The sequence below is a fragment of the Hypanus sabinus genome, unplaced genomic scaffold (assembly GCF_030144855.1).
Source record: "Hypanus sabinus isolate sHypSab1 unplaced genomic scaffold, sHypSab1.hap1 scaffold_474, whole genome shotgun sequence".
NCBI classification, from domain to species: Eukaryota; Metazoa; Chordata; class Chondrichthyes; order Myliobatiformes; family Dasyatidae; genus Hypanus; species Hypanus sabinus.
This window is the reverse complement of record NW_026781345.1, coordinates 1-72,089: the sequence shown is the minus strand read 5'-3', so window position 1 is coordinate 72,089 and position 72,089 is coordinate 1. Positions and strand designations below refer to the sequence as shown.

The 72,089-nt window shown below is 56.9% G+C and overlaps 1 protein-coding gene across 1 annotated transcript; it reads right to left on the bottom strand.

Moving 5' to 3' along the window:
- Window positions 1-27,819: 27,819 nt before the first annotated feature.
- LOC132389109 (DBH-like monooxygenase protein 2 homolog) lies at window positions 27,820-70,921 on the bottom strand. Its single transcript, XM_059961542.1, has 5 exons — window positions 70,827-70,921; window positions 69,435-69,494; window positions 52,154-52,284; window positions 31,487-31,601; window positions 27,820-28,869 (listed from the first exon to the last, which is right to left on the bottom strand). The coding sequence occupies exons 1-5, from the start codon at window positions 70,911-70,913 to the stop codon at window positions 28,711-28,713; spliced, it is 552 nt and encodes a 183-aa protein (XP_059817525.1). The 5' UTR covers window positions 70,914-70,921; the 3' UTR covers window positions 27,820-28,710.
- Between the last annotated feature and the right edge of the window lie 1,168 nt (window positions 70,922-72,089).

Sequence of the window (72,089 nt, the reverse complement as noted above, 5' to 3'; positions counted from 1 at the left end):
TGAGGTGGAGGGGGAGACTCGGGGAAGCGTACGGTTAGACGGGGCGATAGGAGCGGAGAGTACCGCGCTGTCGGTGAATTCCGCACCTGTGTGCTCCTCCGGCTTGAAGAGGAGATGGGATTGTTCCCCCAAGAGAGCAGAGAATGCAGATGAGGGGGAGTCCCAGAAAGGGGTGGGGATCCAGGTGGGAGTTGTGTCTAACCCTGAATCCCCAGATGTAGACACCAGTCCTGGGGTGGGTGGTGTGGTTATGCATGAAGCTAGTGCTGGGCCTGTTTGCACGCCTAAAACAGACCTGGAGCCCTCCACCCAGGACTTAGCAGTCAGCGCCTCCCTGGAGGGAAATGTATTAAATAGTACAAGTGGAGAGGAGACCAGGCTCTCTCACAGTCAGCATCAGGCTGCCAGTGAATCCATTGGGCCAGAGCTGCTGGGGTCCCCTTCATGCCTGTCTCCTGGGGAGGGTGATGTAACCTGCATGCCGACCCCATCAACTAATGGCCTGCAGGGAGTCCCTTGGGATTTTCCCTCCATCGTCGCAACTGTGGGTAAGACTGCTGCGACGGTGGAGCGGGAAGGTATGGGGGAGGTACCCACTGTGCAGTGTAGGTTACAGGGGCAGCCACCTTATACACCACCTGAGGAGGACGGTGGGGGATCTGTCTGCAGTGAGGGATTGGAGGGGGATTCATTTGACAGCGAGACAATGGACATCCTCACCCCTCCAGAGAAGTCCCCATTGATACCTGTGGAGGAGATCAGAGAGTTTATTCACTCCTCCGTTGGTGCAAAGCATCGGCCTAAACTAGCCTCGCTTCGCTGGCCTAGCATGCCGAGGCTGGTGAAGTCCCTGAGGGTCATCCTCAGACGGAAGGGGAAGGGGAAGAGGAATGCTGTGTCAGGGAATGACAGGCTAAAATCCTTCCTGGATGACCTGGTGCGGGACATCAGGATGAAAAGCAGCCTCGCTCCTTCGGGAGATGGTGGGTCACAGGCTAGCGATGGTAGCAGTCGGGCTCGGAAAGCAAAGGATATTCTCGGTTTTCTTCGGGAGAGTGCGGCTGAGGGCGCCATCGCTCTCAGTGGGAAGGGGACTGGTGCTGAGGCCTAGTGTGCTTCCGACATGAAGCTTACCATAGCTAGTCTCAATGTAAATGGTAGCAGGGGCTCTCTCCGCAGATATAACAATCTCTCAGTCCTCAGGGACGGGAGATACGCGGTGAGTTTCCTGCAGGAAACCCATACCACCCCGGGGGACGAGTCCGCTTGGCTCCTGGAGTGGCAGGGCGGGGTCTACATGAGTCACCTTAGCTCCAACTCTAGTGGGGTGGCGATCCTGTTGGCCCCAACCTTCCGGCCAGAAATCGTAGGAGTCCAAGATGTTGTGCCCGGCCGTCTGCTCCACCTGGCTGTGCGCCTGGATGGTATACCGTTACATTTTATCAACGTGTACGCTCCGAGGCGCGGGGTGATGCAGACGCGCCTATTCTGTCAGCTGTCCACCTTGCTGAGTTCCATCGACCCGGGGGACTGCGTCGTCCTCGGGGGAGACTTCAACTGTACCCTCGAGGTGGAGGACCGCTCGGGCCTCCAACGCGACCCGGCATCAGCGAAAAAGTTAAAGGAGCTAGTCGGCTCCTTTGACTTGGTGGACAGCTGGCGGAATCTTCACCCCGACTCTAGCGCCTTCTCCAGAAGATCGAGAGAGGGGGGTTCCCGGATAGACCGCCTGTATATCTCTCGGGCTTATGTCTCCCGCGTGTCGGCTTCCTCCATGCGGCCGGTGTCGTGCTCGGATCATCACCTTGTGTGGATGGAATTTACTCCTCTGCACCCTCGGGTGGGATCCGGGTATTGGCACTTTAACAACCGGCTGCTGGAGGACAGCCGATTCCATGATTCATTCCGAGCGTTCTGGGCCGCCTGGAGAGAGAGACGGAGAGAGTTCTGCTCCCTACGGCTGTGGTGGGATGTGGGCAAGGCCCACATCCGGTTTTTATGTCGGGAGTACACTAGGGGGTCAGAGGAGGGGCTCTGAGATTGAGCGGCTTGAGAGAGCGTTGCTTGACCTAGAGTCCCGTCTTGGTTCGACCGGTGGAGACCATCAAACGTGGCAGGAATACCAGGAGAAGAAGGACGCACTCAGGAATCTGCAGCTTCAGCAGTCCCGAGGTGCGTATGTGAGGTCGCGGATCCAAATGCTGCAAGATTTGGACCGCGGCTCACCCTTCTTCTACTCGTTGGAGAAGTGGCGGGGAGTTCAAAAGCAGCTGGTGGAGCTATTGGCTGCTGATGACTCCTCCATCACGGATCCTGACGAAATTATTGAAGAAGTCCGCACTTTCTATCGGTCCTTATTCTCACCGGATCCGTCAAATGCGGGGGCGTGCAGTGAAGTCTGGGAAGATTTGCCAAAGGTCAGCCCTGATGACGCAGCGCGTCTGGACGCCTCCCTGACTGGGGAGGAGCTGTCTGCTGCCCTTCGGCAACTCCGGAGGGGTAAATCCCCTGGCTTAGATGGTCTGAGTGTGGAGTTTTATCAGGCTTTTTGGGATGTCCTGGGGGTCGATTACAGCCTTGTTCTAGGGGAGAGCCTAGCCACCGGGGAATTGCCCCTCTCATGGCGGAGAGCTGTCGTGGTCCTGCTGCCCAAGAAGGGAGACCTTCGCCTGCTAAAGAACTGGCGCCCGGTCTCCCTCTTGTGCGCGGACTACAAGATCTTCGCCCGGGCAATGGCCAACCGTCTTGGTTCAGTACTGAGACAGGTGATTCATCCTGACCAATCTTACACAGTCCCGGGCCGCTCCATCCAGGACAATGTCCACCTAGTACGGGACCTGATCCACCTGTACCAGGAGACTGGGACCCCGGCAGCGTTTCTTTCTCTTGACCAGGAGAAGGCGTTTGACCGTGTAGACCACAGTTTCCTGGTGGGCACTCTGCAGGCCTTTGGGCTCGGACCACACTTTGTGGCCCGAGTTCGGCTCCTCTACTCTGCCGCAGAGTGCCTTGTTAAGGTCAATGGATCACTGGCAGCACCCATTCCCTTCAGGAGAGGAGTACGTCAGGGATGCCCCATGTCCGGTCAATTGTACGCGATCTGTGTCGAGCCATTCCTGAGCCTCCTACGGCGAAGACTGACAGGTCTGGTTCTGCGTGAACCGGACATGGAGGTCGTCCTCTCGGCCTACGCCGATGATGTACTCCTCATGATGACAGATCCCAATGACCTGCGGAGGATGCGCGAGTGCCAAGACGTTTTCTCGGCGGCATCCTCCGCCAGGATCAACTGGGCAAAATGTTCCGGACTCTTAGTGGGTCAGTGGCAGGTGGACTCCCTGCCGGAGGAGATGAGAGCTTTTGAGTGGAGTACTAGGCGTCTCCTCTATCTGGGAGTCTACCTGAGTCCTTCTGGGGAGACCTGGCTGGCGAACTGGCAGGACCTGGAGACGAAAGTCATTGCCCGGCTGGGGCGCTGGTCAGGCCTTCTCAGGGTGCTTTCCTATCGAGGCAGGGTGGTGGTCATAAACCAGCTGGTGGCCTCCATGTTGTGGTATCGGATGGTCACCTTGGCCCCTCCTGCCCCGTTTGTTGCAAGACTGCAGAGGAAATTAGTGGACTTCTTCTGGGGCAACAGGAAACACTGGGTCTCTGCAGCGGTCTTGAGTCTCCCAGTGGGAGAGGGCGGACAGTCGCTGGTGTGCGTCCGAACGCAGCTGGCGGCTCTCCGCCTCAGGACTCTGCAGAGATTCCTGTACGCCGAGCACCCTCCCAGGTGGCACGTGTTGGCGACTTTCTTCCTCCGGAGGGGCTGCTGTCTTCATGAAGACATGCGGCTACCACCGGCGGGTGTCAGCCCTACTGCTTTGCGGAGTCTGCCCGGCTTCTATCAGGACCTACTGAGAGTCTGGAACATGGTCGCCTCAGGCCGGGAATCCCCTCCTCAGGCGGAGGGCGGGGTCCTGGCCGACCCTTGCCCTACCTCAGTGGCTGTCGGTGCGGCTCAGTTGTGTAGACCGACTCAGGCCGAGCTGCTGGTCGGGCCCAGACCCCGCAATCTTCTCCGGGAGCCGTCTCTCATCGATACCCACAATCCCATTCAGTGATGCAAGTAGGAGATATCTGTATGGGCTGCTATTCCACATCCTCCACTTCCATGCCCTTGTACACCGTCCCGACACGCCATGGCGGTCGGTCCTTCCACTCAGAGGTGAGGAGGGTCCCCACTGGAAGTCCCTTTACGCCGGGGTTCTTCCCATGCACCTGGGGGATCTCGGCTGGAGGGTACTGCATAGGGCAGTGCCCTGCAATAAGTTTTTCAGTTTGTACATGGACTTCCCACCCGCATGCCACTTCTGCGGGCTGGAGGAGACCGTGTACCACATGTACATGGAGTGTGTGAGGCTGCAGCCTCTTTTTGCATATTTGCGTGGGCTGCTTCTCGCCTTCTGGCTGCATTTTAGTCCCACCCTGTTTATATATGGTCATCCAGTAAGGAAGGGGGCAAGGAGGGATGAGGATGTCCTAGTCAACTTGCTCCTGGGGCTGGCTAAATCCGCCATCCGAGGGTCTTGGAAACGGGTGGCGGGAGGATCTCCCCGGGCAGACTGCCTGGCAATGTTTAGGGGGTATGTTCGTGCTCGGGTAACTATTGAAAAGGAACACGAGCAGTCCACAGTGGCCTTGGAGGAGTTTCGAGACCGTTGGGCTCCGCGGGGTGTAAATGCCATCGTGGATAGAGATGGCAACATTCTGGTGTAATGTCTATTGTCTATTTGTAGTGCAGTAATTGTGATTGCCACTGTTTTGTATATATTGTACAGCACCGAAATTTGTAATAAAGGATTTTGTAATAAAAAAAAAATGGGGTCAGACACCGAGTGAATCTCACTTCCCACCTTCCTATCACACACTCCCGGGGTCAGACACAGAGTGAATCTTCCTCCACACCGTCCCATCTCACAATCCCGGGGTCAGACACAGAGTGACTCTCCCTCCTCACCGTCCCATCACACACTTCCGGAGTCAGACGCAGAGTGAATCTTCCTCCACACCGTGCCATCTCACAATCCCGGGGTGAGACACAGACTGACTCTCCCTCCTCACCGTCCCAAAACACACTCCCGGCGTCAGACACAGAGTGAATCTCCCTCCACACCGTCCCATCACACACTGCCGGGGTCAGACTCAGAGTGAATCTCCCTCCGCACCGTCCCATCACACACTCCGGGAGTCAGACACAGACTGAGTCTACCTCCACACCGTCCCATCACACACTCCCGGGGTCAGACACAGAGTGAATCTCCCTCCACACCGTCCCATCACACACTCCCGGGGTCAGACATAGAGAGAATCTCCCTCCAACCGGTCCCATCACACACGCCCGGGGTCAGACACAAAGCGACTCTCACTCCTCACCATCCGATCACACACTCCCTGTGTCAGACACAGAGTGAATCTCCCTCCACACCGTCCCATCACACAATCCCTTGGTCAGACACCGAGTGAATCTCACTCCCCACCTTCCTATCACACACTCCCGGGGTCAGACACAGAGTGAATCTTCCTCCACACCGTCCCATCTCACACTCCCGGGGTCAGACACAGAGTGAATCTCCCTCCCCACCTTCCTATCACACACTCCCGGGGTCAGACACTGAGTGAATCTTCCTCCACACCGTCCCATCTCACACTCCCGGGGTCAGACACAGAGTGACTCTCCCTCCTCACCGTCCCATCACACACTTCTGGGGTCAGACGCAGAGTGAATCTTCCTCCTCACCGTCCCATCACACACTCACTGGGTCAGATACAAAGCCACTCTCCCTCCACACCGTCCCATCACACACTCCTGGGGTCAGACACAGAAAGAATCTCCCTCCAACCCGTCCCATCACACACTCCCGGGGACAGACACAGAGTGAATCTCAATCCTCACCGTCCCATCACACAGTCCCGGGGTCAGACACAGAGTGAGTCTCCCTCCTCACCGTCCCATCACACACTCCCGGGGTCAGACAGAGAGTGAATCTCCGTCCACACGGTCCCATCACACACACCCGGGGTCAGACACAGAGTGAACCTCCCTCCACACCGTCCCATCACACACTCCCGGGTTCAGACACAGAGTGAATCTCCCTCCACACCGTCCTAACACACACTACGGGCGTCAGACACAGAGTGAATCTCCCTCCACACCGTCCCATCACACACTCCCTGGGTCAGACAGAGAGTGAATCTCCCTCCACACCGTCCCATCACACACACCCTGGGTCAGACAGAGAGTGAATCTCCCTCCACACCGTCCCATCACACACTCCCGGGGTCAGACACAGAGTGAATCTTCCTCCACACCGTCCCATCCCACACTCCCGGGGTCAGACACAGAGTGACTCTCCCTCCTCACCGTGCCATCACACACTCCCGCGGTCAGACACAGAGTGAATCTTTCTCCACACCGTCCCATCACACACGCCCTGGGTCAGACACAGAGTGAATCTCCCTGCACACCGTCCCATCACACACTCCCGGGGTCAGAAACAGAGTGAAGCTCCCTCCACACCGTCCCATCACACACTCCCGCGGTCAGACACAGAGTGAATCTCCCTCCTCACCGTCCCATCACACAATCCCGGAGTCAGACACAGAGTGAATCCCCCTCCACACCGTCCCATCACACACTCCCGGCGACAGACACAGAGTGAATCTCCCTCCACACCGGCCTATCACACACTCCCGGTGTCAGACACAGAGTGAATCTCCCTCCACACCGTCCCATCACGCACTCCTGGGTTCAGACACAGGGAGAATCTCCCTCCAACCCGTCCCATCACGCACGCCCGGGTCAGACACAAAGCCACTCTCCCTCCTCACCGTCCCATCACACACTCCTGGGGTCAGTCACAGAGTGAATCTCCCTCCACACCGTTGCATCACACACTCGCGGGGTCAGTCACAGAGTGAATCTCCCTCCACACCGTCCCATCACACACTCCCGGGGTCAGAAACAGAGTGAATCTTCCTCCGCACCGTCCCATCCCACAATCCCGGGGTCAGACACAGAGTGAGTCTCCCTCCTTACAGTCCCATCACACACACACGGGGTCAGACACAGAAAGAATCTCCCTCCAACCCGTCCCATCACACACTCCCGGGGTCAGACACAGAGTGAATCTCCCTCCACACCGTCCCATCACACACTCCCGGGGTCAGACACAGAGTGAATCTCCCTCCACACCGTCCCATCACACACTCCTGGGGTCAGACACAGAGTGAATCTCCCTCCACACCGTCCCATCACACACTCCTGGGGTCAGACACAGAGTGAATCTCCCTCCACACCGTCCAAACACACACTTCTGGGGTCAGACACAGTGAATCTCCCTCCACACCGTCCCATCACACCCTCCTCGGGTCAGACACAGAAAGAATCTCCCTCCAACCCGTCCCATCACACACTCCCAGGGACAGACGCAGAGTGAATCTCAATCCTCTCTGTCTTATCACACACTCCCGGGGTAAGACAGGTGGTGAATCTCTCTCCTCACCGTCCCATCACACAGGTCCGGGGTCAGACAGAGTGAATCTCCCTCCTCACCGTCCCATCACACTCTCCCGGCGTCAGACACAGAGTGAATCTCCCTCCACACCGTCCCAACACTCACTCCCGCCATCAGACACAGAGTGAATCTCCCTCCACACCGTCCCATCACACACTCCCGGGGTCAGACACAGAGGGAATCTCCCTCCACACCGTCCCATCACACACTCCTGGGGTCAGACACAGAGAGAATCTCCCTCCAACCCGTCAAATCACGCACGCCCGGGGTCAGACACAGAGTGACTCACCCTCCTCACCGTCCCATCACACACTCCCGCGGTCAGACACAGAGTGAATCTCCCTCCTCACCGTCCCATCACACACTCCCGGAGTCAGACACAGAGTGAATCCCCCTCCACACCGTCCCATCACACACGCCCTGGGTCAGACACAGAGTGAATCTCCCTGCACACCGTCCCATCACACACTCCCGGGGTCAGAAACAGTGTGAAGCTCCCTCCACACCGTCCCATCACACACTCCCGCGGTCAGACACAGAGTGAATCTCCCTCCTCACCGTCCCATCACACACTCCCGGAGTCAGACACAGAGTGAATCCCCCTCCACACCGTCCCATCACACACTCCCGGCGACAGACACAGAGTGAATCTCCCTCCACACCGGCCTATCACACACTCCCGGTGTCAGACACAGAGTGAATCTCCCTCCACACCGTCCCATCACGCACTCCTGGGTTCAGACACAGGGAGAATCTCCCTCCAACCCGTCCCATCACGCACGCCCGGGTCAGACACAAAGCCACTCTCCCTCCTCACCGTCCCATCACACACTCCTGGGGTCAGTCACAGAGTGAATCTCCCTCCACACCGTTGCATCACACACTCGCGGGGTCAGTCACAGAGTGAATCTCCCTCCACACCGTCCCATCACACACTCCCGGGGTCAGAAACAGAGTGAATCTTCCTCCACACCGTCCCATCCCACAATCCCGGGGTCAGACACAGAGTGAGTCTCCCTCCTTACAGTCCCATCACACACACACGGGGTCAGACACAGAAAGAATCTCCCTCCAACCCGTCCCATCACACACTCCCGGGGTCAGACACAGAGTGAATCTCCCTCCACACCGTCCCATCACACACTCCCGGGGTCAGACACAGAGTGAATCTCCCTCCACACCGTCCCATCACACACTCCTGGGGTCAGACACAGAGTGAATCTCCCTCCACACCGTCCCATCACACACTCCTGGGGTCAGACACAGAGTGAATCTCCCTCCACACCGTCCAAACACACACTTCTGGGGTCAGACACAGTGAATCTCCCTCCACACCGTCCCATCACACCCTCCTCGGGTCAGACACAGAAAGAATCTCCCTCCAACCCGTCCCATCACACACTCCCAGGGACAGACGCAGAGTGAATCTCAATCCTCTCTGTCTTATCACACACTCCCGGGGTAAGACAGGTGGTGAATCTCTCTCCTCACCGTCCCATCACACAGGTCCGGGGTCAGACAGAGTGAATCTCCCTCCTCACCGTCCCATCACACTCTCCCGGCGTCAGACACAGAGTGAATCTCCCTCCACACCGTCCCAACACTCACTCCCGCCATCAGACACAGAGTGAATCTCCCTCCACACCGTCCCATCACACACTCCCGGGGTCAGACACAGAGGGAATCTCCCTCCACACCGTCCCATCACACACTCCTGGGGTCAGACACAGAGAGAATCTCCCTCCAACCCGTCACATCACGCACGCCCGGGGTCAGACACAGAGTGACTCACCCTCCTCACCGTCCCATCACACACTCCCGCGGTCAGACACAGAGTGAATCTCCCTCCTCACCGTCCCATCACACACTCCCGGAGTCAGACACAGAGTGAATCCCCCTCCACACCGTCCCATCACACACTCCCGGCGACAGACACAGAGTGAATCTCCCTCCACACCGGCCTATCACACACTCCCGGTGTCAGACACAGAGTGAATCTCCCTCCACACCGTCCCATCACGCACTCCTGGGTTCACACACAGGGAGAATCTCCCTCCAACCCGTCCCATCACGCACGCCCGGGTCAGACACAAAGCCACTCTCCCTCCTCACCGTCCCATCACACTCTCCTGGGGTCAGTCACAGAGTGAATCTCCCTCCACACCGTCCCATCACACACTCCTCGGGTCAGAAACAGAAAGAATCTCCCTCCAACCCGTCCCATCACACACTCCCAGGGAGAGACACAGAGTGAATCTCAATCCTCTCCGTCTTATCACACACTCCCGGGGTAAGACAGGTGGTGAATCTCTCTCCTCACCGTCCCTACACACAGGTCCAGGGTCAGACACAGAGTGAATCTCCCTCCTCACCGTCCCATCTCACTCTCCCGGCGTCAGACACAGAGTGAATCTCCCTCCACACCGTCCCAACACACACTCCCGGCGTAAGACACAGAGTGAATCTCCCTCCACACCGTCCCATCACACACTGCCGGGGTCAGACTCAGAGTGAATCTCCCTCCGCACCGTCCCATCACACACTCCGGGAGTCAGACACAGACTGAGTCTACCTCCAGACCGTCCCATCACACACTCCCGGGGTCAGACACAGAGTGAATCTCCCTCCACACCGTTCCATCACACACTCCCGGGGTCAGACATAGAGAGAATCTCCCTCCAACCCGTCCCATCACACACGCCCGGGGTCAGACACAAAGCGACTCTCACTCCTCACCATCCGATCACACACTCCCTGTGTCAGACACAGAGTGAATCTCCCTCCACACCGTCCCATCACACAATCCCTTGATCAGACACCGAGTGAATCTCACTCCCCACCTTCCTATCACACACTCCCGGGGTCAGACACAGAGTGAATCTTCCTCCACACCGTCCCATCTCACACTCCCGGGGTCAGACACAGAGTGAATCTCCCTCCCCACCTTCCTATCACACACTCCCGGGGTCAGACACAGAGTGAATCTTCCTCCACACCGTCCCATCTCACACTCCCGGGGTCAGACACAGAGTGACTCTCCCTCCTCACCGTCCCATCACACACTTCTGGGGTCAGACGCAGAGTGAATCTTCCTCCTCACCGTCCCATCACACAATCACGGGGTCAGATACAAAGCCACTCTCCCTCCACACCGTCCCATCACACACTCCTGGGGTCAGACACAAAAAGAATCTCCATCCAACCCGTCCCATCACACACTCCCGGGGACACACACAGAGTGAATCTCAATCCTCTCCGTCTTATCACACACTCCCGGGGTAAGACAGGTGGTGAATCTCTCTCCTTACAGTCCCATCACACACTCCCGGGGTCAGACACAGAGTGAGTCTCCCTCCTCACCGTCCCATCACACACTCCCGGGGTCAGACACAGAGTGAGTCTCCCTCCTCACCGTCCCTTCACACACTCCCGGGGTCAGACACAGAGTGAATCTCCCTCCACACCGTCCCATCACACAGTCCCGGGGTCAGACACAGAGGGAGTCTCCCTCCTCACCGTCCCATCACACACTCCCGGGGTCAGACACAGAGTGAGTCTCCCTCCTCACCGTCCCATCACACACTCCCGGGGTCAGACACAGAGTGAATCTCCGTCCACACGGTCCCATCACACACTCCCGGGGTCAGACACAGAGTGAACCTCCCTCCACACCGTCCCATCACACACTCCCGGGTTCAGACACAGAGTGAATCTCCCTCCACACCGTCCCAACACACACTCCCGGCGTCAGACACAGAGTGAATCTCCCTCCACACCGTCCCTTCACACACTCCCGGGGTCAGACGCAGAGTGAATCCTCCTCCACACCGTCCCATCTCACAAGCCCGGGGTGAGACACAGAGTGACTCTCCCTCCTCACCGTCCCATCACACACACCCGGGGTCAGACACAGAAAGAATCTCCCTCCAACCCGTCCCATCAGACACTCCCGGGGTAAGACTGGTGGTGAATCTCTCTCCTCACCGTCCCAACACACTCTCCCGGGGTCAGACTCAGAGTGAATCTCCCTCCACAACGTCCCATCTCACACTCCCGGGGTCAGACACAGAGTGAATCTCCCTCCACACCGTCCCATCACACACTCCTGGGGTCAGACACAGAGAGAATCTCCCTCCAACCAGTCCCATCACACACTCCCGGGGTCAGACACAGAGTGAATCTCACTCCCCACCGTCCCATCGCACACTCCCGGAGTCAGACACAGAGTGAATCTCCCTCCACACCGTCCCATCACACACTCCCGGGGTCAGATACAGAGTGAGTATCCCTCCACACCGTCCCATCACACACTCCTGGGGTCAGACACAGAGAGAATCTCCCTCCAACCCGTCCCATCACACACTCCCGGAGTGAGTCACAGTGCGAATATCCCTCCTCACTGTCCCATCACACAGTCCGGGGGTCAGACAGAGAGTGAGTCTCCCTCCTCACCGTCCCATCACACACTCCCGGCGTCAGACACAGAGTGAATCTCCCTCCACACAGTCCCATCACACACTCCCGGCGTCAGACACGGAGTGAATCTCCCTCCACACCGTCCCATCACACACTCCGGGAGTCAGACACACAGTGAATCTCCCTCCACACCGTCCCATCACACACTCCGGGAGTCAGACACACAGTGAATCTTCCTCCACACCGTCCCATCACACACTCCCGGGGTCAGACACAGAGTGAGTCTACCTCCACACCGTCCCATCACACACTCCCGGGGTGAGACACAGAGTGACTCTCCCTCCACACCGTCCCATCACACACTCCCGGCGACAGACACAGAGTGAATCTCCCTCCACACCGGCCTATCACACACTCCCGGTGTCAGACACAGAGTGAATCTCCCTCCACACCGTCCCATCACGCACTCCTGGGTTCAGACACGGTGAGAATCTCCCTCCACACCGTTGCATCACACACTCGCGGGGTCAGTCACAGAGTGAATCTCCCTCCACACCGTCCCATCACACACTCCCGGGGTCAGAAACAGAGTGAATCTTCCTCCACACCGTCCCATCCCACAATCCCGGGGTCAGACACAGAGTGAGTCTCCCTCCTTACAGTCCCATCACACACACACGGGGTCAGACACAGAAAGAATCTCTCTCCTCACCGTCCCTACACACAGGTCCAGGGTCAGACACAGAGTGAATCTCCCTCCTCACCGTCCCATCTCACTCTCCCGGCGTCAGACACAGAGTGAATCTCCCTCCACACCGTCCCAACACACACTCCCGGCGTAAGACACAGAGTGAATCTCCCTCCACACCGTCCCATCACACACTGCCGGGGTCAGACTCAGAGTGAATCTCCCTCCGCACCGTCCCATCACACACTCCGGGAGTCAGACACAGACTGAGTCTACCTCCAGACCGTCCCATCACACACTCCCGGGGTCAGACACAGAGTGAATCTCCCTCCACACCGTTCCATCACACACTCCCGGGGTCAGACATAGAGAGAATCTCCCTCCAACCCGTCCCATCACACACGCCCGGGGTCAGACACAAAGCGACTCTCACTCCTCACCATCCGATCACACACTCCCTGTGTCAGACACAGAGTGAATCTCCCTCCACACCGTCCCATCACACAATCCCTTGATCAGACACCGAGTGAATCTCACTCCCCACCTTCCTATCACACACTCCCGGGGTCAGACACAGAGTGAATCTTCCTCCACACCGTCCCATCTCACACTCCCGGGGTCAGACACAGAGTGAATCTCCCTCCCCACCTTCCTATCACACACTCCCGGGGTCAGACACAGAGTGAATCTTCCTCCACACCGTCCCATCTCACACTCCCGGGGTCAGACACAGAGTGACTCTCCCTCCTCACCGTCCCATCACACACTTCTGGGGTCAGACGCAGAGTGAATCTTCCTCCTCACCGTCCCATCACACAATCACGGGGTCAGATACAAAGCCACTCTCCCTCCACACCGTCCCATCACACACTCCTGGGGTCAGACACAAAAAGAATCTCCATCCAACCCGTCCCATCACACACTCCCGGGGACACACACAGAGTGAATCTCAATCCTCTCCGTCTTATCACACACTCCCGGGGTAAGACAGGTGGTGAATCTCTCTCCTTACAGTCCCATCACACACTCCCGGGGTCAGACACAGAGTGAGTCTCCCTCCTCACCGTCCCATCACACACTCCCGGGGTCAGACACAGAGTGAGTCTCCCTCCTCACCGTCCCTTCACACACTCCCGGGGTCAGACACAGAGTGAATCTCCCTCCACACCGTCCCATCACACAGTCCCGGGGTCAGACACAGAGGGAGTCTCCCTCCTCACCGTCCCATCACACACTCCCGGGGTCAGACACAGAGTGAGTCTCCCTCCTCACCGTCCCATCACACACTCCCGGGGTCAGACACAGAGTGAATCTCCGTCCACACGGTCCCATCACACACTCCCGGGGTCAGACACAGAGTGAACCTCCCTCCACACCGTCCCATCACACACTCCCGGGGTCAGACGCAGAGTGAATCCTCCTCCACACCGTCCCATCTCACAAGCCCGGGGTGAGACACAGAGTGACTCTCCCTCCTCACCGTCCCATCACACACACCCGGGGTCAGACACAGAAAGAATCTCCCTCCAACCCGTCCCATCAGACACTCCCGGGGTAAGACTGGTGGTGAATCTCTCTCCTCACCGTCCCAACACACTCTCCCGGGGTCAGACTCAGAGTGAATCTCCCTCCACAACGTCCCATCTCACACTCCCGGGGTCAGACACAGAGTGAATCTCCCTCCACACCGTCCCATCACACACTCCTGGGGTCAGACACAGAGAGAATCTCCCTCCAACCAGTCCCATCACACACTCCCGGGGTCAGACACAGAGTGAATCTCACTCCCCACCGTCCCATCGCACACTCCCGGAGTCAGACACAGAGTGAATCTCCCTCCACACCGTCCCATCACACACTCCCGGGGTCAGATACAGAGTGAGTATCCCTCCACACCGTCCCATCACACACTCCTGGGGTCAGACACAGAGAGAATCTCCCTCCAACCCGTCCCATCACACACTCCCGGAGTGAGTCACAGTGCGAATATCCCTCCTCACTGTCCCATCACACAGTCCGGGGGTCAGACAGAGAGTGAGTCTCCCTCCTCACCGTCCCATCACACACTCCCGGCGTCAGACACAGAGTGAATCTCCCTCCACACAGTCCCATCACACACTCCCGGCGTCAGACACGGAGTGAATCTCCCTCCACACCGTCCCATCACACACTCCGGGAGTCAGACACACAGTGAATCTCCCTCCACACCGTCCCATCACACACTCCGGGAGTCAGACACACAGTGAATCTTCCTCCACACCGTCCCATCACACACTCCCGGGGTCAGACACAGAGTGAGTCTACCTCCACACCGTCCCATCACACACTCCCGGGGTGAGACACAGAGTGACTCTCCCTCCACACCGTCCCATCACACACTCCCGGCGACAGACACAGAGTGAATCTCCCTCCACACCGGCCTATCACACACTCCCGGTGTCAGACACAGAGTGAATCTCCCTCCACACCGTCCCATCACGCACTCCTGGGTTCAGACACGGTGAGAATCTCCCTCCACACCGTTGCATCACACACTCGCGGGGTCAGTCACAGAGTGAATCTCCCTCCACACCGTCCCATCACACACTCCCGGGGTCAGAAACAGAGTGAATCTTCCTCCACACCGTCCCATCCCACAATCCCGGGGTCAGACACAGAGTGAGTCTCCCTCCTTACAGTCCCATCACACACACACGGGGTCAGACACAGAAAGAATCTCCCTCCAACCCGTCCCATCACACACTCCCGGGGTCAGACACAGAGTGAATCTCCCTCCACACCGTCCCATCACACACTCCCGGGGTCAGACACAGAGTGAATCTCCCTCCACACCGTCCCATCACACACTCCTGGGGTCAGACACAGAGTTAAACTCCCTCCACACCGTCCAATCACACACTTCTGGGGTCAGACACAGTGAATCTCCCTCCACACCGTCCCATCACACCCTCCTCGGGTCAGACACAGAAAGAATCTCCCTCCAACCCGTCCCATCACACACTCCCAGGGACAGACGCAGAGTGAATCTCAATCCTCTCTGTCTTATCACACACTCCCGGGGTAAGACAGGTGGTGAATCTCTCTCCTCACCGTCCCATCACACAGGTCCGGGGTCAGACAGAGTGAATCTCCCTCCTCACCGTCCCATCACACTCTCCCGGCGTCAGACACAGAGTGAATCTCCCTCCACACCGTCCCAACACTCACTCCCGCCATCAGACACAGAGTGAATCTCCCTCCACACCGTCCTATCACACACTCCCGGGGTCAGACACAGAGAGAATCTCCCTCCAACCCGTCCAATCACGCACGCCCGGGGTCAGACACAGAGTGACTCACCCTCCTCACCGTCCCATCACACACTCCCGCGGTCAGACACAGAGTGAATCTCCCTCCTCACCGTCCCATCACACACTCCCGGTGTCAGACACAGAGTGAATCTCCCTCCACACCGTCCCATCACTCACTCCTGGGTTCAGACACAGGGAGAATCTCCCTCCAACCCGTCCCATCACGCACGCCCGGGTCAGACACAAAGCCACTCTCCCTCCTCACCGTCCCATCACACTCTCCTGGGGTCAGTCACAGAGTGAATCTCCCTCCACACCGTCCCATCACACACTCCTCGGGTCAGAAACAGAAAGAATCTCCCTCCAACCCGTCCCATCACGCACGCCCGGGTCAGACACAAAGCCACTCTCCCTCCTCACCGTCCCATCACACTCTCCTGGGCTCAGTCACAGAGTGAATCTCCCTCCACACCGTCCCAACACACACTCCCGGCGTCAGACACAGAGTGAATCTCCCTCCACACCGTCCCATCACACACTGCCAGGGTCCTCAGAGTGAATCTCCCTCCGCACCGTCCCATCACACACTCCGGGAGTCAGACACAGACTGAGTCTACCTCCACACCGTCCCATCACACACTCCCGGGGTCAGACACAGAGTGAATCTCCCTCCCCACCTTCCTATCACACACTCCCGGGGTCAGACACAGAGTGAATCTTCCTCCACACCGTCCCATCTCACACTCCCGGGGTCAGACACAGAGTGACTCTCCCTCCTCACCGTCCCATCACACACTTCTGGGGTCAGACGCAGAGTGAATCTTCCTCCTCACCGTCCCATCACACACTCACGGGGTCAGATACAAAGCTACTCTCCCTCCACACCGTCCCATCACACACTCCTGCGGTCAGACACAGAAAGAATCTCCCTCCAACCCGTCCCATCACACACTCCCGGGGGCAGACACAGAGTGAATCTCAATCCTCTCCGTCTTATCACACACTCCCGGGGTAAGACAGGTGGTGAATCTCCCTCCTCACCGTCCCATCACACAGTCCCGGGGTCAGACACAGAGTGAGTCTCCCTCCTCACCGTCCCATCACACACTCCCGGGGTCAGACACAGAGTGAGTCTCCCTCCTCACCGTCCCATCACACACTCCCGGGGTCAGACACAGAGTGAATCTCCGTCCACACGGTCCCATCACACACTCCCGGGGTCAGACACAGAGTGAACCACCCTCCACACCGTCCCATCACACACTCCCGGGTTCAGACACAGAGTGAATCTCCCTCCACACCGTCCCAACACACACTCCCGGCGTCAGACACAGAGTGAATCTCCCTCCACACCGTCCCTTCACACACTCCCGGGGTCAGACGCAGAGTGAATCCTCCTCCACACCGTCCCATCTCACAAGCCCGGGGTGAGACACAGAGTGACTCTCCCTCCTCACCGTCCCATCACACACACCCGGGGTCAGACACAGAAAGAATCTCCCTCCAACCCGTCCCATCAGACACTCCCGTGGTAAGACTGGTGGTGAATCTCTCTCCTCACCGTCCCATCACACTCTCCCGGGGTCAGACTCAGAGTGAATCTCCCTCCACACCGTCCCATCTCACACTCCGGGGGTCAGACACAGAGTGAATCTCCCTCCACACCGTCCCATCACACACTCCTGGGGTCAGACACAGAGAGAATCTCCCTCCAACCAGTCCCATCACACACTCCCGGGGTCAGACACAGAGTGAATCTCACTCCCCACAGTCCCATCGCACACTCCCGGAGTCAGACACAGAGTGAATCTCCCTCCACACCGTCCCATCACACACTCCCGGGGTGAGACACAGAGTGACTCTCCCTCCACACCGTCCCATCACACACTCCCGGCGACAGACACAGAGTGAATCTCCCTCCACACCGGCCTATCACACACTCCCGGTGTCAGACACAGAGTGAATCTCCCTCCACACCGTCCCATCACGCACTCCTGGGTTCAGACACAGGGAGAATCTCCCTCCACACCGTTGCATCACACACTCGCGGGGTCAGTCACAGAGTGAATCTCCCTCCACACCGTCCCATCACATACTCCCGGGGTCAGAAACAGAGTGAATCTTCCTCCACACCGTCCCATCCCACAATCCCGGGGTCAGACACAGAGTGAGTCTCCCTCCTTACAGTCCCATCACACACACACGGGGTCAGACACAGAAAGAATCTCCCTCCACACCGTCCCATCACACACTCCTGGGGTCAGACACAGAGTGAATCTCCCTCCACACCGTCCCTCAGACACACCCGGGGTCAGACACAGAGTGAATCTCCCTCCACACCGTCCCATCACACACTCACGGGGTCAGACACAGAGTGAATCTCCCTCTTCACCGTCCCATCACACACTCCCGGGGTCAGACACAGAGTGAATCTCCCTCCTCACCGTCCCATCACACACTCCCGGGGACAGACACAGAGTGAATCTCAATCCTCTCCGTCTTATCACACACTCCCGGGGTAAGACAGGTGGTGAATCTCTCTCCTCACCGTCCCATCACACAGTCCCGGGGTCAGACACAGAGTGAGTCTCCCTCCTCACCTTCCCATCACACACTCCCGGGGTCAGACATAGAGTGAATCTCCGTCCACACGGTCCCATCACACACTCCCGGGGTCATACACAGAGTGAACATCCCTCCACACCGTCCCATCACACACTCCCGGGTTCAGACACAGAGTGAATCTCCCTCCACACCGTCCCAACACACACTCCCGGCGTCAGACACAGAGTGAACCTCCCTCCTCACCGTCCCATCACACACTCCCGGGGTCAGATACAGAGTGAGTATCCCTCCACACCGTCCCATCACACACTCCTGGGGTCAGACACAGAGAGAATCTCCCTCCAACCCGTCCCATCACACACTCCCGGAGTGAGTCACAGTGCGAATATCCCTCCTTACTGTCCCATCACACAGTCCGGGGGTCAGACAGAGAGTGAGTCTCCCTCCTCACCGTCCCATCACACACTCCCGGCGTCAGACACAGAGTGAATCTCCCTCCACACAGTCCCATCACACAGTCCCGGCGTCAGACACAGAGTGAATCTCCCTCCACACCGTCCCATCACACACTCCGGGAGTCAGACACACAGTGAATCTCCCTCCACACCGTCCCATCACACACACCGGGAGTCAGACACACAGTGAATCTCCCTCCACACCGTCCCATCACACACTCCCGGGGTCAGACACAGAGTGAGTCTACCTCCACACCGTCCCATCACACACTCCCGGGGTCAGACGCAGAGTGAATCCTCCTCCACACCGTCCCATCTCACAAGCCCGGGGTGAGACACAGAGTGACTCTCCCTCCTCACCGTCCCATCACACACACCCGGGGTCAGACACAGAAAGAATCTCCCTCCAACCCGTCCCATCACACACTCCCGGAGTGAGTCACAGTGCGAATATCCCTCCTTACTGTCCCATCACACAGTCCGGGGGTCAGACAGAGAGTGAGTCTCCCTCCTCACCGTCCCATCACACACTCCCGGCGTCAGACACAGAGTGAATCTCCCTCCACACAGTCCCATCACACACTCCCGGAGTGAGTCACAGTGCGAATATCCCTCCTTACTGTCCCATCACACAGTCCGGGGGTCAGACAGAGAGTGAGTCTCCCTCCTCACCGTCCCATCACACACTCCCGGCGTCAGACACAGAGTGAATCTCCCTCCACACAGTCCCATCACACACTCCCGGCGTCAGACACAGAGTGAATCTCCCTCCACACCGTCCCATCACACACTCCGGGAGTCAGACACACAGTGAATCTCCCTCCACACCGTCCCATCACACACTCCGGGAGTCAGACACACAGTGAATCTCCCTCCACACCGTCCCATCACACACTCCCGGGGTCAGACACAGAGTGAGTCTACCTCCACACCGTCCCATCACACACTCCCGGGGTCAGACGCAGAGTGAATCCTCCTCCACACCGTCCCATCTCACAAGCCCGGGGTGAGACACAGAGTGACTCTCCCTCCTCACCGTCCCATCACACACACCCGGGGTCAGACACAGAAAGAATCTCCCTCCAACCCGTCCCATCACACACTCCCGGGGTAAGACTGGTGGTGAATCTCTCTCCTCACCTTCCCATCACACAGTCCCGCGGTGAGACACAGAGTGAATCTCCCTCCTCACCGTCCCACCACACTCTCCCGGCGTCAGACACAGAGTGTATCTCCCTCCACACCGTCCCATCACACAGTCCCGCGGTCAGTCACAGAGTGAATCTCCCTCCACACCGTCCCATCACACACTCCCGGGGTCAGACACAGAGTGAATCTCCCTCCACACCGTCCCATCACACACTCCCGGGGTCAGACACAGAGTGTATCTCCCTTCACACCGTCCCATCACACAGTCCCGCGGTCAGTCACTGAGTGAATCTCCCACCTCACCGTCCCATCACACACTCCCGGAGTCAGACACAGAGTGAATCTCCCGCCACACAGTCCCATCACAGACTCCCGGGGTCAGACACAGAGTGAATCTTCCACCACCTCGTCCCATCACACTCTCCCGGGGTCAGACACAGAGTGAATCTCCCTCCACACCGTCCCATCACACAATCCCTTGGTCAGACACCGAGTGAATCTCACTCCCCACCTTCCTATCACACACTCCCGGGGTCAGACACAGAGTGAATCTTCCTCCACACCGTCCCATCTCACACTCCCGGGGTCAGACACAGAGTGAATCAACCTCCCCACCTTCCTATCACACACTGCCGGGGTCAGACACAGAGTGAATCTTCCTCCACACCGTCCCATCTCACACTCCCGGGGTCAGACACAGAGTGACTCTCCCTCCTCACCGTCCCATCACACTCTTCTGGGGTCAGACGCAGAGTTAATCTTCCTCCTCACCGTCCCATCACACACTCACTGGGTCAGATACAAAGCCACTCTCCCTCCACACCGTCCCATCACACACTCCTGGGGTCAGACACAGAAAGAATCTCCCTCCAACCCGTCCCATCACACACTCCCGGGGACAGACACAGAGTGAATCTCAATCCTCTCCGTCTTATCACACACTCCCGGGGTCAGACACAGAGTGAACCTCCCTCCACACCGTCCCATCACACACTCCCGGGGTCAGACACAGAGTGAATCTCCGTCCACACGGTCCCATCACACACTCCCGGGGTCAGACACAGAGTGAACCTCCCTCCACACCGTCCCATCACACACTCCCGGGTTCAGACACAGAGTGAATCTCCCTCCACACCGTCCCAACACACACTCCCGGCGTCAGACACAGAGTGAATCTCCGTCCACACGGTCCCATCACACACTCCCGGGGTCAGACACAGAGTGAACCTCCCTCCACACCGTCCCATCACACACTCCCGGGTTCAGACACAGAGTGAATCTCCCTCCACTCCGTCCCAACACACACTCCCGGCGTCAGACACAGAGTGAATCTCCCTCCACACCGTCCCTTCACACACTCCCGGGGTCAGACGCAGAGTGAATCCTCCTCCACACCGTCCCATCTCACAAGCCCGGGGTGAGACACAGAGTGACTCTCCCTCCTCACCGTCCCATCACACACACCCGGGGTCAGACACAGAAAGAATCTCCCTCCAACCCGTCCCATCACACACTCCCGGGGTAAGACTGGTGGTGAATCTCTCTCCTCACCGTCCCATCACACTCTCCCGGGGTCAGACTCAGAGTGAATCTCCCTCCACACCGTCCCATCTCACACTCCCGGGGTCAGACACAGAGTGAATCTCCCTCCACACCGTCCCATCACACACTCCTGGGGTCAGACACAGAGAGAATCTCCCTCCAACCAGTCCCATCACACACTCCCGGGGTCAGACACAGAGTGAATCTCACACCCCACCGTCCCATCGCACACTCCCGGGGTCAGACACAGAGTGAATCTCCCTCCACACCGTCCCATCACACACTCCCGGAGTCAGACACAGAGTGAATCTCCCTCCACACCGTCCCATCACACACTCCCGGGGTCAGATACAGAGTGAGTATCCCTCCACACCGTCCCATCACACACTCCTGGGGTCAGACACAGAGAGAATCTCCCTCCAAACCGTCCCATCACACACTCCAGGAGTGAGTCACAGTGCGAATATCCCTCCTCACTGTCCCATCACACAGTCCGGGGGTCAGACAGAGAGTGAGTCTCCCTCCTCACCGTCCCATCACACACTCCCGGCGTCAGACACAGAGTGAATCTCCCTCCACACCGTCCCTTCACACACTCCCGGGGTCAGACGCAGAGTGAATCCTCCTCCACACCGTCCCATCTCACAAGCCCGGGGTGAGACACAGAGTGACTCTCCCTCCTCACCGTCCCATCACACACACCCGGGGTCAGACACAGAAAGAATCTCGCTCCAACCCGTCCCATCAGACACTCCCGGGGTAAGACTGGTGGTGAATCTCTCTCCTCACCGTCCCATCACACTCTCCCGGGGTCAGACTCAGAGTGAATCTCCCTCCACACCGTCCCATCTCACACTCCCGGGGTCAGACACAGAGTGAATCTCCCTCCACACCGTCCCATCACACACTCCTGGGGTCAGACACAGAGAGAATCTCCCTCCAACCAGTCCCATCACACACTCCCGGGGTCAGACACAGAGTGAATCTCACTCCCCACCGTCCCATCGCACACTCCCGGGGTCAGACACAGAGTGAATCTCCCTCCACACCGTCCCATCACACACTCCCGGAGTCAGACACAGAGTGAACTTCCCTCCACACCGTCCCATCACACACTCCCGGGGTCAGATACAGAGTGAGTATCCCTCCACACCGTCCCATCACACACTCCTGGGGTCAGACACAGAGAGAATCTCCCTCCAACCCGTCCCATCACACACTCCCGGAGTGAGTCACAGTGCGAATATCCCTCCTCACTGTCCCATCACACAGTCCGGGGGTCAGACAGAGAGTGAGTCTCCCTCCTCACCGTCCCATCACACACTCCCGGCGTCAGAAACAGAGTGAATCTCCCTCCACACAGTCCCATCACACACTCCCGGCGTCAGACACAGAGTGAATCTCCCTCCACACCGTCCCATCACACACTCCGGGAGTCAGACACACAGTGTATCTCCCTCCACACCGTCCCATCACACACTCCGGGAGTCAGACACACAGTGAATCTCCCTCCACACAGTCCCATCACACACTCCCGGGGTCAGACACAGAGTGAGTCTACCTCCACACCGTCCCATCACACACTCCCGGGGTCAGACGCAGAGTGAATCCTCCTCCACACCGTCCCATCTCACATGCCCGGGGTGAGACACAGAGTGACTCTCCCTCCTCACCGTCCCATCACACACACCCGGGGTCAGACACAGAAAGTATCTCCCTCCAACCCGTCCCATCACACACTCCCGGGGTAAGACTGGTGGTGAATCTCTCTCCTCACCGTCCCATCACACACTCCCGGGGTCAGACACAGAGTGATCTCCCTCCACACCGTCCCATCACACAGTCCCGCGGTCAGACACAGAGTGAATCTCCCTCCTCACCGTCCCACCACACTCTCCCGGCGTCAGACACAGAGTGTATCTCCCTCCACACCGTCCCATCACACAGTCCCGCGGTCAGTCACAGAGTGAATCTCCCTCCACACCGTCCCATCACACACTCCCGGGGTCAGACACAGTGTGAATCTCCCTCCACACCGTCCCATCACACACTCCCGGGGTCAGACACAGAGTGTATGTCCCTCCACACCGTCCCATCACACAGTCCCGCGGTCAGTCACAGAGTGAATCTCCCTCCTCACCGTCCCATCACACACTCCCGGCGTCAGACACAGAGTGAATCTCCCGCCACACCGTCCCATCACAGACTCCCGGGGTCAGACACAGAGTGAATCTTCCACCACCTCGTCCCATCACACTCTCCCGGGGTCAGACTCAGAGTGAATCTCCCTCCAACCCGTCCCATCACACACTCCCGTGGTAAGACTGGTGGTGAATCTCTCTCCTCACCGTCCCATCACACAGTCCCGCGGTCAGACACAGAGTGAATCTCCCTCCTCACCGTCCCACCACACTCTCCCGCGGTCAGTCACAGAGTGAATCTCCCTCCTCACCGTCCCATCACACACTCCCTGCGTCAGACACAGAGTGAATCTCCCGCCACCTCGTCCCATCACACTCTCCCGGGGTCAGACTCAGAGTGAATCTCCCTCCACACCGTCCCATCTCACACTCCCGGGGTCAGACACAGAGTGAATCTCCCTCCACACCGTCCCATCACACACTCCTGGGGTCAGACACAGAGAGAATCTCCCTCCAACCAGTCCCATCACACACTCCCAGGGTCAGGAACACAGTGAATCTCCCTTCACAGCGTCCCATCACACACTCCCGGTGTCAGACACAGAGTGAATCTCACTCCCCACCGTCCCATCACACACTCCTGGGGTCAGACACAGAGAGAATCTCCCTCCAACCCGTCCCATCACACACTCCCGGAGTGAGTCACAGTGCGAATATCCCTCCTCACCGTCCCATCACACAGTCCGGGGGTCAGACACAGAGTAAATCCCCTTCCGCAGCATCCGATCACACACTCATGTGGTCAGGAACACAGTGAATCACCCTCCACAGTGTCCCATCACACACTCCCGGGGTCAGACACAGAGTGAATCTCACTCCCCACCGTCCCATCGCACACTCCCGGAGTCAGACACAGAGTGAATCTCCCTCCACACCGTCCCATCACACACTCCCGGGGTCAGATACAGAGTGAGTCTCCCTCCACACCGTCCCATCACACACTCCTGGGGTCAGACACAGAGTGATTCTCCCTCCAACCGTTCCATCACACACTCCCGGAGTGAGTCACAGTGCGAATATCCCCCCTCAACGTCCCATCACACACTCCCGGGTTCAGACACAGAGTGAATCTGCCTCCGCACCGTCCCATCACACACTCCCGGGGTCAAGCACAGAGTGACTCTCTCTCAACACCGCCCCATCAAACCTCCCGGGGTCAGACACAGAGTGAATCTCCCTCCCCACCGTCCAATCACACACTCCCACGGTCAGACACAGGGAGATTGACTCTGTGACTGACCCCAGGAGTGTGTGGTGGGACGGTGTGGAGGGAGATTCACTCTGTGTCTCACCCCGGGAGTGTGTGATTGGGCGGTGTGGAGCGAGATTCACACTGTGTCTGACCCCGGGACTGTGTGATGGGACGGTGTGGAGGGAGATTCACTCTGTGACTGACCCCGGGAGTGTGTGATGGGACGGTGTGGACGGAGATTCGCTCTGTGTCTGACCCCGGGACTGTGTGATGGACGGTGTGGAGGGAGATTCTCTCTGTGTCTGACCCCGGGATTTTGTGTTGGGACGGTGAGGAGGGAGATTCACTCTGTGTCTGACTCCGGGAGTGTGTGATGGGACGGTGTGGAGGGAGATTCACTTTGTGTCTGACCCAGGCATTGTGTGATTGACGGTGTGGAGGGAGATTCACTCTGTGTCTGACCCCGGGAGTGTGTGTTGGGACGGTGAGGAGGGAGATCACTCTGTGTCTGACCCCGGGAGTGTGTGATGGGACGGTGAGGCGGTTGATTCACTTTGTGTCTGACCCAGGCAGTGTGTGATTGACGGTGTGGAGGGAGATTCACTCTGCGTCTGACCACGGGAGTGTGTGATGGGGCGGTGTGGAAGGAGATTCACTCTGTGTCTGATCCCGGGAGTGTGTGATGGGACGGTGTGGAGGGAGATTCACTCTGTGTCTGACCCCTGGAGTATGTGATGGGACTTTGTGGAGGGAGATTCACTCTGTGTCTGACCCCGGGAGTGCGTGATCGTCGGTGCGGACGGAGATGCACTCTGTGTCTGACACCGGGAGTGTGTGATGGGACGGTGTGGAGGGAGATTCACTCTGTGTCTGACCCCGGGAGTGTGTAATGGGACGGTGTGGAGGGAGATTCACTCTGTGTCTGACCCCGGGAGTGTGTGATGGGACGGTGAGGAGGGAGATTCACTCTGTGTCTGACTCCGGGAGTGTGTGATGGGACAGTGTGGAGGGAGATTCACTCAGTGTCTGACCCCGGGAGTATGTGATGGGACGTTGTTGAGGGAGATTCACTCTGTGTCTGACCGCGAGAGTGGGTGATGGGACGGTGTGGAGGGAGATTCACTCTGTGTCTGACCCTGGGAGTGAGTGATTGGACGGTGAGGAGGGAGATTCACTCTGTGTCTGACGCGGGGAGTGTGTGATGGGACGGTGTGGAGGGAGATTCATTCTTGTGTCTGACCCCGGGAGTGTGTGATGGGACGGTGTGGAGGGAGATTCACTCTGTGTCTGACCCCGGGAGTGTGTGATGGGACGGTGAGGAGGGAGATTCACTCTGTGTCTGACTCCGGGAGTGTGTGATGGGACAGTGTGGAGGGAGATTCACACAGTGTCTGACCCCGGGAGTATGTAATGGGACGGTGTGGAGGGAGATTCACTCTGTGTCTGACCGCGAGAGTGGGTGATGGGACGGTGTGGAGGGAGATTCACTCTGTGTCTGACCCTGGGAGTGTGTGATTGGACGGTGAGGAGGGAGATTCACTCTGTGTCTGACGCGGGGAGTGTGTGATGGGACGGTGTGGAGGGAGATTCACTCTTGTGTCTGACCCCGGGAGTGTGTGATGGGACGGTGTGGAGGGAGATTCACTCTTGTGTCTGACCCCGGGAGTGTGTGATGGGACGGTGTGGAGGGAGATTCACTCTGTGTCTGACCCCGGGAGTGTGTGATGGGACGGTGTGGAGGGAGATTCACTCTGTGTCTGACCCCGGGAGTGTGTAATGGGACGGTGTGGAGGGAGATTCACTCTGTGTCTGACCCCGGGAGTGTGTGATGGGACGGTGAGGAGGGAGATTCACTCTGTGTCTGACTCCGGGAGTGTGTGATGGGACAGTGTGGAGGGAGATTCACTCAGTGTCTGACCCCGGGAGTATGTGATGGGACGTTGTTGAGGGAGATTCACTCTGTGTCTGACCGCGAGAGTGGGTGATGGGACGGTGTGGAGGGAGATTCACTCTGTGTCTGACCCTGGGAGTGTGTGATTGGACGGTGAGGAGGGAGATTCACTCTGTGTCTGTCGCGGGGAGTGTGTGATGGGACGGTGTGGAGGGAGATTCATTCTTGTGTCTGACCCCGGGAGTGTGTGATGGGACGGTGTGGAGGGAGATTCACTCTGTGTCTGACCCCGGGAGTGTGTGATGGGACGGTGAGGAGGGAGATTCACTCTGTGTCTGACTCCGGGAGTGTGTGATGGGACAGTGTGGAGGGAGATTCACTCAGTGTCTGACCCCGGGAGTATGTAATGGGACGGTGTGGAGGGAGATTCACTCTGTGTCTGACCGCGAGAGTGGGTGATGGGACGGTGTGGAGGGAGATTCACTCTGTGTCTGACCCTGGGAGTGTGTGATTGGACGGTGAGGAGGGAGATTCACTCTGTGTCTGACGCGGGGAGTGTGTGATGGGACGGTGTGGAGGGAGATTCACTCTTGTGTCTGACCCCGGGAGTGTGTGATGGGACGGTGTGGAGGGAGATTCACTCTTGTGTCTGACCCCGGGAGTGTGTGATGGGACGGTGTGGAGGGAGATTCACTCTGTGTCTGACCCTGGGAGTGTGTGATTGGACGGTGAGGAGGGAGATTCACTCTGTGTCTGACGCGGGGAGTGTGTGATGGGACGGTGTGGAGTGAGATTCACTCTTGTGTCTGACCCCGGGAGTGTGTGATGGGACGGTGTGGAGGGAGATTCACTCTTGTGTCTGACCCCGGGAGTGTGTGATGGGACGGTGTGGAGGGAGATTCACTCTGTGTCTGACCCCGGGAGTGTGTAATGGGACGGTGTGGAGGGAGATTCACTCTGTGTCTGACCCCGGGAGTGTGTGATGGGACGGTGTGGAGGGAGATTCACTCTGTGTCTGACCCCTGGAGTGTGTGATGGGACGTTGAGGGTGGAGCGCCCCCTAGTGTCTGGGCCAGGTGTGACTGATGAGATGTAACTTCACAATTCGTCGCAATAGTAACCAGTCAGGCTGTTTCAGAAATTTATCTTGATTTATTTAAGTGTATATTTTTCATTTCTAGTCTCCGAGGCGTACAGCGAGCCTCGATCTGATTTGTGAATGTGTAGCCCCCAGGGATCGAGTGAGGTGCGGGATTGAGTAGGGTCAGGGACGTGCGGCGGTTTACTGGAGCTAAGGCTTTGAAAGGGTGGAGACGATGGCGTCCGGAAGGGGGAGGAATTGTGTTTGCTAAGATGGAGGGCGTGGAACAGAGCGGTTTCGGGAAATGGTAGAGGGTGAGACCGGGGACAGGTGGGAGAGAGGGGGAATGGCAGGTGAGAGGAAGGGCAGGGGGGAATTTGAATGGGAGTGACGAGGGAAAGGGAGTGGAAGCGGGGAACAGTGCGTGAGTTACATTGTAGAAGCGAAAAGAGCAGTGGGGAGTTGGTGCGGGCAGGGGGGTTGGAGTGGGTGCGTGGGGGGATTGAGTGCTATCGTGGGGCGATTTAGGGAAAGTGAGAGTGGAGGGGAGTGCAGAGCGAGGGGGGCGGGAGTGAATGGTTGAGTGACGGATTGCAGGGTGAGGGGAAGATATCGAGGGTAGAGGAGTGACGGGACGGGTCCCGTAGATGGGACGGGGTCAGGTCTGCGCGATCCCAGCCCTTAGCCCTCCCCACGAGTGAGCCAGACGAACAGGGCGGTCAGGAGCAGGGCCGCGGGGCGCCCGGTGTGGCCGGGAGCCCGCCCGGACAGCATCCTCACGCACGGAGTGACCTTCTTCTCCGGGATGTCCGGGATCTTCACTGGGACGTACTTCAGTCCCTGACCGCGGCGAGAGCGATAATGGTGGGGAGGAGAGAGGGAAGGAGAGCGCCGATTAGACAGTAAAAGTACTCTGAGCTTTTAAACACGCTAGTGTACGTGTCTGTTTGCACAAGACGCTCAGAAACTCTTGTGTGCACGTCCGAGTGATTGTTTCTGTGTGTGTGTGTGTGTGTGTGTGTGTGTGTGTGTGTGTGTGTGTGTGTGTGTGTGTGTGTGTGTGTGTGTGTGAGTCTGTGTGTGTGTGTGTGTGTGTGTGTGTGTGTGTGTGTGTGAGTCTGTGTGTGTGTGTGTGTGTGTGTGTGTGTGTGTGTGTGTGTGTGTGTGTCTATCTGTCTCTAGGTCTGTGTGTGCGTGTGTCTGCCTGTCTGTGTATGTGTCTGTGTGCGTGTGTGTGTGTGTGTGTCTCTCTGTCTATCTGCCTGCCTCTGTGTGTCTGTCTGTCTGTCTGTCTGTCTGTGTGTGTGCGCTTGTCTGTCTGTCTGTGTGTCTGTGTGTGTCTGTCTGTGTGTGTGTGTGTGTGTGTGTGTGTGTGTGTGTGTGTGTGTGTGTGTGTGTGTGTGTGTGTGTGTCTGTCAGTCTGTGTGTCTCTGTGTGTATGTGTGTGTGTCTGTCTGTCTGTCTGTCGGTCTGTGTGTGTGTCTGTGTGTGTGTGTGTGTGTGTGTGTGTGTGTGTCTTTCTGTCTGTGTGTATGTGTGTGTGTGCGTGTGTGTGTGTATGTGTGTGTGTGTGTGTGTCTTTCTGTCTGTGTGTATGTGTGTGTGTGCGTGTGTGTGTGTATGTGTGTGTGTCTGTGTGTGTATGTCTCTCTCTCTCTCTGTCTGTCTGCCTGTCTCTGTGTGTGTATCTGTCGGTGTGTGTGTGTGTTTGTGTGTGTGTGTCTCCGTGTACGTATGTGTGTGTCTGTCTGTCTGTGTGTGTGTGTGTGTCTGCCTGTCTATGTGTCTGTGTGCGTGTGTGTGTGTGTCTCTGTCTGTCTGTCTGTGTGTCTGTTTGTGTGTGTGTGTGTGTGTGTGTGTGTGTGTGTGTGTGTGTGTGTGTGTGTGTGTGTGTGTGTGTGTGTGTGTCTATCTGTCGGTCTGTGTGTGTGTCTGTCTCTGTCTGTGTGTGCCTGTCTGTCTGTGTGTGTGTCTGTCTGTCTGTCTGTCGGTCTGTGTCTGTCTGCTGTGTGTCTGTGTCTGTCTGTCTGTTCACTCCATTATCGAGTTACATACGTTGAGTGCAACACTGAGCTTTGTCATAAGCGCACAGGAACCCCACAGAAGGGGTTGAGAGGAAGCCGTCCATCCAACGCCACCGCCCCCACCTGCCCCCTCAACTCCTCTACCTTCGAGTCGTAATCCTACCCCACCTCACCCCCTGCACGAAACTGGAGAGATGAACATTTGCGACGCCAAAACCAACACGCGTCCCCCCGCACAAAAAAATCTATCAGGCCACCGGCGTGGGAGGACGCCGAATCGCTAATCCCGTCCCTTCCCCCCCCCCCCCCACCCACACACCGCCGATCGGCGACAGTGAGACAGGGCGAGAGATACGGACAGAAAGCGCACAACAACGCGGAAACGAAAGAGGCCAACACCGACCACAGTTCGTCTGACCCGCGGTTTCCCCACCCCCCCCCCACGGATCTCATGACTTTCGGTAGCGACTCAATAGACAGTAGGTGTAGGAGTAGGCCATTCGGCCGTTCTAGCCAGCAGCGCCATTCACTGTGATCCTGGCTAATCATCCACAATCAGTTCCCCGTTCCTGCCCTCTCCCCATATCCCTTGACCCCACTATCTATAACAGCTCTATCTAACTCTCTCGAATGCATCCAGAGAATTGGTCTCCACTGCCTTCTGAGGCAGAGCATTCCACAGATCCACAACTCTCTGGGTGAAAAAGTTTTTCTGCAACTCCGTTCTAAATGGCCCACCCCTTATTCTTAAACTGTGGCCTCTGGTTCTGGACTCACCCATCATTGGGAACATATTTCCTGCCTCTAGCGTGTCCAATCCCTTAATAATCTTACACGTTTCAATCAGATCCCCTCCCATCCTTCTAGTTTCCAGTGTATACAAGCCCAGTCGCTCCAATCTTTCAACATATGACAGTCCCGCCATTTCGGGAATTAACCTCCTGAACCTACGCTGCACTCCCTCGATAGCAAGAATGTCCTTCCTCAAATTTGGAGACCAAAACTGCATCCAATACTCCGGGTGTGGTCCCACCAGGGCCCTGTACAACTGCAGAAGGACCTCTTTGCTCCTAGACTCGACTCCCCTTGTTATGAAGGCCAATATGCCGTTAGCTTTCCTCACTGCCTGCTGTACCTGCATGCTTGCTTTCATTGACTGATGTACAAGAACACTTAGATCTCGTTGTTCTTCCCCTTTTCCGAACTTGACACCATTCAGATAGTAATCTGCCTTCCTGTTCTTTCCACCAAAGTGGATATCCTCTCATTTATCCACATTCAACTGCATCTGCCGTACATTTGCCCACTCACCCAACCTGTCCAAGTCACACTGCATTCTCATAACATCCACCTGACATTTCACACTGCCACCCAGCTTTGTGTCATCGGCAAATTTGATACTTCTAATCTCTTCATCAAATCATCTAACTCACCGTCCGACTGACCACAATAACGGTCTGGTTGGTCTCCAGGACGTTCCTCTCGAGCTCCTTGGCGCGGGCATCGTTCCACATCCAGCCGGACAGGGTGGTGAACACCTCTTCGCCGCTGGGGGAGGGGTGGGAAGAGTGGATGAGAGATCGCCAGAATCTCTCGTGGTCCACCGCTGTCCCCTACCATTTCCCTCCCTCCCCTTGCCCCTCCATCGAACAGCACCCAGCTCCGCTTTCACCGCCCCCTCGCTCGGCCTCCACCGTCTCCTATTCACCCACCGCCTCCCCGTTCCCCTCGAGACTCCGCCTACCAACACCACCCCGCACCCCCCACCAACACATACCGACATCGCCTTGCCCAAAAACACCTCCCTCGAATTCCCCGGCCTCCTCCTTCGCCTCCCTACTCTCCGCCCCCTCATCCGCTTAGCAACACAGAGCCCGCCCACGAAAACACCTCCCTTGAGTTAACAAGCCTCTGACTCCCCTCCCTCACTGCACCCACATCCGCCCTCGCACTTCAACGCCTGTTCTCCCCTCTGCCAGTGGGACAAACTGTTGACACAAAAGGTTTAGAGGGTGGTCCGTCTGTGGAAGGAGCTGCCGGAGGAAGTGGTCGAGGCAGGTACATTAACGACACTCGGACAGGGACACGGATAGGAAAGGTTTAGAGGGATACGGGTGGTCCGTCTGTGGAAGGAGCTGCCGGAGGAAGTGGTCGAGGCAGGTACATTAACGACACTCGGACAGGGACACGGATAGGAAAGGTTTAGAGGGATACGGATGGTCCGTCTGTGGAAGGAGCTGCCGGAGGAAGTGGTCGAGGCAGGTACATTAACGACACTCGGACAGGGACACGGATAGGAAAGGTTTAGAGGGATACGGGTGGTCCGTCTGTGGAAGGAGCTGCCGGAGGAAGTGGTCGAGGCAGGTACATTAACGACACTCGGACAGGGACACGGATAGGAAAGGTTTAGAGGGATACGGGTGGTCCGTCTGTGGAAGGAGCTGCCGGAGGAAGTGGTCGAGGCAGGTACATTAACGACACTCGGTCAGGGACACGGATAGGAAAGGTTTAGAGGGATACGGGTGGTCCGTCTGTGGAAGGAGCTGCCGGAGGAAGTGGTCGAGGCAGGTACATTAACGACACTCGGACAGGGACACGGATAGGAAAGGTTCAGAGGGATACGGGTGGTCCATCTGTGGAAGGAGCTGCTGGAGGAAGTGGTCGAGGCAGGTACATTAACGACACTCGGACAGGGACACGGATAGGAAAGGTTTAGAGGGATACGGGTGGTCCGTCTGTGGAAGGAGCTGCCGGAGGAAGTGGTCGAGGCAGGTACATTAACGACACTCGGACAGGGACACGGATAGGAAAGGTTTAGAGGGATACGGGTGGTCCGTCTGTGGAAGGAGCTGCCGGAGGAAGTGGTCGAGGCAGGTACATTAACGACACTCGGACAGGGACACGGATAGGAAAGGTTTAGAGGGATACGGATGGTCCGTCTGTGGAAGGAGCTGCCGGAGGAAGTGGTCGAGGCAGGTACATTAACGACACTCGGACAGGGACACGGATAGGAAAGGTTTAGAGGGATACGGGTGGTCCGTCTGTGGAAGGAGCTGCCGGAGGAAGTGGTCGAGGCAGGTACATTAACGACACTCGGACAGGGACACGGATAGGAAAGGTTTAGAGGGATACGGGTGGTCCGTCTGTGGAAGGAGCTGCCGGAGGAAGTGGTCGAGGCAGGTACATTAACGACACTCGGACAGGGACACGGATAGGAAAGGTTTAGAGGGATACGGGTGGTCCGTCTGTGGAAGGAGCTGCCGGAGGAAGTGGTCGAGGCAGGTACATTAACGACACTCGGACAGGGACACGGATAGGAAAGGTTCAGAGGGATACGGGTGGTCCATCTGTGGAAGGAGCTGCTGGAGGAAGTGGTCGAGGCAGGTACATTAACGACACTCGGACAGGGACACGGATAGGAAAGGTTTAGAGGGATACGGGTGGTCCGTCTGTGGAAGGAGCTGCCGGAGGAAGTGGTCGAGGCAGGTACATTAACGACACTCGGACAGGGACACGGATAGGAAAGGTTTAGAGGGATACGGGTGGTCCGTCTGTGGAAGGAGCTGCCGGAGGAAGTGGTCGAGGCAGGTACATTAACGACACTCGGACAGGGACACGGATAGGAAAGGTTTAGAGGGATACGGGTGGTCCGTCTGCGGAAGGAGATGCCGGAGGAAGTGGTCGAGTCAGGTACATTAACGACACTCGGACAGGGACACGGATAGGAAAGGTTTAGAGGGATACGGGTGGTCCGTCTGCGAAAGGAGCTGCCGGAGGAAGTGGTCGAGGCAGATACATTAACGACACTCGGACAGGGACACGGATAGGAAAGGTTTAGAGGGATACGGGTGGTCCGTCTGTGGAAGGAGCCGCCGGAGGAAGTGGTCGAGGCAGGGACATTAACGACACTCGGACAGGGACACGGATAGTGAAGGTTTAGAGGGATACGGGTGGTCCGTCTGTGGAAGGAGCTGCCGGAGGAAGTGGTCGAGGCAGGTACATTAACGACACTCGGACAGGGACACGGATGGGAAAGGTTTAGAGGGATACGGGGGGTCCGTCTGTGGAAGGAGCTGCCGGAGGACGCGGTCGAGGCAGGTACATTAACGACACTCGGACAGGGACACGGATAGGAAAGGTTTACAGGGATACGGGTAGTCCGTCTGTAGAGGAGCTGCCGGAGGAAGTGTTCGAGGCAGGGACATTAACGACACTCGGACAGGGAAACGGATAGGAAAGGTTTAGAGGGATACGGGTGGTCCGTCTGTGGAAGGAGCTGCCGGAGGAAGTGGTCGAGGCAGGTACATAAACGACACTCGGACAGGGACACGGATAGGAAAGGTTTAGAGGGATACGGGTGGTCCGTCTGTGGAAGGAGCTGCCGGAGGAGGTGGTCGAGGCAGGTACATTAACGACACTCGAACAGGGACACGGATAGGAAAGGTTTAGAGGGATACGTGTGGTCCGTCTGTGGAAGGAGCTGCCGGAGGAAGTGGTCGAGGCGGGTACATTAACGACACTCGGACAGGGACACGGATGGGAAAGGTTTAGAGGGATACGGGGGGTCCGTCTGTGGAAGTAGCTGCCGGAGGAAGTGGTCGAGGCGGGTACATTAACGACACTCGGACAGGGACACGGATAGGAAAGGTTTAGAGGGGTACGGGTGGTCCGTCTGTGGAGGAGCTGCCGGAGGAAGTGTTCGAGGCAGGGACATTAACGACACTCGGACAGGGACACGGATAGGAAAGGTTTAGAGCGATACGGGTGGTCCGTCTGTGGAAGGAGCTGCCGGAGGAAGTGGTCGAGGCAGGTACATTAGCGACACTCGGACAGGGACACGGATAGGAAAGTTTTAGAGGGATACGGGTGGTCCGTCTGTGGAAGGAGCTGCCGTAGGAAGTGGTCGAGGCAGGTACATTAACGATACTCGGACAGGGACACGGATAGGAAAGGTTTAGAGGGATACGTGTGGTCCGTCTGTGGAAGGAGCTGCCGGAGGAAGTGGTCGGGGCGGGTACATTAACGACACTCGGACAGGGACACGGATAGGAAAGGTTTAGAGGGATACGGGTGGTCCGTCTGTGGAAGGGGCTGCCGGAGGAAGTGGTCGAGGCGGGTACATTAACGACACTCGGACAGGGACACGGATAGGAAAGGTTTAGAGGGATACGTGTGGTCCGTCTGTGGAAGGAGCTGCCGGAGGAAGTGGTCGGGGCGGGTACATTAACGACACTCGGACAGGGACACGGATAGGAAAGGTTTGGAGGGATACGGGTGGTCCGTCTGTGGAAGGAGCTGCCGGAGGAAGTGGTCGAGGCAGGTACATGAACGACACTCGGACAGGGACACGGATAGGAAAGGTTTGGAGGGATGCGGGTGGTCCGTCTGTGGAAGGAGCTGCCGGAGGAAGTGGTCGTGGCGGGTACATTAACGACACTCGGACAGGGACACGGATAGGAAAGGTTTAGAGGGATACGGGTGGTCCGTCTGTGGAAGGAGCTGCCGGAGGAAGTGGTCGAGGCAGGTACATTAACGACACTCGGACAGGGACACGGATAGGAAAGGTTTAGAGGGATACGGGTGGTTGTCTGTGGAAGCAGCTGCCGGAGGAAGTGGTCGGGGCGGGTACATTAACGACACTCGGACAGGGACACGGATAGGAAAGGTTTAGAGGGATACGGGTGGTCCGTCTGTGGAAGGGGCTGCCGGAGGAAGTGGCCGAGGCGGGTACATTAACGACACTCGGACAGGGACACGGATAGGAAAGGCTTAGCGGGATACGGGTGGTCCGTCTGTGGAAGGAGCTGCCGGAGGAAGTGGTCGAGGCGGGTGCATTAACGACACTCGGACAGGGACACGGATAGGAATGGTTTGAAGGGATACGGGTGGTCCGTCTGTGGAAGGAGCTGCCGGAGGAAGTGGTCGAGGCAGGTACATTAACGACACTCGGACAGGGACACTGATAGGAAAGGTTTAGAGGGATACGGGTGGTCCGTCTGTGGAAGGAGCTGCCGGAGGAAGTGGTCGAGGCAGGTACATGAACGACACTCGGACAGGGACACGGATAGGAAAGGTTCAGAGGGATACGGGTGGTCCGTCTGTGGAAGGAGCTTCCGGAGGAAGTGGTCGAGGCAGGTACATTAACGACACTTGGACATGGACACGGATAGGAAAGGTTTAGAGGGATACGGGTGGTCCGTCTGTGGAGGAGCTGCCGGAGGAAGTGTTCGAGGCAGGGACATTAACGACACTCGGACAGGGACACGGATAGGAAAGGTTTAGAGGGATACGGGTGGTCCGTCTGTGGAAGGAGCTGCCGGAGGAAGTGGTCGAGGCAGGTACATAAACGACACTCGGACAGGGACACGGATAGGAAAGGTTTAGAGGGATACGGGTGGTCCGTCTGTGGAAGGAGCTGCCGGAGGAAGTGGTCGAGGCAGGTACATTAACGACACTCGGACAGGGACACGGATAGGAAAGGTTTAGAGGGATACGTGTGGTCCGTCTGTGGAAGGAGCTGCCGGAGGAAGTGGTCGTGCGGGTACATTAACGACACTCGGACAGGGACACGGATGGGAAAGGTTTAGAGGGATACGGGGGGTCCGTCTGTGGAAGTAGCTGCCGGAGGAAGTGGTCGAGGCAGGTACATTAACGACACTCGGACAGGGACACGGATAGGAAAGGTTTAGAGGGGTACGGGTGGTCCGTCTGTGGAGGAGCTGCCGGAGGAAGTGTTCGAGGCAGGGACATTAACGACACTCGGACAGGGACACGGATAGGAAAGGTTTAGAGGGATACGGGTGGTCCGTCTGTGGAAGGAGCTGCCGGAGGAAGTGGTCGAGGCAGGTACATTAACGACACTCGGACAGGGACACGGATAGGAAAGTTTTAGAGGGATACGGGTGGTCCGTCTGTGGAAGGAGCTGCCGTAGGAAGTGGTCGAGGCAGGTACATTAACGACACTCGGACAGGGACACGGATAGGAAAGGTTTAGAGGGATACGTGTGGTCCGTCTGTGGAAGGAGCTGCCGGAGGAAGTGGTCGGGGCGGGTACATTAACGACACTCTGACAGGGACACGGATAGGAAAGGTTTAGAGGGATACGGGTGGTCCGTCTGTGGAAGGGGCTGCCGGAGGAAGTGGTCGAGGCGGGTACATTAACGACACTCGGACAGGGACACGGATCGGAAAGGTTTAGCGGGATACGGGTGGTCCGTCTGTGGAAGGAGCTGCCGGAGGAAGTGGTCGAGGCGGGTACATTAACGACACTCGGATAGGGACACGGATAGGAAAGGTTTGGAGGGATACGGGTGGTCCGTCTGTGGAAGGAGCTGCCGGAGGAAGTGGTCGAGGCAGGTACATGAACGACACTCGGACAGGGACACGGATAGGAAAGGTTTAGAGGGATACGGGTGGTCCGTCTGTGGAAGGAGCTGCCGGAGGAAGTGGTCGAGGCAGGTACATTAACGACACTCGGACAGGGACACGGATAGGAAAGGTTTAGAGGGATACGGGTGGTTGTCTGTGGAAGGAGCTGCGGGAGGAAGTGGTCGGGGCGGGTACATTAACGACACTCGGACAGGGACACGGATAGGAAAGGTTTAGAGGGATACGGGTGGTCCGTCTGTGGAAGGGGCTGCCGGAGGAAGTGGTCGAGGCGGGTACATTAACGACACTCGGACAGGGACACGGATAGGAAAGGCTTAGCGGGATACGGGTGGTCCGTCTGTGGAAGGAGCTGCCGGAGGAAGTGGTCGAGGCGGGTGCATTAACGACACTCGGACAGGGACACGGATAGGAAAGGTTTAGAGGGATACGGGTGGTCCGTCTGTGGAGGAGCTGCCGGAGGAAGTGGTCGAGGCGGGTACATTAACGACACTCGTACAGGGACACGGATGGGAAAGGTTTAGAGGGATACGGGGGTTCCGTCTGTGGAAAAAGCTGCCGGAGGAAGTGGTCGAGGCAGGTACATTAACGACACTCGGACAGGGACACGGATAGGAAAGGTTTAGAGGGGTACGGGTGGTCCGTCTGTGGAGGAGCTGCCGGAGGAAGTGTTCGAGGCAGGGACATTAACGACACTCGGACAGGGACACGGATAGGAAAGGTTTAGAGGGATACGGGTGGTCCGTCTGTGGAAGGAGCTGCCGGAGGAAGTGGTCGAGGCAGGTACATTAACGACACTCGGACAGGGACACGGATAGGAAAGTTTTAGAGGGATACGGGTGGTCCGTCTGTGGAAGGAGCTGCCGTAGGAAGTGGTCGAGGCAGGTACATTAACGACACTCGGACAGGGACACGGATGGGAAAGGTTTAGAGGGATACGGGGGGTCCGTCTGTGGAAGTAGCTGCCGGAGGAATTGTTCGAGGCAGGTACATTAACGACACTCGGACAGGGACACGGATAGGAAAGGTTTAGAGGGATACGGGTGGTCCGTCTGTGGAAGGAGCTGCCGGAGGAAGTGGTCGAGGCAGGTACATTAACGACACTCGGACAGGGACACGGATAGGAAAGTTTTAGAGGGATACGGGTGGTCCGTCTGTGGAAGGAGCTGCCGTAGGAAGTGGTCGAGGCAGGTACATTAACGACACTCGGACAGGGACACGGATAGGAAAGGTTTAGAGGGATACGTGTGGTCCGTCTGTGGAAGGAGCTGCCGGAGGAAGTGGTCGGGGCGGGTACATTAACGACACTCGGACAGGGACACGGATAGGAAAGGTTTAGAGGGATACGGGTGGTCCGTCTGTGGAAGGGGCTGCCGGAGGAAGTGGTCGAGGCGGGTACATTAACGACACTCGGACAGGGACACGGATAGGAAAGGTTTAGCGGATACGGTTGGTCCGTCTGTGGAAGGAGCCGCCGGAGGAAGTGGTCGAGGCGGGTACATTAACGACACTCGGACAGGGACACGGATAGGAAAGGTTTGGAGGGATACGGGTGGTCCGTCTGTGGAAGGAGCTGCCGGAGGAAGTTGTCGAGGCGGGTACATTAACGACACTCGGATAGGGACACGGATAGGAAAGGTTTGGAGGGATACGGGTGGTCCGTCTGTGGAAGGAGCTGCCGGAGGAAGTGGTCGAGGCAGGAACATGAACGACACTCGGACAGGGACACGGATAGGAAAGGTTTGGAGGGATGCGGGTGGTCCGTCTGTGGAAGGAGCTGCCGGAGGAAGTGGTCGAGGCAGGTACATTAACGACACTCGGACAGGGACACGGATAGGAAAGGTTTAGAGGGATACGGGTGGTTGTCTGTGGAAGGAGCTGCCGGAGGAAGTGGTCGGGGCGGGTACATTAACGACACTCGGACAGGGACACGGATAGGAAAGGTTTAGAGGGATACGGGTGGTCCGTCTGTGGAAGGGGCTGCCGGAGGAAGTGGTCGAGGCGGGTACATTAACGACACTCGGACAGGGACACTGATAGGAAAGGTTTAGAGGGATACGGGTGGTCCGTCTGTGGAGGAGCTGCCGGAGGAAGTGTTCGAGGCAGGTACATTAACGACACTCGGACAGGGACACGGATAGGAAAGGTTTAGAGGGATACGTGTGGTCCGTCTGTGGAAGGAGCTGCAGGAGGAAGTGGTCGAGGCGGGTACATTAACGACACTCGGACAGGGACACGGATGGGAAAGGTTTAGAGGGATACGGGGGGTCCGTCTGTGGAAGTAGCTGCCGGAGGAAGTGGTCGAGGCAGGTACATTAACGACACTCGGACAGGGACACGGATAGGAAAGGTTTAGAGGGGTACGGGTGGACCGTCTGTGGAGGAGCTGCCGGAGGAAGTGTTCGAGGCAGGGACATTAACGACACTCGGACAGGGACACGGATAGGAAAGGTTTAGAGGGATACGGGTGGTCCGTCTGTGGAAGGAGCTGCCGGAGGAAGTGGTCGAGGCAGGTACATTAACGACACTCGGACAGGGACACGGATAGGAAAGTTTTAGAGGGATACGGGTGGTCCGTCTGTGGAAGGAGCTGCCGTAGGAAGTGGTCGAGGCAGGTACATTAACGACACTCGGACAGGGACACGGATAGGAAAGGTTTAGAGGGATACTTGTGGTCCGTCTGTGGAAGGAGCTGCCGGAGGAAGTGGTCGGGGCGGGTACATTAACGACACTCGGACAGGGACACGGATAGGAAAGGTTTAGAGGGATACGGGTGGTCCGTCTGAGGAAGGGGCTGCCGGAGGAAGTGGTCGAGGCGGGTACATTAACGACACTCGGACAGGGACACGGATAGGAAAGGTTTAGCGGGATACGGGTGGTCCGTCTGTGGAAGGAGCTGCCGGAGGAAGTGGTCGAGGCGGGTACATTAACGACACTCGGACAGGGACACGGATAGGAAAGGTTTGTAGGGATACGGGTGGTCCGTCTGTGGAAGGAGCTGCCGGAGGAAGTGGTCGAGGCGGGTACATTAACGACACTCGGATAGGGACACGGATAGGAAAGGTTTGGAGGGATACGGGTGGTCCGTCTGTGGAAGGAGCTGCCGGAGGAAGTGGTCGAGGCAGGTACATTAACGACACTCGGACAGGGACACGGATAGGAAAGGTTTAGAGGGATACGGGTGGTTGTCTGTGGAAGCAGCTGCCGGAGGAAGTGGTCGGGGCGGGTACATTAACGACACTCGGACAGGGACACGGATAGGAAAGGTTTAGAGGGATACGGGTGGTCCGTCTGTGGAAGGGGCTGCCGGAGGAAGTGGCCGAGGCGGGTACATTAACGACACTCGGACAGGGACACGGATAGGAAAGGCTTAGCGGGATACGGGTGGTCCGTCTGTGGAAGGAGCTGCCGGAGGAAGTGGTCGAGGCGGGTGCATTAACGACACTCGGACAGGGACACGGATAGGAATGGTTTGAAGGGATACGGGTGGTCCGTGTGTGGAAGGAGCTGCCGGAGGAAGTGGTCGAGGCAGGTACATTAACGACACTCGGACAGGGACACTGATAGGAAAGGTTTAGAGGGATACGGGTGGTCCGTCTGTGGAAGGAGCTGCCGGAGGAAGTGGTCGAGGCAGGTACATGAACGACACTCGGACAGGGACACGGATAGGAAAGGTTCAGAGGGATACGGGTGGTCCGTCTGTGGAAGGAGCTTCCGGAGGAAGTGGTCGAGGCAGGTACATTAACGACACTCGGACAGGGACACGGATAGGAAAGGTTTAGAGGGATACGTGTGGTCCGTCTGTGGAAGGAGCTGCCGGAGGAAGTGGTCGTGCGGGTACATTAACGACACTCGGACAGGGACACGGATGGGAAAGGTTTAGAGGGATACGGGTGGTCCGTCTGTGGAAGGAGCTGCCGGAGGAAGTTGTCGAGGCGGGTACATTAACGACACTCGGATAGGGACACGGATAGGAAAGGTTTGGAGGGATACGGGTGGTCCGTCTGTGGAAGGAGCTGCCGGAGGAAGTGGTCGAGGCAGGAACATGAACGACACTCGGACAGGGACACGGATAGGAAAGGTTTGGAGGGATGCGGGTGGTCCGTCTGTGGAAGGAGCTGCCGGAGGAAGTGGTCGAGGCAGGTACATTAACGACACTCGGACAGGGACACGGATAGGAAAGGTTTAGAGGGATACGGGTGGTTGTCTGTGGAAGGAGCTGCCGGAGGAAGTGGTCGGGGCGGGTACATTAACGACACTCGGACAGGGACACGGATAGGAAAGGTTTAGAGGGATACGGGTGGTCCGTCTGTGGAAGGGGCTGCCGGAGGAAGTGGTCGAGGCGGGTACATTAACGACACTCGGACAGGGACACTGATAGGAAAGGTTTAGAGGGATACGGGTGGTCCGTCTGTGGAGGAGCTGCCGGAGGAAGTGTTCGAGGCAGGTACATTAACGACACTCGGACAGGGACACGGATAGGAAAGGTTTAGAGGGATACGTGTGGTCCGTCTGTGGAAGGAGCTGCCGGAGGAAGTGGTCGAGGCGGGTACATTAACGACACTCGGACAGGGACACGGATGGGAAAGGTTTAGAGGGATACGGGGGGTCCGTCTGTGGAAGTAGCTGCCGGAGGAAGTGGTCGAGGCAGGTACATTAACGACACTCGGACAGGGACACGGATAGGAAAGGTTTAGAGGGGTACGGGTGGACCGTCTGTGGAGGAGCTGCCGGAGGAAGTGTTCGAGGCAGGGACATTAACGACACTCGGACAGGGACACGGATAGGAAAGGTTTAGAGGGATACGGGTGGTCCGTCTGTGGAAGGAGCTGCCGGAGGAAGTGGTCGAGGCAGGTACATTAACGACACTCGGACAGGGACACGGATAGGAAAGTTTTAGAGGGATACGGGTGGTCCGTCTGTGGAAGGAGCTGCCGTAGGAAGTGGTCGAGGCAGGTACATTAACGACACTCGGACAGGGACACGGATAGGAAAGGTTTAGAGGGATACTTGTGGTCCGTCTGTGGAAGGAGCTGCCGGAGGAAGTGGTCGGGGCGGGTACATTAACGACACTCGGACAGGGACACGGATAGGAAAGGTTTAGAGGGATACGGGTGGTCCGTCTGTGGAAGGGGCTGCCGGAGGAAGTGGTCGAGGCGGGTACATTAACGACACTCGGACAGGGACACGGATAGGAAAGGTTTAGCGGGATACGGGTGGTCCGTCTGTGGAAGGAGCTGCCGGAGGAAGTGGTCGAGGCGGGTACATTAACGACACTCGGACAGGGACACGGATAGGAAAGGTTTGTAGGGATACGGGTGGTCCGTCTGTGGAAGGAGCTGCCGGAGGAAGTGGTCGAGGCGGGTACATTAACGACACTCGGATAGGGACACGGATAGGAAAGGTTTGGAGGGATACGGGTGGTCCGTCTGTGGAAGGAGCTGCCGGAGGAAGTGGTCGAGGCAGGTACATTAACGACACTCGGACAGGGACACGGATAGGAAAGGTTTAGAGGGATACGGGTGGTTGTCTGTGGAAGCAGCTGCCGGAGGAAGTGGTCGGGGCGGGTACATTAACGACACTCGGACAGGGACACGGATAGGAAAGGTTTAGAGGGATACGGGTGGTCCGTCTGTGGAAGGGGCTGCCGGAGGAAGTGGCCGAGGCGGGTACATTAACGACACTCGGACAGGGACACGGATAGGAAAGGCTTAGCGGGATACGGGTGGTCCGTCTGTGGAAGGAGCTGCCGGAGGAAGTGGTCGAGGCAGGTACATTAACGACACTCGGACAGGGACACGGATAGGAAAGGTTTAGAGGGATACGGGTGGTTGTCTGTGGAAGCAGCTGCCGGAGGAAGTGGTCGGGGCGGGTACATTAACGACACTCGGACAGGGACACGGATAGGAAAGGTTTAGAGGGATACGGGTGGTCCGTCTGTGGAAGGGGCTGCCGGAGGAAGTGGCCGAGGCGGGTACATTAACGACACTCGGACAGGGACACGGATAGGAAAGGCTTAGCGGGATACGGGTGGTCCGTCTGTGGAAGGAGCTGCCGGAGGAAGTGGTCGAGGCGGGTGCATTAACGACACTCGGACAGGGACACGGATAGGAATGGTTTGAAGGGATACGGGTGGTCCGTCTGTGGAAGGAGCTGCCGGAGGAAGTGGTCGAGGCAGGTACATTAACGACACTCGGACAGGGACACGGATAGGAAAGGTTTAGAGGGATACTTGTGGTCCGTCTGTGGAAGGAGCTGCCGGAGGAAGTGGTCGGGGCGGGTACATTAACGACACTCGGACAGGGACACGGATAGGAAAGGTTTGTAGGGATACGGGTGGTCCGTCTGTGGAAGGAGCTGCCGGAGGAAGTGGTCGAGGCGGGTACATTAACGACACTCGGATAGGGACACGGATAGGAAAGGTTTGGAGGGATACGGGTGGTCCGTCTGTGGAAGGAGCTGCCGGAGGAAGTGGTCGAGGCAGGTACATTAACGACACTCGGACAGGGACACGGATAGGAAAGGATTAGAGGGATACGGGTGGTTGTCTGTGGAAGCAGCTGCCGGAGGAAGTGGTCGGGGCGGGTACATTAACGACACTCGGACAGGGACACGGATAGGCAAGGTTTAGAGGGATACGGGTGGTCCGTCTGTGGAAGGGGCTGCCGGAGGAAGTGGCCGAGGCGGGTACATTAACGACACTCGGACAGGGACACGGATAGGAAAGGCTTAGCGGGATACGGGTGGTCCGTCTGTGGAAGGAGCTGCCGGAGGAAGTGGTCGAGGCAGGTACATTAACGACACTCGGACAGGGACACGGATAGGAAAGGTTTGAAGGGATACGGGTGGTCCGTCTGTGGAAGGAGCTGCCGGAGGAAGTGGTCGAGGCAGGTACATTAACGACACTCGGACAGGGACACGGATAGGAAAGGTTTAGAGGGATACTTGTGGTCCGTCTGTGGAAGGAGCTGCCGGAGGAAGTGGTCGGGGCGGGTACATTAACGACACTCGGACAGGGACACGGATAGGAAAGGTTTAGAGGGATACGGGTGGTCCGTCTGTGGAAGGGGCTGCCGGAGGAAGTGGTCGAGGCGGGTACATTAACGACACTCGGACAGGGACACGGATAGGAAAGGTTTAGCGGGATACGGGTGGTCCGTCTGTGGAAGGAGCTGCCGGAGGAAGTGGTCGAGGCGGGTACATTAACGACACTCGGACAGGGACACGGATAGGAAAGGTTTGTAGGGATACGGGTGGTCCGTCTGTGGAAGGAGCTGCCGGAGGAAGTGGTCGAGGCGGGTACATTAACGACACTCGGATAGGGACACGGATAGGAAAGGTTTGGAGGGATACGGGTGGTCCGTCTGTGGAAGGAGCTGCCGGAGGAAGTGGTCGAGGCAGGTACATTAACGACACTCGGACAGGGACACGGATAGGAAAGGTTTAGAGGGATACGGGTGGTTGTCTGTGGAAGCAGCTGCCGGAGGAAGTGGTCGGGGCGGGTACATTAACGACACTCGGACAGGGACACGGATAGGAAAGGTTTAGAGGGATACGGGTGGTCCGTCTGTGGAAGGGGCTGCCGGAGGAAGTGGCCGAGGCGGGTACATTAACGACACTCGGACAGGGACACGGATAGGAAAGGCTTAGCGGGATACGGGTGGTCCGTCTGTGGAAGGAGCTGCCGGAGGAAGTGGTCGAGGCGGGTGCATTAACGACACTCGGACAGGGACACGGATAGGAATGGTTTGAAGGGATACGGGTGGTCCGTCTGTGGAAGGAGCTGCCGGAGGAAGTGGTCGAGGCAGGTACATTAACGACACTCGGACAGGGACACTGATAGGAAAGGTTTAGAGGGATACGGGTGGTCCGTCTGTGGAAGGAGCTGCCGGAGGAAGTGGTCGAGGCGGGTACATTAACGACACTCGGACAGGGACACGGATAGGAAAGGTTTAGCGGGATACGGGTGGTCCGTCTGTGGAAGGAGCCGCCGGAGGAAGTGGTCGAGGCGGGTACATTAACGACACTCGGACAGGGACACGGATAGGAAAGGTTTGGAGGGATACGGGTGGTCCGTCTGTGGAAGGAGCTGCCGGAGGAAGTTGTCGAGGCGGGTACATTAACGACACTCGGATAGGGACACGGATAGGAAAGGTTTGGAGGGATACGGGTGGTCCGTCTGTGGAAGGAGCTGCCGGAGGAAGTGGTCGAGGCAGGAACATGAACGACACTCGGACAGGGACACGGATAGGAAAGGTTTGGAGGGATGCGGGTGGTCCGTCTGTGGAAGGAGCTGCCGGAGGAAGTGGTCGAGGCAGGTACATTAACGACACTCGGACAGGGACACGGATAGGAAAGGTTTAGAGGGATACGGGTGGTTGTCTGTGGAAGGAGCTGCCGGAGGAAGTGGTCGGGGCGGGTACATTAACGACACTCGGACAGGGACACGGATAGGAAAGGTTTAGAGGGATACGGGTGGTCCGTCTGTGGAAGGGGCTGCCGGAGGAAGTGGTCGAGGCGGGTACATTAACGACACTCGGACAGGGACACTGATAGGAAAGGTTTAGAGGGATACGGGTGGTCCGTCTGTGGAGGAGCTGCCGGAGGAAGTGTTCGAGGCAGGTACATTAACGACACTCGGACAGGGACACGGATAGGAAAGGTTTAGAGGGATACGTGTGGTCCGTCTGTGGAAGGAGCTGCCGGAGGAAGTGGTCGAGGCGGGTACATTAACGACACTCGGACAGGGACACGGATGGGAAAGGTTTAGAGGGATACGGGGGGTCCGTCTGTGGAAGTAGCTGCCGGAGGAAGTGGTCGAGGCAGGTACATTAACGACACTCGGACAGGGACACGGATAGGAAAGGTTTAGAGGGGTACGGGTGGACCGTCTGTGGAGGAGCTGCCGGAGGAAGTGTTCGAGGCAGGGACATTAACGACACTCGGACAGGGACACGGATAGGAAAGGTTTAGAGGGATACGGGTGGTCCGTCTGTGGAAGGAGCTGCCGGAGGAAGTGGTCGAGGCAGGTACATTAACGACACTCGGACAGGGACACGGATAGGAAAGTTTTAGAGGGATACGGGTGGTCCGTCTGTGGAAGGAGCTGCCGTAGGAAGTGGTCGAGGCAGGTACATTAACGACACTCGGACAGGGACACGGATAGGAAAGGTTTAGAGGGATACTTGTGGTCCGTCTGTGGAAGGAGCTGCCGGAGGAAGTGGTCGGGGCGGGTACATTAACGACACTCGGACAGGGACACGGATAGGAAAGGTTTAGAGGGATACGGGTGGTCCGTCTGTGGAAGGGGCTGCCGGAGGAAGTGGTCGAGGCGGGTACATTAACGACACTCGGACAGGGACACGGATAGGAAAGGTTTAGCGGGATACGGGTGGTCCGTCTGTGGAAGGAGCTGCCGGAGGAAGTGGTCGAGGCGGGTACATTAACGACACTCGGACAGGGACACGGATAGGAAAGGTTTGTAGGGATACGGGTGGTCCGTCTGTGGAAGGAGCTGCCGGAGGAAGTGGTCGAGGCGGGTACATTAACGACACTCGGATAGGGACACGGATAGGAAAGGTTTGGAGGGATACGGGTGGTCCGTCTGTGGAAGGAGCTGCCGGAGGAAGTGGTCGAGGCAGGTACATTAACGACACTCGGACAGGGACACGGATAGGAAAGGTTTAGAGGGGTACGTGTGGTCCGTCTGTGGAGGAGCTGCCGGAGGAAGTGTTCGAGGCAGGGACATTAACGACACTCGGACAGGGACACGGATAGGAAAGGTTTAGAGGGATACGGGTGGTCCGTCTGTGGAAGGAGCTGCCGGAGGAAGTGGTCGAGGCAGGTACATTAACGACACTCGGACAGGGACACGGATAGGAAGGTTTTAGAGGGATACGGGTGGTCCGTCTGTGGAAGGAGCTGCCGTAGGAAGTGGTCGAGGCAGGTACATTAACGACACTCGGACAGGGACACGGATGGGAAAGGTTTAGAGGGATACGGGGGGTCCGTCTGTGGAAGTAGCTGCCGGAGGAAGTGGTCGAGGCAGGTACATTAACGACACTCGGACAGGGACACGGATAGGAAAGGTTTAGAGGGGTACGGGTGGTCCGTCTGTGGAGGAGCTGCCGGAGGAAGTGTTCGAGGCAGGGACATTAACGACACTCGGACAGGGACACGGATAGGAAAGGTTTAGAGGGATACGGGTGGTCCGTCTGTGGAAGGAGCTGCCGGAGGAAGTGGTCGAGGCAGGTACATTAACGACACTCGGACAGGGACACGGATAGGAAAGTTTTAGAGGGATACGGGTGGTCCGTCTGTGGAAGGAGCTGCCGTAGGAAGTGGTCGAGGCAGGTACATTAACGACACTCGGACAGGGACACGGATAGGAAAGGTTTAGAGGGATACGTGTGGTCCGTCTGTGGAAGGAGCTGCCGGAGGAAGTGGTCGGGGCGGGTACATTAACGACACTCGGACAGGGACACGGATAGGAAAGGTTTAGAGGGATACGGGTGGTCCGTCTGTGGAAGGGGCTGCCGGAGGAAGTGGTCGAGGCGGGTACATTAACGACACTCGGACAGGGACACGGATAGGAAAGGTTTAGCGGGATACGGGTGGTCCGTCTGTGGAAGGAGCCGCCGGAGGAAGTGGTCGAGGCGGGTACATTAACGACACTCGGACAGGGACACGGATAGGAAAGGTTTGGAGGGATACGGGTGGTCCGTCTGTGGAAGGAGCTGCCGGAGGAAGTTGTCGAGGCGGGTACATTAACGACACTCGGATAGGGACACGGATAGGAAAGGTTTGGAGGGATACGGGTGGTCCGTCTGTGGAAGGAGCTGCCGGAGGAAGTGGTCGAGGCAGGAACATGAACGACACTCGGACAGGGACACGGATAGGAAAGGTTTGGAGGGATGCGGGTGGTCCGTCTGTGGAAGGAGCTGCCGGAGGAAGTGGTCGAGGCAGGTACATTAACGACACTCGGACAGGGACACGGATAGGAAAGGTTTAGAGGGATACGGGTGGTTGTCTGTGGAAGGAGCTGCCGGAGGAAGTGGTCGGGGCGGGTACATTAACGACACTCGGACAGGGACACGGATAGGAAAGGTTTAGAGGGATACGGGTGGTCCGTCTGTGGAAGGGGCTGCCGGAGGAAGTGGTCGAGGCGGGTACATTAACGACACTCGGACAGGGACACTGATAGGAAAGGTTTAGAGGGATACGGGTGGTCCGTCTGTGGAGGAGCTGCCGGAGGAAGTGTTCGAGGCAGGTACATTAACGACACTCGGACAGGGACACGGATAGGAAAGGTTTAGAGGGATACGTGTGGTCCGTCTGTGGAAGGAGCTGCCGGAGGAAGTGGTCGAGGCGGGTACATTAACGACACTCGGACAGGGACACGGATGGGAAAGGTTTAGAGGGATACGGGGGGTCCGTCTGTGGAAGTAGCTGCCGGAGGAAGTGGTCGAGGCAGGTACATTAACGACACTCGGACAGGGACACGGATAGGAAAGGTTTAGAGGGGTACGGGTGGACCGTCTGTGGAGGAGCTGCCGGAGGAAGTGTTCGAGGCGGGTACATTAACGACACTCGGATAGGGACACGGATAGGAAAGGTTTGGAGGGATACGGGTGGTCCGTCTGTGGAAGGAGCTGCCGGAGGAAGTGGTCGAGGCAGGTACATTAACGACACTCGGACAGGGACACGGATAGGAAAGGTTTAGAGGGGTACGTGTGGTCCGTCTGTGGAGGAGCTGCCGGAGGAAGTGTTCGAGGCAGGGACATTAACGACACTCGGACAGGGACACGGATAGGAAAGGTTTAGAGGGATACGGGTGGTCCGTCTGTGGAAGGAGCTGCCGGAGGAAGTGGTCGAGGCAGGTACATTAACGACACTCGGACAGGGACACGGATAGGAAAGTTTTAGAGGGATACGGGTGGTCCGTCTGTGGAAGGAGCTGCCGTAGGAAGTGGTCGAGGCAGGTACATTAACGACACTCGGACAGGGACACGGATGGGAAAGGTTTAGAGGGATACGGGGGGTCCGTCTGTGGAAGTAGCTGCCGGAGGAAGTGGTCGAGGCAGGTACATTAACGACACTCGGACAGGGACACGGATAGGAAAGGTTTAGAGGGGTACGGGTGGTCCGTCTGTGGAGGAGCTGCCGGAGGAAGTGTTCGAGGCAGGGACATTAACGACACTCGGACAGGGACACGGATAGGAAAGGTTTAGAGGGATACGGGTGGTCCGTCTGTGGAAGGAGCTGCCGGAGGAAGTGGTCGAGGCAGGTACATTAACGACACTCGGACAGGGACACGGATAGGAAAGTTTTAGAGGGATACGGGTGGTCCGTCTGTGGAAGGAGCTGCCGTAGGAAGTGGTCGAGGCAGGTACATTAACGACACTCGGACAGGGACACGGATAGGAAAGGTTTAGAGGGATACGTGTGGTCCGTCTGTGGAAGGAGCTGCCGGAGGAAGTGGTCGGGGCGGGTACATTAACGACACTCGGACAGGGACACGGATAGGAAAGGTTTAGAGGGATACGGGTGGTCCGTCTGTGGAAGGGGCTGCCGGAGGAAGTGGTCGAGGCGGGTACATTAACGACACTCGGACAGGGACACGGATAGGAAAGGTTTAGCGGGATACGGGTGGTCCGTCTGTGGAAGGAGCCGCCGGAGGAAGTGGTCGAGGCGGGTACATTAACGACACTCGGACAGGGACACGGATAGGAAAGGTTTGGAGGGATACGGGTGGTCCGTCTGTGGAAGGAGCTGCCGGAGGAAGTTGTCGAGGCGGGTACATTAACGACACTCGGATAGGGACACGGATAGGAAAGGTTTGGAGGGATACGGGTGGTCCGTCTGTGGAAGGAGCTGCCGGAGGAAGTGGTCGAGGCAGGAACATGAACGACACTCGGACAGGGACACGGATAGGAAAGGTTTGGAGGGATGCGGGTGGTCCGTCTGTGGAAGGAGCTGCCGGAGGAAGTGGTCGAGGCAGGTACATTAACGACACTCGGACAGGGACACGGATAGGAAAGGTTTAGAGGGATACGGGTGGTTGTCTGTGGAAGGAGCTGCCGGAGGAAGTGGTCGGGGCGGGTACATTAACGACACTCGGACAGGGACACGGATAGGAAAGGTTTAGAGGGATACGGGTGGTCCGTCTGTGGAAGGGGCTGCCGGAGGAAGTGGTCGAGGCGGGTACATTAACGACACTCGGACAGGGACACGGATAGGAAAGGTTTAGCGGGATACGGGTGGTCCGTCTGTGGAAGGAGCTGCCGGAGGAAGTGGTCGAGGCGGGTACATTAACGACACTCGGACAGGGACACGGATAGGAAAGGTTTGTAGGGATACGGGTGGTCCGTCTGTGGAAGGAGCTGCCGGAGGAAGTGGTCGAGGCGGGTACATTAACGACACTCGGATAGGGACACGGATAGGAAAGGTTTGGAGGGATACGGGTGGTCCGTCTGTGGAAGGAGCTGCCGGAGGAAGTGGTCGAGGCAGGTACATGAACGACACTCGGACAGGGACACGGATAGGAAAGGTTTGGAGGGATGCGGGTGGTCCGTCTGTGGAAGGAGCTGCCGGAGGAAGTGGTCGGGGCGGGTACATTAACGACCCTCGGACAGGGACACGGATAGGAAAGATTTAGAGGGATACGGGTGGTCCGTCTGTGGAAGGAGCTGCCGGAGGAAGTGGTCGAGGCAGGTACATTAACGACACTCGGACAGGGACACGGATAGGAAAGGTTTAGAGGGATACGGGTGGTTGTCTGTGGAAGGAGCTGCCGGAGGAAGTGGTCGGGGCGGGTACATTAACGACACTCGGACAGGGACACGGATAGGAAAGGTTTAGAGGGATACGGGTGGTCCGTCTGTGGAAGGGGCTGCCGGAGGAAGTGGTCGAGGCGGGTACATTAACGACACTCGGACAGGGACACGGATAGGAAAGGCTTAGCGGGATACGGGTGGTCCGTCTGTGGAAGGAGCTGCCGGAGGAAGTGGTCGAGGCGGGTGCATTAACGACACTCGGACAGGGACACGGATAGGAAAGGTTTGGAGGGATACGGGTGGTCCGTCTGTGGAAGGAGCTGCCGGAGGAAGTGGTCGAGGCAGGTACATTAACGACACTCGGACAGGGACACTGATAGGAAAGGTTTAGAGGGATACGGGTGGTCCGTCTGTGGAAGGAGCTGCCGGAGGAAGTGGTCGAGGCAGGTACATGAACGACACTCGGACAGGGACACGGATAGGAAAGGTTCAGAGGGATACGGGTGGTCCGTCTGTGGAAGGAGCTGCCGGAGGAAGTGGTCGAGGCAGGTACATTAACGACACTCGGACAGGGACACGGATAGGAAAGGTTTAGAGGGATACGTGTGGTCCGTCTGTGGAAGGAGACGGGGAGTAGCGTAGGGGCGGGAGGTGGCGACGGAGAAAGTGACGGGAATAGGGGAGGAGTGGGGCCACGGAGACGGGGAGGGGTGCAGGGTCAGCAACTGAGACGGGGAGGAAGGAGATAGGGTGGGGTGTAAGGTAAGTCACAGAGACAGGGAGGGTTTTGGGGGTGAGAGGCCAAGATAGCTACCGAAAACGGTAGTGGGAAGGCCGAGTTAATATTGACGCTCGGCAGTTTATGGGATGGAGGGCATCTAGTGGCCTGGATGGGGTATACAGCAGCGGGATAACTGCAGTGACAAGGGTACAGCATACCTCTTACTAGACAGGTTGAGTGTCCTGCCCAGGTCCGTAAGGGAAACTTGGCTCATGCACGATACGATCTCCATGCGGGGGTAGTACATCAGGAAAGCAAGGCACATCTCCTCCCGGGTACTCAGACCACCCTGGAGGAGTAGGCACAGTCCGTTACGCCGCAAATACCCTCACCCATCAGGGTAACAACTCATATTAACACTGTTACACACACTCACCCTCACACTGATACAGACTCTCCGTGACTCTCTGACGCACAGTCACCGTGACTCTCTGAGACACAGTACATCGTGACTCTCTGACACACCCTCACCGTGACTCTCTGATACACCCTCACCGTGACTCTCTGACACACACTCACCGTGACTCTCTGACGCACAGTCACCGTGACTCTCTGAGACACAGTACATCGTGACTCTCTGATACACCCTCACCGTGACTCTCTGACACACACTCACCGTGACTCTCTGACGCACAGTCACCGTGACTCTATGACACACACTCACCGTGACTCTCTGAGACACACTCTCCGTGACTCTCTGATACACCCTCACCGTGACTCTCTGACACACACTCACGGGGACTCTCTTACTCACACTCACCGTGACTCTCTGACTCACACTCACTGTGACTCTCTGAGACACACTCACCGTGACTCTCTGACACACACTCACGGGGACTCTCTTACTCACACTCACCGTGACGCTCTGACACACACTCACCGTGACTCTCTGACTCTCACTCACCGTGACTCTCTGAGACACAGTACACCGTGACGCTCTGACACACACTCACCGTGACTCTCTGACTCACACTCACCGTGACTCTCTGAGACACAGTACACCGTGACTCTCTGACACACACTCACAGTGACACTCTGACTCACACTCACCGTGACTCTCTGACACACACTCACCGTGACTCTCTGACACACACTCACCGTGACTCTCTGACACACCCTCACCGTGACTCTCTGACTCACACTCACCGTGACTCTCTGAGACACACTCTCCGTGACTCTCTGACTCACACTCACCGTGACTCTCTGAGACACACTCTCCGTAACTCTCTGATACACCCTCACCGTGACTCTCTGACACACCCTCACCGTGACTCTCTGACTCACACTCACCGTGACTCTCTGAGACACACTCTCCGTAACTCTCTGATACACCCTCACCGTGACTCTCTGACACACACTCACCGTGACTCTCTGACTCACACTCACAGTGACTCTGAGACACACTCACCGTGACTCTCTGACACACACTCACCGTGACTCTCTGAGACACACTCACCGTGACTCCCTGACACACACTCACCGTGACTCTCTGTCTCACACTCACCGTGACTCTGAGACACACTCACCGTGACTCCCTGACTCACACTCACCGTGACTCTCTGACACACACTCACCGTGACTCTCTGACACACTCACCGTGACTCTCTGACACACACTCACCGTGACTCTCTGACACACACTCTCCGTGACTCTCTGATACACCCTCACCGTGACTCTCTGACACACACTCACCGTGACTCTCTGACACACACTCACCGTGACTCTCTGACACACTCACCGTGACTCTCTGACACACACTCACCGTGACTCTCTGACACACACTCACCGTGACTCTCTGATGCACCCTCACCGTGACGCTCTGACTCACACTCACCGTGACTCTCTGACACACACTCACCGTGACTCTCTGACACACACTCACCGTGACTCTCTGACACACACTCTCCGTGACTCTCTGACCCACACTCTCCGTGACTCTCTGACACACACCTACCGTGACTCTCTGACACACTCACCGTGACTCTCTGACACACACTCACCGTGACTCTCTGACACACACTCACCGTGACTCTCTGATGCACCCTCACCGTGACGCTCTGACTCACACTCACCGTGACTCTCTGACACACACTCTCCGTGACTCTCTGACCCACACTCTCCGTGACTCTCTGACACACACCTACCGTGACTCTCTGACTCACACTCTCCGTGACTCTCTGACACACACTCACCGTGACTCTCTGACTCACACTCACCGTGACTCTCTGATGCACCCTCACCGTGACTCTCTGACTCACACTCACAGTGACTCTGAGACACACTCACCGTGACTCCCTGACACACACTCTCCGTGACTCTCTGACACACACTCACCGTGACTCTCTGACACACACTCACCGTGACTCTCTGACACACACTCTCCGTGACTCTCTGACCCACACTCTCCGTGACTCTCTGACACACACCTACCGTGACTCTCTGACTCACACTCTCCGTGACTCTCTGACACACACTCACCGTGACTCTCTGACTCACACTCACCGTGACTCTCTGATGCACCCTCACCGTGACTCTCTGACTCACACTCACAGTGACTCTGAGACACTCTCACCGTGTCTCTCTGAGACACACTCACCGTGACTCTGTGACTCACACTCACCGTGACTCTCTGACTCACACTCTCCGTGACTCTCTGACACACACTCACCTTGACTCTCTGACTCACACTCACCGTGACTCACTGACACACACTCACCGTGACGCTCTGACTCACACTCACCGTGACTCTCTGACACAAACTCTCCGTGACTCTCACATACACTCTCACCGTGTCTCTCTGACACACACTCACCGTGACTCTCTGATACACACTCACCGTGACTCTCTGACACAAACTCACCGTGACTCTCTGACACACACTCACCGTGACGCTCTGACTCACACTCACCGTGACTCTCTGACACACACCTACCGTGACTCTCTCACACACTCTCCGTGACTCTCTGACTCACACTCACCGTGACTCTCTGATACAAACTCACCGTGACTCTCTGACTCACACTCACCGTGACTCTCTGACACACACTCTCCGTGACTCTCTGACACACACTCACCGTGACTCTCTGACTCACACTCACCGTGACTCTCTGACACACTCTCCGTGACTCTCTGACACACACTCTCCGTGACTCTCTGACTCACACTCACCGTGACTCTCTGACACAAACTCACCGTGACTCTCTGACCCACACTCTCCGTGACTCTCTGACACAAACTCACCGTGACTCTCTGACTCACACTCACCGTGACTCTCTGACACACACTCTCCGTGACTCTCTGACACACACTCTCCGTGACTCTCTGACTCACACTCACCGTGACTCTCTGACACAAACTCACCGTGACTCTCTGACTCACACTCACCGTGACTCTCTGACACACACTCTCCGTGACTCTCTGACACACACTCTCCGTGACTCTCTGACACACACTCACCGTGACTCTCTGACACACACTCTCCGTGACTCTCTGACACAAACTCTCCGTGACTCTCTGACGCACACTCACCGTGACTCTCTGAGACACACTTACCGTGACTCTCTGACACACACTCAACGTGACTCTCTCACACACTCACCGTGACTCTCTGACACACACTCTCCGTGACTCTCTGACACACACTCTCCGTGACTCTCTCACACACTCACCGTGACTCTCTGACACACACTCTCCGTGACTCTCTGACACACACTCTCCGTGACTCTCTCACACACTCTCCGTGACTCTCTCACACACAAACCGTGACTCTCTGACACACACTCTCCGTGACTCTCTGACACACACTCTCCGTGACTCTCTCACACACTCACCGTGACTCTCTGACGCACACTCACCGTGACTCTCTGACTCACACTCACCGTGACTCTCTGACTCACACTCACCGTGACTCTCTGACGCACACTCACCGTGACTCTCTGACACACTCACCGTGACTCTCTGACACACACTCTCCATGACTCTCTGACACACACACTCCGTGACTCTCTGACACAAACTCTCCGTGACACTCTGACGCACACCTACCGTGACTCTCTGACTCACACTCTCCGTGACTCTCTGACACACACTCACCGTGACTGTCTGACACACACTCACCGTGACTCTCTGATGCACCCTCACCGTGACTCTCTGACTCACACTCACCGTGACTCTCTGACACACACTCTCCGTGACTCTCTGATACACACTCACCGTGACTCTCTGAGACACACTTACCGTGACTCTCTGACACACACTCACCGTGACTCTCTGACACACACTCTCCGTGACTCTCTGACACACACTCTCCGTGACTCTCTCACACACTCACCGTGACTCTCTGACACACCCTCACCGTGACTCTCTGACACACTCACCGTGACTCTCTGACACACACTCACCGTGACTCTCTGACTCACACTTACCGTGACTCTCTGACACACACTCACCGTGACTCTCTCACACACTCACCGTGACTCTCTGACACACCCTCACCGTGACTCTCTGACACACTCACCGTGACTCACTGACACACACTCACCGTGACTCTCTGACACACCCTCACCGTGACTCTCTGACACACACTCACCTTGACTCTCTCACACACTCTCCGTGACTCTCTGACACACACTCACCTTGACTCTCTCACACACTCTCCGTGACTCTCTGACACACACTCACCTTGACTCTCTCACACACTCACCGTGACTCTCTGACACACACTCTCCGTGACTCTCTGACACACACTCTCCGTGACTCTCTGACACAAACTCTCCGTGACTCTCTGACGCACACCTACCGTGACTCTCTGACTCACACTCTCCGTGACTCTCTGACACACACTCACCGTGACTCTCTGATGCACCCTCACCGTGACTCTCTGACTCACACTCACCGTGACTCTCTGACACACACTCTCCGTGACTCTCTGATACACACTCACCGTGACTCTCTGAGACACACTTACCGTGACTCTCTGACACACACTCACCGTGACTCTCTGACACACGCTCTCCGTGACTCTCTGACACACACTCTCCGTGACTCTCTCACACACTCACCGTGACTCTCTGACACACCCTCACCGTGACTCTCTGACACACTCACCGTGACTCTCTGACACACACTCACAGTGACACTCTGACTCACACTCACCGTGACTCTCTGACACACACTCACCGTGACTCTCTGACACACACTCACCGTGACTCTCTGACACACTCACCGTGACTCTCTGACACACACTCACCGTGACTCTCTGACACACACTCACCGTGACTCTCTGACACACACTCACCGTGACTCTCTGACACACTCACCGTGACTCTCTGACACACACTCACCGTGACTCTCTGACACAAACTCACCGTGACTCTCTGACACACTCTCCGTGACTCTCTGACACACACTCTCCGTGACTCTCTGACACACACTCTCCGTGACTCTCTGACACAAACTCTCCGTGACTCTCTGACACACACTCACCGTGACTCTCTGACACACTCACCGTGACTCTCTGACACACTCACCGTGACTCTCTGACACACACTCACCGTGACTCTCTGACTCACACTCACCGTGACTCTCTGACACACACTCACCGTGACTCTCTGACACAAACTCACCGTGACTCTCTGACACACTCTCCGTGACTCTCTGACACACACTCTCCGTGACTCTCTGACACACACTCTCCGTGACTCTCTGACACACACTCTCCGTGACTCTCTGACACAAACTCTCCGTGACTCTCTGACACACACTCACCGTGACTCTCTGACACACTCACCGTGACTCTCTGACACACACTCGCCGTTACTCTGTGACTCACACTCACCGTGACTCTCTGACACACTCACCGTGACTCTCTGACACACACTCACCGTGACTCTCTCACACACTCACCGTGACTCTCTGACACACACTCACCGTGACTCTCTCACACACTCACCGTGACTCTCTGACACACACTCACCGTGACTCTCTGACACACACTCACCGTGACTCTCTGACACACACTCACCGTGACTCTCTGACACAAACTCACCGTGACTCTCTGACACACACTCACCGTGACTCTCTGACACAAACTCACCGTGACTCTCTGACACACACTCACCGTGTCTCTCTGACACACACTCACCGTGACTCTCTGACACACACTCTCCGTGACTCTCTGACACAAACTCACCGTGACTCTCTGACACACACTCACCGTGACTCTCTGACTCACACTCACCGTGACTCTCTGACACACACTCGCCGTTACTCTGTGACTCACACTCACCGTGACTCTCTGACACACACTCACCGTGACTCACTGACACACACTCACCGTGACTCACTGACACACACTCACCGTGACTCTCTGACACACTCTCACCGTGACTCTCTGACACACACTCACCGTGACTCACTGACACACACTCACCGTGACTCACTGACACACCCTCACCGTGACTCTCTGACACACACTCACCGTGACTCTCTGACACACACTCACCGTGTCTCTCTGACACACACTCACCGTGACTCTCTGACTCACACTCACCGTGACTCTCTGACACACACTCGCCGTTACTCTGTGACTCACACTCACCGTGACTCTCTGACACACTCACCGTGACTCACTGACACACACTCACCGTGACTCTCTGACACACACTCACCGTGACTCTCTCACACACTCACCGTGACTCTCTGACACACTCACCGTGACTCTCTGACACACACTCACCGTGACTCTCTGACACACACACTCCGTGACTCTCTGACACAAACTCTCCGTGACTCTCTGACGCACACCTACCGTGACTCTTTGACTCACACTCACCGTGACTCTCTGACACACACTCACCGTGACTCTCTGACACAAACTCACCGTGACTCTCTGACACACACTCACCGTGACTCTCTGACACACACTCACCGTGACTCTCTGACACAAACTCACCGTGACTCTCTGACACACACTCTCCGTGACTCTCTGACACAAACTCACCGTGACTCTCTGACACACACTCACCGTGACTCTCTGACTCACACTCACCGTGACTCTCTGACACACACTCGCCGTTACTCTGTGACTCACACTCACCGTGACTCTCTGACACACACTCACCGTGACTCACTGACACACACTCACCGTGACTCACTGACACACACTCACCGTGACTCTCTGACACACTCTCACCGTGACTCTCTGACACACACTCACCGTGACTCACTGACACACACTCACCGTGACTCACTGACACACCCTCACCGTGACTCTCTGACACACACTCACCGTGACTCTCTGACACACACTCACCGTGTCTCTCTGACACACACTCACCGTGACTCTCTGACTCACACTCACCGTGACTCTCTGACACACACTCGCCGTTACTCTGTGACTCACACTCACCGTGACTCTCTGACACACTCACCGTGACTCACTGACACACACTCACCGTGACTCTCTGACACACACTCACCGTGACTCTCTCACACACTCACCGTGACTCTCTGACACACTCACCGTGACTCTCTGACACACACTCACCGTGACTCTCTGACACACACACTCCGTGACTCTCTGACACAAACTCTCCGTGACTCTCTGACGCACACCTACCGTGACTCTTTGACTCACACTCACCGTGACTCTCTGACACACACTCACCGTGACTCTCTGACACAAACTCACCGTGACTCTCTGACACACACTCACCGTGACTCTCTGACACACACTCACCGTGACTCTCTGACACAAACTCACCGTGACTCTCTGACACACACTCACCGTGACTCTCTGACTCACACTCACCGTGACTCTCTGACACACACTCTCCGTGACTCTCTGACTCACACTCACCGTGACTCTCTGACACAAACTCACCGTGACTCTCTGACACACACTCACCGTGACTCTCTGACACACACTCACCGTGACTCTCTGACACACACTCACCGTGACTCTCTGATACACCCTCACCGTGACTCTCTGACACACACTCACCGTGACTCTCTGACACACACTCACCGTGACGCTCTGACTCACACTCACCGTGACTCTCTGACACACACTCACCGTGACTCTCTGACACAAACTCACCGTGACTCTCTGACACACACTCACCGTGACGCTCTGACACACACTCACCGTGACGCTCTGACTCACACTCACCGTGACTCTCTGACACACACTCACCGTGACTCTCTGACACAAACTCACCGTGACTCTCTGACACACACTCACCGTGACGCTCTGACTCACACTCACCGTGACTCTCTGACACACACTCACCGTGACTCTCTGATACACCCTCACCGTGACTCTCTGACACACACTCACCGTGACTCTCTGATACACACTCACCGTGACTCTCTGACACACACTCACCGTGACTCTCTGACACACACTCACCGTGACTCTCTGACACACTCACCGTGACTCTCTGACACACACTCTCCGTGACTCTCTGACACACACTCACCGTGACTCTCTGACACACTCACCGTGACTCTCTGACACACACTCACCGTGACTCTCTGACACACACTCACCGTGACTCTCTGACACACACTCACCGTGACTCTCTGACACACTCACCGTGACTCTCTGACACACACTCTCCGTGACTCTCTGACACACACTCACCGTGACTCTCTGACACACTCACCGTGACTCTCTGACACACACTCACCGTGACTCTCTGACACACACTCACCGTGACTCTCTGACACACTCACCGTGACTATCTGACACACACTCTCCGTGACTCTCTGACTCACACTCACCGTGACTCACTGACACACACTCACCGTGACTCTCTGACACACACTCACCGTGACTCTCTGACACACTCACCGTGACTCTCTGACACACACTCACCGTGACTCTCTGACTCACTCTCACCGTGACTCTCTGACACACACTCTCCGTGACTCTCTGACACACACTCACCGTGACTCTCTGACACACACTCACCGTGACTCTCTGACACACACTCACCGTGACTCTCTGACACACACTCACCGTGACTCTCTGACACACACTCTCCGTGACTCTCTGACACACACTCTCCGTGACTCTCTCACACACTCACCGTGACTCTCTGACACACACTCACCGTGACTCTCTGACACACACTCACCGTGACTCTCTGACACACCCTCACCGTGACTCTCTGACACACACTCTCCGTGACTCTCTCACACACTCACCGTGACTCTCTGACACACACTCTCCGTGACTCTCTGACTCACTCTCACCGTGACTCTCTGACCCACACTCTCCGTGACTCTCTGACCCACACTCTCCGTGACTCTCTGACTCACACTCTCCGTGACTCTCTGACACACACTCTCCGTGACTCTCTGACACACACTCACCGTGACTCTCTGACGCACACCTACCGTGACTCTCTGACTCACACTCTCCGTGACTCTCTGACACACACTCTCCGTGACTCTCTGATACACACTCACCGTGACTCTCTGAGACACACTCACCGTGACTCTCTGACACACACTCACCGTGACTCTCTGACACACACTCACCGTGACTCTCTGACGCACACCTACCGTGACTCTCTGACTCACACTCTCCGTGACTCTCTGACACACTCTCCGTGACTCTCTGACACACACTCTCCGTGACTCTCTGACACACACTCTCCGTGACTCTCTGATACACACTCACCGTGACTCTCTGAGACACACTCACCGTGACTCTCTGACACACACTCACCGTGACTCTCTCACACACTCACCGTGACTCTCTGACACACACTCTCCGTGACTCTCTGACTCACACTCTCCGTGACTCTCTGAGACACACTTACCGTGACTCTCTGACACACTCTCCGTGACTCTCTGACACACACTCACCGTGACTCTCTGACACACACTCTCCGTGACTCTCTCACACACTCACCGTGACTCTCTGACACACCCTCACCGTGACTCTCTGACACACTCACCGTGACTCTCTGACACACACTCACCGTGACTCTCTGACACACACTCACCGTGACTCTCTGACTCACACTCACCGTGACTCCCTGACACACACTCACCGTGACTCTCTGACACACACTCACCGTGACTCTCTGACACACACTCACCGTGACTCTCTGACACACACTCACCGTGACTCTCTGATGCACCCTCACCGTGACTCTCTGACTCACACTCACCGTGACTCTCTGACACACACTCACCGTGACTCTCTGAGACACACTTACCGTGACTCTCTGACACACACTCACCGTGACTCTCTGACACACCCTCACCGTGACTCTCTGACACACTCACCGTGACTCTCTGACACACACTCACCGTGACTCTCTGACTCACACTCACCGTGACTCTCTGACACACACTCACCGTGACTCTCTCACACACTCACCGTGACTCTCTCACACACTCACCGTGACACTCTGACACACCCTCACCGTGACTCTCTGACACACTCACCGTGACTCTCTGACACACACTCACCGTAACTCTCTGACACACACTCACCGTGACTCTCTCACACACTCACCGTGACTCTCTGACACACACTCTCCGTGACTCTCTGACACACACTCTCCGTGACTCTCTGACACAAACTCTCCGTGACTCTCTGACGCACACTCTCCGTGACTCTCTGACACACACTCACCGTGACTCTCTGACACACACTCACCGTGACTCTCTGATGCACCCTCACCGTGACTCTCTGACTCACACTCACCGTGACTCTCTGACACACACTCTCCGTGACTCTCTGATACACACTCACCGTGACTCTCTGAGACACACTCACCGTGACTCTCTGACACACACTCACCGTGACTCTCTGACACACACTCTCCGTGACTCTCTGACACACACTCTCCGTGACTCTCTCACACACTCACCGTGACTCTCTGACACACCCTCACCGTGACTCTCTGACACACTCACCGTGACTCTCTGACACACACTCTCCGTGACTCTCTGACACACACTCTCCGTGACTCTCTGACACAAACTCTCCGTGACTCTCTGACGCACACCTACCGTGACTCTCTGACTCACACTCTCCGTGACTCTCTGACACACACTCACCGTGACTCTCTGACACACACTCACCGTGACTCTCTGATGCACCCTCACCGTGACTCTCTGACTCACACTCACCGTGACTCTCTGACACACACTCTCCGTGACTCTCTGATACACACTCACCGTGACTCTCTGAGACACACTTACCGTGACTCTCTGACACACACTCACCGTGACTCTCTGACACACACTCTCCGTGACTCTCTGACACACACTCTCCGTGACTCTCTGACACACCCTCACCGTGACTCTCTGACACACCCTCACCGTGACTCTCTGACACACTCACCGTGACTCTCTGACACACACTCACCGTGACGCTCTGACTCACACTCACCGTGACTCTCTGATACACACTCTCCGTGACTCTCTGACACACACTCTCCGTGACTCTCTGACACACACTCTCCGTGACTCTCTGACACAAACTCTCCGTGACTCTCTGACACACACCTACCGTGACTCTCTGACACACACTCTCCGTGACTCTCTGACACAAACTCACCGTGACTCTCTGACACACACTCTCCGTGACTCTCTGACACACACTCACCGTGACTCTCTGACACACACTCACCGTGACTCTCTGACACACACTCTCCGTGACTCTCTGACACACTCACCGTGACTCTCTGACACAAACTCACCGTGACTCTCTCACACACTCACCGTGACTCTCTGACACACACTCTCCGTGACTCTCTGACACACTCACCGTGACTCTCTGACACAAACTCACCGTGACTCTCTGACACAAACTCACCGTGACTCTCTCACACACTCACCGTGACTCTCTGACACACACTCTCCGTGACTCTCTGACACACTCACCGTGACTCTCTGACACAAACTCACCGTGACTCTCTGACACACACTCACCGTGACTCTCTGACACACACTCTCCGTGACTCTCTGACACACTCACCGTGACTCTCTGACACACACTCACCGTGACTCTCTGACACACTCACCGTGACTCTCTGACACACACTCACCGTGTCTCTCTGATACACCCTCACCGTGACTCTCTGACACACACTCTCCGTGACTCTCTGACTCACTCTCACCGTGACTCTCTGACACAAACTCACCGTGACTCTCTGACACACACTCACCGTGACTCTCTGACACACACTCACCGTGACTCTCTGACACACACTCACCGTGACTCTCTGACACACACTCACCGTGACTCTCTGACACACACTCACCGTGACTCTCTGACACACACTCTACGTGACTCTCTGATGCACCCTCACCGTGACTCTCTGACACACACTCACCGTGACTCTCTGACACACACTCTCCGTGACTCTCTGATACACACTCACCGTGACTCTCTGAGACACACTCTCCGTGACTCTCTGACACACACTCAACGTGACTCTCTCACACACTCACCGTGACTCTCTGACACACACGCTCCGTGACTCTCTGACACACACTCTCCGTGACTCTCTCACACACTCACCGTGACTCTCTGACACACCCTCACCGTGACTCTCTGACACACTCACCGTGACTCTCTGACGCACACTCACCGTGACTCTCTGACTCACACTCACCGTGACTCTCTGACTCACACTCACCGTGACTCTCTGACACACTCACCGTGACTCTCTGACACACACTCCATGACTCTCTGACACACACACTCCGTGACTCTCTGACACAAACTCTCCGTGACTCTCTGACGCACACCTACCGTGACTCTCTGACTCACACTCTCCGTGACTCTCTGACACACACTCACCGTGACTGTCTGACACACACTCACCGTGACTCTCTGATGCACCCTCACCGTGACTCTCTGACTCACACTCACCGTGACTCTCTGACACACACTCTCCGTGACTCTCTGATACACACTCACCGTGACTCTCTGAGACACACTTACCGTGACTCTCTGACACACACTCACCGTGACTCTCTGACACACACTCTCCGTGACTCTCTGACACACACTCTCCGTGACTCTCTCACACACTCACCGTGTCTCTCTGACACACCCTCACCGTGACTCTCTGACACACTCACCGTGACTCTCTGACACACACTCACCGTGACTCTCTGACTCACACTTACCGTGACTCTCTGACACACACTCACCGTGACTCTCTCACACACTCACCGTGACTCTCTGACACACACTCACCGTGACTCTCTGACACACTCACCGTGACTCACTGACACACACTCACCGTGACTCTCTGACACACACTCACCTTGACTCTCTCACACACTCACCGTGACTCTCTGACACACACTCTCCGTGACTCTCTGACACACACTCTCCGTGACTCTCTGACACACACTCACCGTGACTCTCACATACACTCTCACCGTGTCTCTCTGATACACCCTCACCGTGACTCTCTGACACAAACTCACCGTGACTCTCTGACACACACTCACCGTGACTCTCTGACACACACTCACCGTGACTCTCTGACACACACTCACCGTGACTCTCTGACTCACTCTCACCGTGACTCTCTGACCCACACTCTCCGTGACTCTCTGACTCACACTCTCCGTGACTCTCTGACACACACTCTCCGTGACTCTCTGACACACACCTACCGTGACTCTCTGACTCACACTCTCCGTGACTCTCTGACACACACTCTCCGTGACTCTCTGATACACACTCACCGTGACTCTCTGAGACACACTCACCGTGACTCTCTGACACACACTCACCGTGACTCTCTCACACACTCACCGTGACTCTCTGACACACACTCTCCGTGACTCTCTGACACACACTCTCCGTGACTCTCTCACACACTCACCGTGACTCTCTGACACACCCTCACCGTGACTCTCTGACACACTCACCGTGACTCTCTGACACACACTCACCGTGACTCTCTGACACACACTCACCGTGACTCTCTGACTCACACTCACCGTGACTCCCTGACACACACTCACCGTGACTCTCTGACACACACTCACCGTGACTCTCTGACACACTCACCGTGACTCTCTGACACACACTCTCCATGACTCTCTGACACACACTCTCCGTGACTCTCTGACACAAACTCTCCGTGACTCTCTGACGCACACCTACCGTGACTCTCTGACTCACACTCCGTGACTCTCTGACACACACTCACCGTGACTCTCTGACACACACTCACCGTGACTCTCTGATGCACCCTCACCGTGACTCTCTGACTCACACTCACCGTGACTCTCTGACACACACTCACCGTGACTCTCTGATGCACCCTCACCGTGACTCTCTGACTCACACTCACCGTGACTCTCTGACACACACTCACCGTGACTCTCTGAGACACACTTACCGTGACTCTCTCACTCACACTCACCGTGACTCTCTGACACACTCACCGTGACTCTCTGACACACACTCACAGTGACACTCTGACTCACACTCACCGTGACTCTCTGACACACACTCACCGTGACTCTCTGACACACACTCTCCGTGACTCTCTGACACACACTCTCCGTGACTCTCTGACACACACTCACCGTGACTGTCTGACACACACTCACCGTGACTCTCTGATGCACCCTCACCGTGACTCTCTGACACACACTCACCGTGACTCTCTGACACACACTCACCGTGACTCTCTGACACACACTCTCCGTGACTCTCTGATACACACTCACCGTGACTCTCTGAGACACACTTACCGTGACTCTCTGACACACACTCACCGTGACTCTCTGACACACACTCTCCGTGACTCTCTGACACACACTCTCCGTGACTCTCTCACACACTCACCGTGTCTCTCTGACACACCCTCACCGTGACTCTCTGACACACTCACCGTGACTCTCTGACACACACTCACCGTGACTCTCTGACTCACACTTACCGTGACTCTCTGACACACACTCACCGTGACTCTCTGAGACACACTTACCGTGACTCTCTGACACACACTCACCGTGACTCTCTGACACACACTCTCCGTGACTCTCTGACACACACTCTCCGTGACTCTCTCACACACTCACCGTGTCTCTCTGACACACCCTCACCGTGACTCTCTGACACACTCACCGTGACTCTCTGACACACACTCACCGTGACTCTCTGACTCACACTTACCGTGACTCTCTGACACACACTCACCGTGACTCTCTCACACACTCACCGTGACTCTCTGACACACACTCACCGTGACTCTCTGACACACTCACCGTGACTCTCTGACACACACTCTCCGTGACTCTCTGACACACACTCACCGTGACTCTCTGACACACACTCACCTTGACTCTCTCACACACTCACCGTGACTCTCTGACACACACTCTCCGTGACTCTCTGACACACACTCTCCGTGACTCTCTGACACACACTCACCGTGACTCACTGACACACACTCACCGTGACTCTCTGACACACACTCACCTTGACTCTCTCACACACTCACCGTGACTCTCTGACACACACTCACCGTGACTCTCTGACACACACTCACCGTGACTCTCTGACACACACTCACCGTGACTCTCTGACACACACTCTCCGTGACTCTCTCACACACTCACCGTGACTCTCTGAGACACACTCACCGTGACTCTCTGACACACACTCACCGTGACTCTCTGACACACACTCACCGTGACTCTCTGACTCACACTCTCCGTGACTCTCTGACACACACTCACCGTGACTCTCTGACACACACTCACCGTGACTCTCTGACTCACACTCACCGTGACTCTCTGACACACACTCTCCGTGACTCTCTGACACACACTCTCCGTGACTCTCTGACTCACACTCACTGTGACTCTCTGACACACACTCACCGTGACTCTCTGACACACACTCACCGTGACTCTCTGAGACACACTTACCGTGACTCTCTGACACACACTCACCGTGACTCTCTGACTCACACTCACCGTGACTCTCTGACTCACACTTACCGTGACTCTCTGAGACACACTTACCGTGACTCTCTGACACACTCACCGTGACTCTCTGACTCACACTCACCGTGACTCTCTGACTCACTCTCACCGTGACTCTCTGACACACACTCTCCGTGACTCTCTGACACACACTCACCGTGACTCTCTGACACACACTCACCGTGACTCTCTGACACACTCACCGTGACTCTCTGACACACTCACCGTGACTCTCTGATACACACTCACCGTGACTCTCTGAGACACACTTACCGTGACTCTCTGACACACTCACCGTGACTCTCTGACTCACACTCACCGTGACTCTCTGACTCACTCTCACCGTGACTCTCTGACACACACTCTCCGTGACTCTCTGACACACACTCACCGTGACTCTCTGACACACACTCACCGTGACTCTCTGACACACTCACCGTGACTCTCTGACACACACTCACAGTGACACTCTGACTCACACTCACCGTGACTCTCTGACACACACTCACAGTGACACTCTGACTCACACTCACCGTGACTCTCTGACACACACTCACCGTGACTCTCTGACACACACTCTCCGTGACTCTCTGACACACACTCACCGTGACTCTCTCACACACTCACCGTGACTCTCTGACACACACCTACCGTGACTCTCTGACACACTCTCCGTGACTCTCTGACACACACTCTCCGTGACTCTCTGACACACACTCTCCGTGACTCTCTCACACACTCACCGTGACTCTCTGACACACCCTCACCGTGACTCTCTGACACACTCACCGTGACTCTCTGACACACACTCACCGTGACTCTCTGACTCACACTCACCGTGACTCTCTGACACACACTCACCGTGACTCTCTGACTCACAGTCACCGTGACTCTCTGACACACACTCTCCGTGACTCTCTGACACACACTCTCCGTGACTCTCTGACACACACTCTCCTTGACTCTCTGACTCACAGTCACCGTGACTCTCTGAGACACACTTACCGTGACTTTGTGACACACACTCACCGTGACTCTCTCACACACTCACCGTGACTCTCTGACACACTCACCATGACACTCCGACACACACTCACCGTGACTCACTGACACACACTCACCGTGACTCTCTGACACACACTCACCGTGACTCTCTGACTCACAGTCACCGTGACTCTCTGACACACACTCACCGTGACTCTCTGACACACACTCTCCGTGACTCTCTGACACACACTCTCCTTGACTCTCTGACACACACTCACCGTGACTCTCTGACTCACAGTCACCGTGACTCTCTGACACACACTCACCGTGACTCTCTGACACACACTCACCGTGACTCTCTGACACACACTCTCCGTGACTCTCTGACACTCTCCGTGACTCTCTGACACACACTCTCTCTGTCATTCTGATATACCCCCTCAATGCTGCAGGACTTACTTTGGTTATAGTTGTGCGGTCCGTCGATTTGTAGACGCATTCCGTAATCAGTACGTCATTCTGTCGTCAGTGAAATAAACTTATTAAGGGTCATCGTCATCATTATCATCTCCATTATGACGTGTGTAGTTACCGACTCAGTCATGACCGTGATTGGTCTTGCGGGATTCCGTGACTTGCGTGTCCTGGCCGGACTGCCGGCGCCCTCGGCCTTGCAAACTCTCTGCCGAGGTTGCTTGCATGTTATGACCAGGACCGTCGAAGGTCATCCGGCCGCCCACCCCATTCTCCCATTTGCTTTTAGTTCATCCGGTGGGGTTGGGGGAGGTGGTGGTGGGGGGGGGGGTGCGGGCGTGTGCTTTGCCCCATCATCCTGCCCGCGGTCCAGCTGCAATCTCGCGGGGTCGCTTCAAGTCTGTGTCGGTGGCGGGTGCCGGTGCTGCCGGTGGGGCGGGGGAGGGGGAAATTGTGCTTGCTTCCGCTTACGAGCGGGAGGGGGGAAGCTGCGGGGTGGGGGGGGGGTTAGTCTTTGACTTTTAACTGTCATTCATCCCTTGGGGGCACGCCCCTGTCTCGGTGGATGCTGATTGGGCAGATTACTCTGACGTGGAACGCAGCTCCCAAACCTTTGAAACTTCGAGGGACCTCGGCGTCTTGCGCGCCCCTCGCGTCATCGCGTCCCACGACGCACGTCAATGATTCTCCACGCACCTGTACCCTCGTTGTCCCTTAAGTGCCCCTAATCCACCTGTCTCTACCAACACCCCCGGCAGCGCGCTCCACGCACCCACCACTCCCTCTGTAAAATGAACGACATCTTCCCCCCCCCCCGCCCCTTTCCTCTCATCGCCAAAACAAAGCGAAGACGCTCCCCTCTCGCACCCGACCCATTTGCGCCCTTGGGGAAAATTTCCTCGGCTGCCCACTTAATCTCTGTCCCGTGTCCGTCTTCCAGCACCTCCTCCCAGTCAGCCCTCAGCCTCCTTCGCCTGGTCAAAGTGAAAAGCTCGCCCGATCGACTGGGGGCCAGTCTGGCTCTGGGCGCCGGCGTCGGGTGATAAATTGCCCCGCTCTGCGCCGGCGGCCGAGACAGTCTGGGGTGGCGCACTCCCGCCGATCGGGAAGCGCGACGCCACGCCGCTGGTGGCAACAGAGCGGGGCCTCACCTTATTGACCCTAAACCTGGACTGTGGGAGGACACTGGAGCACCGGGTGAGGGGTCGGGGGGGAGGGCGGCTGGCCCGCGCCGTCACGGGGTGAAAGTACAAACCCCTGACCGGCGGCGGGCGGGGTCGGGGGGCGCCGTGCCAACCGCACCGCAGCCCCGGGGGCCCCGGCCGCGCGTCCCGGGACCTGGCGGTCGGCCGATGTGTAAGGTGGGCGGTTGCTTACCCTGGAGACGGACACGGGCTCCTGCAGGGCCCGCCATTCCTGCAGGTCGAAGTCGTAGTTCATGTCCTCCAGAAGGACTCGGAGCATCTTGCCGTCTCTGAGAGGGAGGGGAGGGGAGAGACGGACGGCGCGTTAACCCCGACGCGAAGAGAGAACGACAGAAGTTCCAGGGGCGCAGTGCCAGCCGGATCTCCTGGGATGTTTACGCACAGCCGTGGATTTAACAAGATGCTTTCGCTCACGGAACAGCCGCTCGCTGGATTATTTTATCATTATTATTATTATTATTATTTTTGTTTTTGTTTTTGGAAACTCCAGAGTCTGTTGTGCGTAAAGATCCCAGCAGGTCTGCAGCTTCTGAGAGACTCGAACAGCCCCCGGGCGGCACCGAATTAATCAGCTGTTCCGTTCGGATTTCTTCCCCCCTTTAGGATTTGCCGGGTGCGCTCCGGCTAGCGCTGCACCCCCGGAGAGAACCCTTCAGTGTCCGGGTGCCCGAGGGGAGGCGCCCCGAGGGTCCCTGCGCCCGATGGGTTAACGCCCTTGTGTCCGCGTCCCGAGGGCGAGGCTCCCTCTGCCTCCGGGCCCCAAGTCTCCACTGTCACCGTTTCCCTCTCCTTCCGCCTTTCCCTTTTCCCACCATTCCTTCCCCCCTTTCTTTTGCTCTCCCCGCACCTCACGATTCTGCCACCTATCTTTCTCCCTCCCCCCTCTCCCGCTGTCTCCCGTCCCGCTCTCCCTCCGCCCCCTCTCATTTCCCGCTCTGCCCCTCCCCTCCCTTTCCCTGCTCGCCTTCTGTGTCTCACTCTCCCCCCCGCCCCCTTTCTCTCTCTCTCCCCTCCACCCCCGTGACCAATGTGCACGGGAGACGCGTGATGGAGGGGAGTAGGGAGCCTGAGAGACAGAGGGAAAAATGAACCCCCATGGGAGAGACTCCCTCTGTCAACACATCCCTCGTCCGATCCCTCCACCTTCCCTGCCCTGCCCCCTCTTCTACCACCTTTTCCGGACACTCCACCACCACCTCTCTCCCGCTTCGCCATCCCTCTACACCTCTCTCACTCCCTCCCCATCTTTCACTCACTCTCACTGCCCCCCTTTCGCTCTCTCTCCCCACCCGTCTCTCCCCCTCCTCAGTTATCACCCCTTATTTCCATTCCTTCACCCCACTTTCGTTCTCTCTTCCTCTCCTCCTTTTCTCCCGCTTTACCCCTCACGCCCCAAGGCGCCCAATACCCCGCCAACTCCTCCGCCCTCTTCCCT

Bases quoted from the DNA above. Each gene is read 5' to 3' on its own strand.
- LOC132389109 (XM_059961542.1), bottom strand. From the start codon at position 70,913: ATGCTCCGAGTCCTTCTGGAGGACATGAACTACGACTTCGACCTGCAG. The intron at 52,285-69,434 runs GTAAGTCCTGCA...CTACTCCTCCAG, and splicing joins ACCGCACAACTATAACCAAA to GGTGGTCTGAGTACCCGGGA. The intron at 31,602-52,153 runs GTATGCTGTACC...CCCCTCCCCCAG, and splicing joins CTCAACCTGTCTAGTAAGAG to CGGCGAAGAGGTGTTCACCA.